The sequence below is a fragment of the Pleurodeles waltl genome, chromosome 4_1 (genome assembly GCF_031143425.1).
Source record: "Pleurodeles waltl isolate 20211129_DDA chromosome 4_1, aPleWal1.hap1.20221129, whole genome shotgun sequence".
NCBI classification, from domain to species: Eukaryota; Metazoa; Chordata; class Amphibia; order Caudata; family Salamandridae; genus Pleurodeles; species Pleurodeles waltl.
The window spans coordinates 756529960-756602048 of NC_090442.1; positions in this window are offsets into that span (position 1 = coordinate 756529960).

A 72089-nucleotide genomic window follows, 5' to 3' on the forward strand; every position below is an offset into this window, starting at 1 on the left:
GTATATTCAATATTTCTACTCAAATCATGACGTTGTGTTTTCCTTTGTTCCTATTATTAGATATTTGAGTAAAATAGCTAAGGAGCATGATATAGTATTAGTTAGAGGATTCTTTGAGCCAACACTAACCTTTGAAACTGCTTATGCTCACCGTAACAATTTAACTTGCTTATTAACTACACTAGAAAAAAGAAGAAGGAAGGCATTGAAGGAGAAATTAGAGGACGGGCTGGAGAGAAGGGCTTATAAAATTGATTATGCTTACACTGCTATTAAAACACAGGGGAGATTAGCCTTAGATGCATTACACATAGGCAAGCTTTGTATATATAGGCCAAAATAACGCACTGACACTCTGTTTGTGGGAACGAGTGAATGTAGGGATGTGTTTTTGTTTCAGAGTAAACGGGCTTTTGTGCTGAATGGTGCGGACCCTGTGATTCCTGGAATTTATAATATCTGTGGACTTAATGCTTATTACTGTCGTCCTAGAGGATGGTATGGAACATGCTATGTAGGGATAGTTTTCCCTAAGATATATCAGATAAATGACCTAAAAAAGATACAGAAAGTGATTGAATTACATAATAAACCACAGAGGAGGGATTCCTTCCGTGGGAGTTATTTTGAATGCAAACAAGATAAGAAAATTGTCTACTATTGTGGATAATATGCTGACAAACTTTACAGGGGCAATACTCCTGTTAAATACTGAATTGGCTGCGGATAGAGCTATGACGCTTCAAAATAGGCTTGCTTTAGACATCATTTTGGCAAAAGATGGCAGAGTCTGTAAAATGATTAATGCTAGGCATTGTTGCTTGTACATACCTGAGAATGATAAAGAGATAAGAGACTTCGTTACTAATTTAACTAATTCAAGCAAGGGGAGTGCAAAGCCACAGTCTCTCAAGTGGATAACAGTCTCCACTGGTTCTGGAGGGGGCTTTGTGCCCAGAGTGCTTCATCCTGCAAAGGACAGAGGTAGTGGATGCCTTTCTCCACTGGTTCTGGAGGGGGCTTTGTGCCCAGAGTGCTTCATCCTGCCAAGGACTGAGGTAGTGGATGTGACAGTCCACTGACGGTGGGGCAACATGGAAGCTGTCCAGGCCCCTGTAACTGACCACCAGCCTCGTATGAATGACCACTGGGGATGGCAGCCTTGTCTGCGGTGGTGCCACTGGCTCAGGATGTGGCGTGGCCGCTGGTGGTGCTGGCGGCGGGATCAGTAGCGGTGGTGCTTGCGGCGGTCATTGGGTAGCGGTGCTGGTGGCGGGCTCACTGACTTCAGTTCTGGCGGCGGTATCATGAGCGGTGGTGCTGGTGGGGGGCTCACTGACCTCGGTGCTGGCGGCGGTGTCATGAGAGGCGGTGCTGGTGGGGGGCTCATTGACCTCGATGCTGGTGGCGGTGTCATGAGCGGCAGTGCTGGTGGCGGGCTCACTGACCTCGGTGCTAGCAGCGGTGTCATGAGCGGCGATGCTGGTGGCGGGCTCACTGACCTCGGTGCTGGCGGCGGTGTCATGAGCGGCTGTGCTGGTGGCGGGCTCACTGACCTCGGTGCTGGCAGTGGTGTCATGAGCGGCTGTGCTGGTGGCGGGCTCACTGACCGCGGTGCTGCTGATGGGCACAGTGTCTGCTGTGCTGGTGAAGGGCTCAGTATCTTGGTTGCTGGCAGCGGTGCCCGTGGCGGCGGTGCTTGTGGCAGTGCCGTGGCGGTCTTGTCCGCCGTGCAGGTTGGCGGCGACGTTGACTTGCCTTTCTTTTTCAGGCCCTCCCCCACCTTGGATGCTGGTGCAGCTGTCTTGCCACTCCCAACTGTTGTCTTGGCTGAGCCCTTGGTGGCAGGTGTTTTGGCCTTGTCCCTCCGGGATGTGGGCAACTTCTTCTGTTTTGGAGGTGGGGGAATGTCCTTGGACTCGCTCCTTGGGACACTGGCAGCCCTGTTGCTTGGCGAACTCCATAATCCGGATATTTCTTGCAGCACTGTGCCCGGTGATGTGGTGGCTGAGGTGCTGGGTTGGGACAGTTGAGAGGAAAAGCTTTTTTGACACAGTGGGATGGGTAGATGGAGGGGGTTTGGGAGTGGAGGAAGAGGTAGTGGTTGTAGGAGGTGTTCGTATGCTGACTTTGGGTGAAGGTGCATGGGCTGGAGGCTGTTGTGAGGTGGATGGCTATTGGGTGGGTGTGTGGCTGCATTTGTGTAGTTTGGTAGGAGGGCTCACAGACACAATGGGAGAGGACACAGGGGATGTGTGAATGGTAGTGGGGGTGGTGAGTGCACATGAGCGGTGTGTGGTGATGGGTGGGCTGGTGATGGAGGTAGTGGCTGAAGATGTAGTGCATGCAGGTGTGAGTGGAGACATGACAGGGAGGGAGGAGGGAGACGTGGAGGAGGGGGACACAGTGGAGGCAGTGGATGTTGGCATGTCTGCATGGGTATGATGCTTGTGTGAGTGCCTGTGGGATGTATGGTGCTTATGTTTGCCAGAGCCACCCTTGTGTGTTGAGGTGTGTGCATGCTAGTCTGATGGTGCGCTTGGGAAAGGCTGAGGTACTGGGGATTGGGTCTGGGTGGAGGAAGTTGGAGAGGGGAGGCTGGACACGGGGACAATGGCTGCCATCAGTGCAGAGGCCAGAGCCTGAGATGCTCTCTGTTGGTCTGCCTGGCCAGAATGAATGCCCTCCAAGAATGCATTGGTCTGTTGCAACTGCCTCTCCACACCCTGGATGGCATTCAGAATGGTAGACGGCCCAACAGTGAGGGATCTCAGGAGGTCAATAGCCTCCTCACTGAGAGCAGCAGGGCTGACTGGGGCAGGGCCTGAGGTGCCTGGGGCGAAGGAGACGACCGCCCTTCTGGGTGAGAGGCCACGGGACACACGCTGAGGGGCTGCTGAGAGGGCGGCTGTACCTGTTGATGCGGGGGGCACAGAGGGGCCCGCCACCATCAAAGGAGGAGTCGGTGTCGCTGGTCTCTGCTCCTGTCCCTGCTGTGGAGCTCCCCTCGCCCTCCGTCCCACTGGTGACTTCTGACTCCGTTGTCTCGGCCTCCAGGGCCATGTGGGATGCAGCTCCCTCCTGCTCCGGTGGCACAGCTCCTCTGCCTGATGATGCTAATACACACAAGAACAGGGAGACCACAAAAGGGGGGGGGGGAGAAAGAAGAAAGACACGTTCAGTGCATGCAATACACAGCCCTCTGCACTACGCCATGCACTTAGAGTTCCCTAATTAATCACAGGGACATGGGGTACATGGCCTATGCCCGATTGCTGCACACCTTGAAGTCACAGGAGCCTGACTAGGTGTTGATGGCTCTTACCACTGGTGGGGTTGGGGTGCCACTTAGCCTGCCTCACAAAGGGTCCTTGCCTACAAAGCTCACCCTAGTCTAGGGAAACCCACTGCCCAGCTCCCCTACCCAGACACCTCCAATGCGCGCAGAGTCAGATGGATGTGACGGTACTCACCCCCTTGTGACTGCTGTGATGCCCTCAAGCGCCCATCCACCTCACGAGAGCCTTCATCCTGAGATAGGTCAGACGATTAAGAGTCATTTGATTTGTTGGCAAGCAAAGCCAATTGATGAGGTGTTGCAGTATGCGAAATACTGTAGTGATGAGATTGAGTTGAAGCAGAAAAAGTTGAAAGAGAAAGCGATGGTGATGCAGATTAAGGCAGCTGAAAAAGGAGTGCAGGGAACATATGTGCAACAGATACCGCAGAAGCAGGGAAATGTCATGCTTCAGCCTCAGATGAGAGGCAGGGGTCGTGGAGGCAATATGAATCGTGGTCCAGATTTGAATATTGTTGTGGTTCAGAATGATGTGCAGGGGATGAAGAAGCTATTGCCATGTCACATTTGTGGAGCCATGGGACAGGTCGCGTTGCAGGCGAGCGTCGATTTTCAGCCGCAAAGCCGCCGGCGCATCAATTTTTCAGCCGCAGATCGGAGTTGCATCGATCCTTTCCCCACACGGCATCCTGTGCATGGAATTCCTCCTCTTAGGCAGCCAGCTTCACCTTTCAGGGTCCCAGAAACTGGATGGGCACCACTTGGCAGAGTAGGAGTCTCTCCAGAGACTCCAGGTGATGGATGCGAGAAGTCTTTGCTGTCTCTGAGACTTCAAACAACAGGAGGCAAGCACTAAATCAAGCCCATGGAGATCTTCACAAGATGAAAGGCACAACAAATCCAGTCTTTGCCCTCTTACTCTGGCAGAAGCAAAAACTGCAGGATAGCTCTACAAAGCACAGTCACAGGCAGGGCAGTTCTTCATCCTCAGCTCTTCAGCTCTTCTTCAGGCAGAGGTTCCTCTTGGTTTCCAGAAGTGTTCTAACGTCTGTGGTTTTGGCTGCCCTTCTTATACCCAATTGCCCCTTTGAAGTAGGCCTACTTCAAAGCAAAGTCTCTCTTGAGTGTGAAATCCTGCCTTGCCCAGGCCAGGCCCCAGACACTCACCAGGGGGTTGGAGACTGCATTGTGTGAGGGCAGGCACAGACCTTTCAGGTGTGAGTGACCACTCCCCCCCTCCCTCCTAGCACAGATGGCTCATCAGGAAATTCGAACTACACCCAGCTCCCTTTGTGTCACTGTCTAGTGTGAGGTGCAACCACCCCAACTGTCAAACTGACCCAGACAGGGAATCCACAAACAGGCAGAGTCACAGAAATGGTATAAGCAAGAAAATGCTCACTTTCTAAAAGAAACCATGTGGGAAAGTTCGAATTGTTCAGGATTTGAGGAAAATAAATTACATTGTGGTTAAGTGTTGTCCTGTAGTACCCAATCCAGCTGTAATAATGTTCCAGATTCCATGTAATGCAGAATGGTTCATACTAGTTGATTTGTCACAAGCGTTCTTTTCTGTGCCTCTTCATGAGGATAGTAAATTTCTCTTCAGTTTCAAATTCCTAGATCGAGTCTACTGCTGGTGCAGACTTCCTCAAGGGTACACAGAGTCACCTTCCTTGTTTAACCAGATCTCGAAAAATAATTTGGAGTCATACCTTTTCAATTGACTCAGGTGCAATACATTGATGATTTATTGATTGCGTCCAAGACAAGGGACGAGTGTAAATATGAATCGATTGCCTTGTTGAATCATTTGGGAACGTATGGTCATAAAGTGTCACCACTAAAATTGCAGTACTGTCAGAAGGTAGTAAAGTATTTGGGTCACCAGATTGAGAAAGGGTAGAGGAAAATATCAAGAGAAAGGATCACAATGATACTGCAGATAAGTTCTTCGACTTCACAGAGATGTCAGGATGTTCTCAGGGATGGTGGGCTATTGTCGCCAGTGGATGCCGAATTTTTCTGAGATTTCAAAACCTTTGCAAAAGCTGACTCATAAGGATGTCACCGATCCCATAGCGCTAGATTAGGAACAAATGAAAGCGTTCACTGAGTTGAGAGAGAGTTTGTGCAGGGCTCCAGCATTGGGTATGCATGACTACACAAAACCATTCACATTGTTTTGTCATGAGAGCAAATCATGTTCATTGTCTGTCTTGACACAGGTCCATGGAGGTGCTCATCGCCCAGTAGCATATTTTTCAGCTACTTTGGACCCAGTTGCAGCAACCTTACCATGTTGTTTGCGTGCAGTTGCCGCAGCTGGTCAGAGCCTTTCACAGTGTGAAGAGTAGTGATGGGATGTCCCCTGACTGTAATGGTCCCTCACTCGATGGAGATTTTGCTGAAAAGGACGAAAACCCAATACTTGACTGGTGGGAGGTTGACTAGGAATGAGGCAAGCATTTTGGGAGCACCAAATGTGACACTGAAAAGATGTACAGTGCTGAACCCGGTAACTTTACTTCCAAGTGATACTACTGAAATTGAAAAAGAGGAAGATGTTGAACATGATTGTCTTGAAGTAACTGAGTTGTGCACAAAACTGAGACCTGACATTAGAGATACTCGATTGGAAGAAAATTACCAAAATGTTTTTGTTGATGGCTCTTGTCTGAGAGACAACACAGGGACACTGAGAGCAGGATATGCTGTGTGCACAATTACAGGTACCTTAGAAGCTCCCTGGCTTCGAAGGGTGTATTCTGCTCAAGTAGCGGAATTGGTAGCTCTTACTAGGACGTGCCATGTTTCTGCTCGATTGAGAATCACTATCTGTACAGATAGCCAATACAGATGTGGAATAGTTCATGATTTTGGTCAATAGTGGTCGCGGAGAGGTTTCCTGACCTCTACTGGTTCACCAGTGAGAAATGGTGAGAGAACAAAGGAATTGTTGTATGCAATCCAATTTCCTGAAGAAATTGCCATGGTGCAGTGCAGTGCACATCTAAAGTCACAGGCTACGTGCCACTGGGAAATGAATATGTGGATCAAGTCTCAAGGTTTTGCGCATTGAACTGCATATCATTCAAGGACAAGTGGGAATTGTTACCTGAAGAAGATACAACATGTTCAAGTTTTGCATTAAAAGTTATTGATACACTAGAAGAATTAAAAACTCTGCAGAGCAATGTTGACAAGGAAGAGAAACGGTCAACAAAACGAAACGGAGCAAAATGAAATGTGTTCAAAGACAGGATGAGTTGTGGGTATCTGAGGAGGGTCAGATGGTTTAGCCAAATAGTCTGTTATCTCAGATGGCGAGGTACTCTCATGGTCAGGCACACATAGGGAGGAATGCCCTGGTTCGTTTGTTCAAAATTGATTGGTTTAACCCCAAGTTTAGTCAAGCAGCTGAAGCAGTTTGCCATCATTGTGTCGTTTGTCAGCAATTAAATGTGGGGAAAGGGACTGTGCTTAATTTGAGCCACATTGGAACAGCAGGAGGTCCATTCAGCAGAATGCAATATATATGTTGGAGATTGTGTGCATCTTTAGTCACTGGATTGAAGCGTACCCTACACGGAGAAATGATAGCTTCACAGTAGCATAATTGTTTCCTAGGGAACGGATTTCCGATCTCTTTAGAATCAGATAGGGGAACACACTTTAATAATGAGGTGATCAAACAATTGTGTGCAGCTTTGAACATTGATCAGAAGTTGCATTGTAGCATTGAAGCATCAGGACTAGTGGAGCGGGTGACTGGTACTCTAAAGTCAAGGACTGCAAAGATGTGCGCAGCAACAAATCTGAAATGGCCTGATGCATTGCCTTTGGTGTTGATGTCAATGAGAAATACACCTGACAGGAAGACAGGATTGAGGCCCCATGAGATCCTCATAGGCCGAGCAATGAGGTAGCCAGCAGTTCCAGCCAATGCACTTGTCAACATTACAGATGGGATGGTGTTGGATTACTGCAAGGGTCTGGCTGATGTAGTCCGCTCTTTCTCTCAGCAGGTGGAGGCCACCATACTGCCACCAATTCATGATCCAGGGCCCAACCTGAGAGCCGGTGACTGGGTTGTTGTCCAGAAGCATGTGCGCAAGACGTGTTTTGAGCCTTGTTGGAGGGGAACTTACCAAGTGAACGTAACGACTACGACAGCTGTGAAATGTGCAGGGATCCCGAACTGGATTCATGTGAGTCATACGAAGAAAGTGGCATGTCCACTGGATCATGAAGATTCGTTGTTGAAAGTACCAACAACCGTGAGACAAACTACAGCATTAGAACAGGAAAAGGAACAAGGAGGAACTGAATCTGAACCTGAGCTCGTTGAGGATGGCACCATCACTCCTGTGAGAGACGAGGGTGGAGACCTCCAGGAGGCTGCTGGGGAACCTATCTCAACCGACACAGCAGGAGAGCCTAGTACAGAGGGGGTTCTCCCAGAAACAGACGATACCGAGAGACAAACAGAGCAAGTGCCAAACCCAGAAGGGGAAAGAGTTGAGCTGGATCAAACTCAAGGTGATCCGACTCCTACTGAGCCTGTGCAGGTCTGTCAAGAGAAAACACCACAGAGAAAGAAAAGGATTCAAGTTCAATCCTGAAGAGAATATTGACAGAAGGTTCAAGAAAAGGAGACAAGTGGCCTGAATCACAAGTAGAGAAAAGGAAAGAGGCGATTGTTGATCAAACAATAGAGGAAGAAGTAGATACTACGAGAAAAGAAGAACTCAGTGAAGGAGAGTTGAATGGTGATCGGAAGTTGAAAAGAAAGAGAACAGCAAGTCGAAGATGTGCAGGTCCTGAATGGGCCTATGTAACTACAAATGAATGGCAACAAGAGTTTATGCCTTTTTGTTTTGATAGGGAAGTTCCAAGCCAATATATTTCGAGGTGACCTGAAGATCAATGAGCTAAACTGTTAAAACAATCTAAGAAATATTTTTGAGAAAGAAACTGTTGAAAGTAACTGGAAAGAACATTGATAACCTGATTTGACTTTTTGAAACCTGATGTGACAAGCTGCTAACTGATCTTGACAAGGAGAAGGGTTCTTGGAAGTAAAACTGAACTGCTGAAGGAAGAATTGTCTATTTTTTATTTTTCCTGTACGTTTTCTAAGTTACTTCTGCTTTCTGATTCTTTACAGATCATGGCTGATTTTGATAAGGAGGTTAGAGATGCTAGGTGCTGTAAATATATGAGCATTAGTTTGGCAATTATGTGTGGGATATTGTTTATAGTGTTGATTGTGAGACTGTCTGTTCTTGATGCGAGAGGAGCCAACCATACTTCTGCTTTTGAGACTGCCACCTTAACAGATTTAGAGAGGTTTAAGTTAGATGAGAAGTATTTGCATGATTATACTAATGCACAAGGGGAACTTTTTTCTAACGTTTTCTATCGCTTGTTGAGTTAGTATGTTGAGACAATGGATGCAACGGATTGTCTTGTGTGTACGCAGATTCCGTATCAGTCGAGGAAGGAGCCACTTATCATAGTCTTCCATTAACATATGGGATAAGTTGTAGCTTACTACTAACAAGGTTTTATAATCAGGAGTACATTCAGTATTTTTACTCCAATCATAACCTCGTGTTTTAGTTTGTTACTATTATGAGGTAATTGAGAAGAATAGCTAAGGATCATGACATAGTATTGGTTAGAGGATTCTTTGAACCTACACTAACATTTGGGATAGTTTATGCTCGCAAAACTAATCTCACATGCTTGTTTATACCTTTAGAGAAAAGTTTCTTAGATCATCCTGATGACAGGAGAATGGTGCTGAAGGAGAAATTAGAAAAAGGCTTAGAGAAAAAGACTTACAAGAATAATTATGGTTATAGTGCAAGGGAAATTAGCTTTAGATGCATTACACTTAGGGAAGCTTTGTATGTATAGACTAAGGTCACGCACAGGCACTTTATTTGTGGGTATGAGTGAATGCAGGTATGTGTTTTTGTTTTTCAGAGTAAATGGACTTTTAAGTTGAATGGGCAGGACCATGCCATTCCGGGATCTAATTACATTTGTGGACTTAATGCTTATTACTGTCTTCCAGGAGGATAGTATGGGATTTGTTATTTGGGGATAGTATTCCCAAAGATTTATCAAATAGAGGATATGAAAAAGTTTCCAAAAGTGACTGAATTACATCATAAGAGACAGAGGAGGGAGTCCTCTTCTGCTGTAGTGGGAGATATATTTGGTGCAGTGATTCCTTCAATGGGAGTCATCTTAAACTCAATCAAGATTCGAAAGTTGTCTGTTATAGTGAATAACATGCTGATGAATTTTACAGGGGTAATACTCCTGTTGGATACTGAATTAGCTGCTGATAGAGCTATGGCTCTTCAAAATCATCTTGCTTTAGACATTCTTTTAGCGAAGGATGGTGGAGTCTGTAAAATGATTAACTCTAGTCATTGCTGCTCTTACATTCCTAACAATAGTAAAGAGATAAGAGACTTACTTACTAATCTAACTAATGCAAGTAGTGGATTGAAGGAGTTAAAAGAACCCGGGGCCAGATGTAGCAAAAATCTGGATTGTGACTCGCAAATTGCGAGTCAGACCGACTCGCAATTTGTGAGTCACAATCCAGAATGTAGGGTGGTGTCCCTGACACCATCTACGACTTGCAAGGGGGTCGCAAAGGCCCACCTCATTAATATTCATGAGGTGTGTCGCAATTTGCGAGTGGCGGCACTCACAGTGATGGTGGCCTGCTGGAGACAGCAGACCACCATGTCTGTGACTGCTTTTAAATAAAGCAGTTTTTTTTTTGTAATGCAGCCCGTTTTCCTTAAGGGAAAACGAGATGCATTACAAAACTAAAAAATGAAACGTTTTTGTTTCATTTTTTCAGTGCAGGCAGTGGTCCATGGGACCACTGCCTGCTCTGAAAAAATGTTTTTCATGCCATTCACAAAGGGGAAGGGGTCCCATGGGGACCCCTTCCCTTTTGCGACTGGGTTACCACCAGTGTGACACTGGTGGTAACTGCGATTGCTTTGCGACCGTGTTCGCGGTCACAAAACAATACACCACCGTGGTCGACTCGCAATTAGGAAGGGGAACATCCCTTCCTAATTGCGACTCGCAGTCACGTTTTGCGAGTCGGTAACCAAGTTACCAACTCGCAAAAAGGGGATTGGGCATCGCGATGTGCTTTTTGCATGTCACAAACAGCGAAATTCACTGTTTGCGACATGCAAAAAGGTTTGTACATCTGGCCTCAGGTGTTTGGGAAAAGGTTGGTAAAGGGTTTGCTTCAGTGGGAAATTGGCTTAGTAGTATTTGGAATGGGGCACTGTTGGAAATTATGCAGGGAATACTAATTGTCATGGGTTGTCTATTAGGTATATGGGAATTATGTAAATTGTGCAAAATAATTAAATTGAAAACATCTAAAAAGAATCCTAGGAGGGAAGAAAAGAAAATGGAAAGAATTTATAGAGAAAATTCCAGCAGAAGACAAAATATTGAAGAAATTGAGTTGTAAAAATAGCGGGTGGTAAATTTGGTGTGATGACACATTTAGTAATCAGAGGAGGGATTGCTGATGCAGATGTCTTAATTAGAAATGTTTAATGTTTATGTATTTTGAATAATGAATTTTGTCGAAAATGAGTAACGTAGAAAAATAATGCGCTCATTTGAAATTGTGACCTCGGAGAATGGCCACCAGTGTTCACAGAATGTACTAATTAAATGATTAATATGTATGAAATATTAAAAATGTATTAGATGAATATAGCAATATATCATATTAAAGGTTGTAAAGTATGTTCCAGCTTATTAGTTGTAGGCCTTAACTTAGCGAGGGTCTTAGCCTAGTTTTGCCAGGCCTCCGACAGAAGCTGTATTTCTTAGCATCCAATAGAAAATGCTGACAGAGTGAATTAGCTGTGAAATGCTCATTTTAAAAAAAAAAATGCTTAGCAGAAGCTTTCCATGAGAACCAACTAACAGGAGACAGTATTCTTAAATTGCATCATACTATATGTAATGTTAGACCTTATTCTGAATTTGTGATGCGATATTGAGAAGAAGAATCTGAGATTCTGTCATTGGGCTCATATTCTCTGACTGAGAGCCTGATGTGTTGCTGATCGACTGATTACCTGAGGACCAAGACTGAGGGGGTCATTACATCATTGGCGGTAAAAGCCGCTTACCGCCGTGCAGAAGACTGCCAACACACCACCGCGGCCGCGGAATTCCGCCACGGTCATTGTGACCCAAAGCCGGGAATCCGCCAAAATCTAGACACCCACACAAGTTCGCCACACCAAAGGTCAGTGATAAACTGGCGATAACAAAACCTCCACCGTCATGCCAACAGGAATACGCCCACACTATCACGACCCACGAATCCACGCGGCGGTCTTTCAACCGCGGAATTCCATTGGCGGTACACACCGCCGTGCTCAAAATACACACACATTTACAAAACACAGCCACATTGGACAATTCGAAATACACATACCTGATACACATACACACACCACTCCCACACACTCACACCACTATAAAACACACACCCACATCACCCACAAACCCCTAAAACAAAAATTGAGAAAGAAGCACAGAGAGAGACACCGCCATCTACAAACGAGCATCCACAGGCACTCAACACCATCACTCACATAAAATCCATGCACCTCACACAACACACCTCTAAATATCACCCCACACATCACAACACACACCACCCCACACATCACTCACATCACCCCATGGCACCGCAAAGACACCCCAGGTTCTCTGAGGAGGAGCTCAGGGTCATGGTAGAGGAAATCATCCGGGTAGAGCCACAGCTATTCGGATCACAGGTGCAGCACACCTCCATAGCTAGGAAGATGGAGCTATGGCGAAGAATCGTGAACAGGGTCAACGCAGTGGGGCAGCACCCAAGAACTAGGGATGACATCAGGAAGAGGTGGAACGACCTATGGGGGAAGGTGTGTTCCGTGGTCTCAAGACACCACATCGCGGTACAGAGCACTGGCGGCGGACCCCCACCTCCTCCCCCACAACTAACAACATGGGAGGAGCAGGTCTTGGCGATTCTGCATCCTGAGGGCCTCGCCTGAGTAGGTCGAGGAATGGACTCTGGTAAGACAAATCTTAACTATTACATCCCCCACCCTACCTGCATGCCAGCATATACCCCCACCCTCACCCCCAGCACTCCATCACCTCACAAATGTCCCAACATCACAAACCACACATCCCAAACCCAAGCCCTGCATTCAACACCAAAGCATGGACACCCATCACCAAAGCATGGCCACTGCACATACCCATGCACCCCACTAAACCATTATCACACAAGGTCCTACACAGGAATGCAAGCGCTGGGGTACACGGTCACCCACTCATTGCACACCATGACACACACAGATGTAATAAACATTCTTTTATACCCCTGCAGGACCCCTACCCAATGTCACCGGACAGGAGGGTCCACACATGTCCACACCACCAACAGAAGAGGCCCACAGTGATGACAGCACCTCTGTCCAACTGGATCTAGATGACCAGCCCGGCCCATCGGGGACCTCTGGACAGTCGGTTCCCCTCACACAGTCACAGGCCACTACAGAGCTTCCCCCCTCTGGAAACACCAGCACAGCACCCACCCAGCGGGCCCATCCCTCCGTCCCCAGGACACGTCAATCAGCTGTGTGTCCACCACTACAGGGAACCCAGGCTAACCCACCACCCCAACAACAACAGGGACCTGGGAGTAGTGGCAGTGGGCACACGGTCCAGGGGACGGAGGCCCAGGAACACAGGGGAACTGGGAGGGCTGCTGTGCGACAGGGGGCGGACAGGCCAAGGGAACCCACTCTCCACGAGGCCCTCTCCTCCATCATGGGAGCCTACCACCACTCCCAGGAGACGATGGCAACGGTACTGGCCAAGTTTCAGGAGACCCAGCGCCTGCAGGAGGAACAGTATATGGGCATCAGGGAGGAACTCAGAACCATAATCTCCACCCCGGGCACATCGTAGGGGTGCTGAAGGAAGTACTCAACACCAGGAGGGACACTGTGGCACTACAAGGGGCCTCTGACACTAGCATGGACGATGAACTGCCCACCACCTTCGCCGGCGCTAGTGGACAGGACGCCCCGCCACAGGACCACCACACCAGCACCCCACCCCCTGCAGAGGGAGAACCACCTCGCAAACGGTCCCTGAGATCCAGGAACAAGACAGAGCACGATACCAAGACCTCCGCCAAGAAATAAGACCACCCTGATTGTCATCCTACTGTCCCACTTTGTCACCCTGTCCATACTTAAACTGCCCAGCTCCACTTCCTATGTCCCTTTGGACAATGCACCTGTGAGACTAATAGACTGGACTCTGCCATGGACATTCCTCCACCATCACCCCTCACCATTTTACTACCCCCTCCAATATTGAGCACTGAAATAAACACACTTAAAGCACAAAACAATCTGGAGTCTGTCTGTGATTTTGAAATAGTGTATTAGCAATTACAGTGGCAAAATGTTCATTCAAATGTAATGTCAACATACCTATGTCACACAGCTCTAGTCCATGAGGAATCAAAGCAGATGTCACACAGTGGGAACCTCATCTGTGAAATCGTAAGGGAAAGTGACAACTCAGTGACCATACACTGGGTGAAAACGACAGACAGTAGAGAGGCAGTAGTGTTTAAGTAAATGTAGTACGCAGGTCTGTACTCTTACCTATGTCTCACTGGAAATATTGCTGGATCACTGAGTCCCTGTTGTTCATGTCTTCTTCCTCTGCTTCCTCGTCTTCACTGTCCACAGGCGCCACAGCTGCCACAACACCGCCATTTGGACCAACCTCCTGCAGAAAAGGCACCTGTCGTTGCAAAGCCAAGTTGTGAAGCATACAGCAGGCCACGATGATCTGGCACACCTTCTTTGGTGAGTAGAATAGGGATCCACCTGTCATATGGAGGCACCAGAACCTGGCCTTCAGGAGGCCGAAGGCCTGCTCGATCACCCTCCTAGTTCGCCCATGGACCTCATTGTAGCGTTCCTCTGCCCTTGTCCTGGGATTCCTCACTGGGGTCAGTAGCCATGACAGGTTGGGGTAACCAGAGTCACCTGCAAATGGCGAGGGACAACTGTTAGACACACACTAACCTGTAGGGATATCCCCAGACCCAGACAACCATTCCCACTGACTAGCTTCCAGGTGCTCACCTAATAGCCACACAAGGTGCCTCTGGAGTTGACCCATCACATAAGGGATGCTGCTATTCCGCAGGATGTAGGCGTCATGCACTGAGCCAGCTAACATGGCATTCACATGGGAGATGTACTGGTCTGCCAAACATACCATCTGTACATTCATCGAATGATAGCTCTTCCGGTTTCTGTACACCTGTACATTCCTGTGGGGGGTGACCAAAGCCACATGGGTCCCATCAATGGCACCTATGATGTTGGGGATATGTCCCAGGGCATAGAAATCACCTTTCACTGTAGGCAACTCTGGACAACACGTTCGAAAACATAGGCTGGGACATCCCTGATGCTATGGCCACTGTTGTTTGAAATGACCCACTTGCAAGGAAATGGAGCACTGACAGCACCTGCACTTGAGGGGGGATTCCTGTGGGATGGCGGATAGCTGACATCAGGTCTGGCTCCAACTGGGTACACAGTTCCTGGATTGTGGCACGGTCAAGCCTGTATGTGATTATCACATGTCTTTCCTCCATTGTCGACAGGTCCACCAATGGTCGGTACACCGGAGGATGCCGCCATCTCCTCACATGTCCCAGCGGACGGTGCCTATGAAGGACAACAGCCAGCACAGAGTCAAACAACTCAGGGGTACGTACACACAGTTTCCACAGAACACCATTCATACACAAAAAGTGGCCTGTATGTGTGTTGAGTCTAGGCCTAGGTATGTGTGACGCAGTTGAAAATGAAGCCATGTGTGCCCCTGAAATAGCGGCTGCCTGACCTCTAAAGTGGGACAATGGGATGTGAGGTAACTGCGCTGGCGTTGTACACCGTCGCGGTAGCCGGTCAAAGACCGCAGCGCAATGCTGCATTGGTTAACGTTGGACCCTATGGGTCCCAGGAGCCAATGACGATGTACGCCGGCAGTGACGGTACGCACCGCCGCGGGACGTGACTGCCATTTTCAATCTGTTCAATCACTCGATACTTGATCTTCGACAGGAGAGGACCTACACTGCAAGTGCTGCTGTGACCTCGGTCTGGAAGAGACAATGGCTCGAGTGTCTAGGGAAAGGGCCCCTTCCTTCACATCGGAGGAGTTGGAGAAACTCGTGGATGGGGTCCTCCCCCAGTACACGCTACTCTACGGTCCTCCAGACAAACAGGTAAGTACACTGGGAGCATGATGTATGGGTTATGCCTGTGTGGAGAGGGCTGGATGTAAGAAGGAAGGGGGGAGAGTGCGGCATGCATGAAACAACGGTGAATGCATGTGCCACATGGCAAGGGTAGGGATTGGGATTGGACAGAGAGGACCGCCAGCACAAGACCCGCTGGGACAGAGAGGACCGCCAGCACAAGCCCCGCTGGGACAGAGAGGACCACCAGCACAAACCCCACTGGGACAGAAAGGACCGCCAGCACAAGCCCCGCTGGGACAGAGAGGACCGCCAGCAGCTGAGTCACTGCAAAGGAGCCCGCCACCTCAAGCACCGCTGAACAGGGCACCGCCACCTCAAGTACTGCTGAACAGGGCACCGCTGCTCCAAGCACCGCTGAACAGGGCACCGCCGTTCCAAGCACCACTGGCCCATGAGCGCCAAGGGCACTGACGCTACTGAGTCCGTCACGAGCTGGATGAAGCACTCTGGGCACAGAGCCCCCTCCAGAACCAGTGGAGACTGTCATCCACTACCTCTGTCCTTAGCAGGATGAAGCACTCTGGGCACCATGCCCCCTCCAGAACCAGTGGAGACTGTCATCCACTACCTCTGTCCTTAGCAGGATGAAGCACTCTGGGCACCATGCCCCCTCCAGAACCAGTGGAGACTGTCATCCCTACCTCTGTCCTTAGCAGGATGAAGCACTCTGGGCACAAGGCCCCCTCCAGAACTAGTGGAGAGATACATCCACTTGATAGACTGTGGGTTTGCACTCCCCAGGATGGAACAGTGGGCAACCCACCCACTGTAGAGACTTGAGAGACTGTGGCTTTGCACTCCCCAGGATATGGCAGTGGGCAACCCACCCACTGTAGAGACTTGAGAGACTGTGGCTTTGCACTCCCCAGGATATGGCAGTGGGCAACCCACCCACTGTAGAGACTTGAGAGACTGTGGCTTTGAACTCCCCAGGATTGAACGGTGGGAAACCAACCCACTGTAGAGACTTGAGAGACTGTGGCTTTGCACTTCCCAGGATTGAACAGTGGGCATGTGGCCCTCTCGTGGATTTGGCGTCATGCACTCAACCGGCTGAGGTGCCCCCCCTTTCCCTCCCCCTGAGGTGCCCGTTTTCTTGCCCTCCGATGCCCCTACAGTGTTCTCTCCGTCATGGTCGGGGATCTTGTGTGGGCCTCGCCCATACCGTGTGGGCCCAGTGTTCCACGGACTTCATTGGAGCACAACCTGGACTACTAAGCTTGGTGTATAATTTGTTTATGGTGTATACACATATTTTTGCGTACTGCATTTTAATATATTACAATGGTTACCCTCATGTGTGTGTCCCTGTTTTTTCCCTCCCCCTCCCCTGTGTCGTAGGTGCAGTACTCACTGTGGTCTTCGCCGCCGGCATTCATGCTCGTGGTAGAGGAGCAAGGAGCAAGAAGATGAGGGCTGGCAGGATGTGCAGCTCTGGTTCCATGGAATCCGGATTCCTCATGGGGTGCGTAGAGGTGAGTGTTTTCCCTTCGAAGTCCTGTTTCCGCCGTGTGTTTGTCCGCGGTGAATCCGCCCCGGAAAAGGTGGCGGATTGGTAGGTTGTGATACTGTTGGCGGTACTTTGAGTCCGCCTGTCTGTTGGCGGTGACCGCCAACCTGTTTGTCTGTACCGCCGTGGTGGTTGGAGTGTTAAAGTGGCTGTCTTTGTTGGAGGTTTCCGCCGCGGTCATCATTCAAATTTTTTTACCGCCGGCCTGTTGGCGGTCTTACCGCCGCTCAGGGTTGTAATGACCACCATAGTTCTTTTGTGAACCTATGGATTTTATGCATACCACTCAAGGGTGGTCTTCTGCAGGTGCATCAATGCTTTTCATCACATGGCACCATTTTCATCATTGGTTCAGACTAGGTGATCTTGTTTACCGTTACCTCTTGACTGTCTACTGTCCAGTTTCTATAAGGCCTGCTGTGAAGATTCCTAGAGCACCATAGTCGAACACATCTGCTTTCACAGTTCTCATAAGTCATTTCTGCTTTTTCCAACTCTCCTGTGAAAGAAAGGAATGCAGCTGCCATTGACACAATTAAAATGGATGACCTACAATAGCCCAATAATCAAGGTCTATACAAGATTATATGAGCATAATACACATTATGCACCAGCAGCTTTGCAGCTACACAATTACTGGACAGGATTACAGGCCTTATTTTTTTCTATAAATATTGAATGGAGCCTTCTGCAGATCTCAGTACTTACATTTTATCCTTGTTATTCCAAGTATCTACCACAGGTATTAAAAGTATAAATACTTGATTTCTTTTACCTCCTTGTGTGGCAGCTATGGATAGGTAAAAGGGATGAGCTTTTATCCCTGCTCCTAAGATCATGAAACTCTGAAACAATTATCCGGAAGCTCTCAAGTCCTTATGAAGGGACTCTTCAGTAGGAATGGACGGTAATCTCCACTCCACCAGCAGAGTTCACAGATTTTTGCCCACTCCCTGCTCCACTTGGAGCACGGAGTTCCAGAAAAACTCCACCAACCCCCATGTGGTGGAGTTTTTCTAACTTGGAAGAGCTCAAGCCAGAAAATCGAGTGCTAGGCTACCTCCCAGTGAGATTTCTCAACACAGCAGTAGGTCACTACTGCTCATGTTGAAAAAGCTGCCACTCAAGTAGAAAATCTACTTGAGCAGCAGAAAGTAGCGCCCTCTGGCCTGCCGGATGGTGCTGGTCATGCTGATTGTACAGTGTGGGACAAGCTCCCGGTGCTAAGAATTAGCACAAACAGCATGACAACCTGAATTCTGCCACTTACAGAACTCAGCAGAATCTGAAAGAATGTTTATGTAATCCTGCAGAATTCCACGTAGTGAAACTTTGCGAGTTCCACAACCACTAACCTTAAAAAGATGTTCCTTCTAGGCAGTCTAGCTCTTTTCTGTGAGTTATTTGTGTAATCCTGCCCATTACTCCTCCTTTCCTGTGTAGTACCTGAATTTCTTATGCAAAAATAGCAGGAACATAAACCCATTGTAAAAGTGTGATAGGCACAAGCCTATCAAGAAACTTTCTTGTACAATCAAATCCATGCACCTCTCATTATCGTTCCAATTCATAAAGCTAATTTCAGCCTTAAATATATGTTTACAGTAAAACATTGCTTCATTTACGCCTTTAAGCAATCCACAGAATTACTGGCAGGTGTAAATAATGGTACTACATGGGAATTGTGTGCCACAAGTGTGCAGATATACAACGTCTTAAATTCCAGGCAAAGGGTGGTGAGCTGGTAGACCAAGGAATGTATTGCCTTTAAAGTTTGAGAATGAGAAACTTGTGAGTTTGTGGCCTTTCACATACCCACATTCAACTCTTTTCACCTTGTAAATGGTTAAAGGTTGTAAACCCATTTTATCCAGTAAAGGTTCAGAGTAACTCCCCTTTCAGAGTGGAAAGGAGAATGGATTACCGCAAGACTTGGTTGGGGTGTAGAAATAATGGTTTATTCCATGGTGAAAACTCTTTTCACCATAAATAAAAGGCCAAAAAAGGAAACAATGGAATTTGCACATCAGCCTGCTTTTTCCCAGGGCAAAGTTTTAACACTTTGTAAACTTGCACAGTGGAAAAGTGGGAGCATGGGGAATATGTCAATGACATTTGCAGAAGTGCATCTGGAAAGTAGGGGTGGGCGGTGAGCTTTGCTCTGCTGGCGGAGTTAACTGAGTTTTTGGCACTCTGCGCTCCAGTTGGAGTGTAGAGTTTGGCCCAAAACTCCGCTAGCCCAGCAGCAAAGCAGAGCTCACTGGCATGCGTGCGCACTGCAGCCCAGTTATGGGCCACACAGCACAAGTGCAGTCTGTGCTTGCGCTGTATGGCCCTTAACTGGGCTGCTCTTTACACTCGGCCCAAAATGGAGACAACATTTGCCATACGCCTGGCAAGGAGACCCCTAGCTAAGGCTTTCCTTTTGCTGGTCGGCTGAATGGTGCTGCTGCAAGCTGCTGCTGAGGGGCTGCACCGACACCGGATCTGGATTCAGGCCTCCCTCCTTTCACTGTCCTCAGTATCCGGGGAGTAGGTGGCAGAGAGTCAGGCTGGTGGCAAAGGGGACCCTGGACCCAGCATTCAGGTAAGACCCTCATTTCATTTTCTCTTCTATGTGGACATGGGGTCCGGCACTGGGCATGGAAAGTATTTACTTATAAGAGGTGCATGTGCTTGGAACAAAGGAAACTTGCAGTCAGAGCTCCACTTGAAAAGAACCTGTCTCCCCAGAGTCCCTGAGAAAGAGAGTGGTGTTATGTAAAACGGTACTGAGGCCAGCAGGGAGAGCTGGAGACCGGGGGAGCATCAGCTTCTGAGTGGTTGTCTGTAAGTCCCCGCTAGACAGCAATATGTGTGGACTGAGAGAGTGCCTTAGATCCCAGTCGCAAGCAAGGCTAGGTACTTTGTAAAAATACCAGGCTGCTGGTGGTGAGCTGGTTTGCTTCTGCTAATGCTGGGCCCTAAAGAAAGGGATAGCTGAGGCTGTGTGTAAGTGCAGAGGAAGCGATTGCATGGCTAGTGAAAGACAGGGGGTGTGCTTGGCCCTCTGTAGCAAGTTTGTGAAGGAAGGCAGTTGGTGAAGGGAAGTGTGCAGGTGTGGTTGAGAGCAGCAGGCTCCAGGCCAGTGCGATGTGTCAGCACAAGAGGCCTGAAATGGCAGCTTTTGCTGCCTAAGGCATACCACCCTGGCCTGAATGTGCCCAATCTCTGAAGCGCTAAGCAGGGTGAGGTCACCCGACCCTGCTTAGCACTTCAGCGATCGGGTGCATTCATGATAGGAAGGTAGGGAAGGTAGCATTCTGCTAAAGGTGGAACTCCATGGAATTTCACTGAGTTCTTAGCTAGCTCTGAGGAATTCCGCAGAGTAGAACTCCATGAGCTCTGCCCACCCCTACTAGAAAGCAATGCCTGGCCTAGCTTTCTAAGATTACTGCTAGGAATGCCTGTGATTTTTCAAAGGTAGTAAATCTACAACTGTTCACAGTAGTGCTACTACTTACGGAGAATTTCTACTTTTCTTTGCAAATAGAGTCCCAGGGTTTAAGAATTTAGCAAACCCCCTAAAGCTGGATATTGTTGCTGCTGCATTTCTGCTCTCATGGATCTTTGTTATACCTCAAACTCCCAGGAGATTATTGCTCAACCTACTTTAATAATGCCTCCATTTATTGATTTTTCAGACCTTTTAAATACTTGTGTTCTTAACTTGTTTCCGATTTCATGTAACATATGAGTTTTCCAAATAATGTTTGAAGTGTAATGTTTTACTTCAGGCTGTACAGATGAGGGATTCTCATTTAAGAGTCTATAATCACTTTGAACAGTGTTCTAGATTTTTATTTCATTCTTAGTTGAATAAACGTGTTGCATATAAAGCAACTTTGTTTTATATCTAAGGCTCCCAATTTTCAGTTTTTACTGAATTTGACAAATAAATACAGACAGAAAACAATGTGTTTCCTGTCAGTATCTATTTTTAAAAGTAGAAAAATACTGAAAATTGTGCTTCTAATGAGTAACCTTCATGCTGCCTGTTGTGAATTCCAAGACAACAGCTGAGCAGACAGATAGCATGGGGAGTTAAAAAAAATCAGGTTAAGATATCTTTAAATACAGGCATATGTTAAAATAATTTAGTAGTAAATTGCTACTATTTACCTGTAGGTGTCCTGTTTTGCTATATTTGGCTGCTGAATTTGCTAAAACATGATCAAAGTATGAGTGTGTGTTTATCAGTTAAATGAATGTGGAAATGCAACATTTTTGTTTCCACGTTTTTACAAACCACAAAATAAATAGGGACAAATACTGATAAGATGGCCAAAAATTAAATATGTATAAATACAGACAGAAATGTTTAAAAAATACCATAAAACCAGGAGTCCTATTTATATTCAACGGCAACATCTTTAACAAAAATAACTATTGTAATTCCAGTACTGTTGCTTGCCATGGCCGTTTTATAGTTCTGTAAATACAAGTTTTCTTATTGAATGGCAGTCAATGTTTGACCACAGAAGAATGAGCCCTTGTCAGAATTTTAACTTGTGAGCCGCTTATCACTGTCAGTTGTTAGCAGTGTGCACTGAAACTGACTGAATCATCTAGTTGGCCAAAATACATTGGCCGCCTTGTTACTTGCTGGGTTTTGTTCTTGTTGTCAATACAGTGCCCACAAAGTAGACTTTATTTTGTGGCACAAGGAAAAACTGGCCACGTAGACTTTAAATAGAAGTGTGAAGATTTTATCCACATTATCATTAATTTCTTCTGTTGTGTTTATGCACTAGGAAAAATATTAATCTATTCATCTCTAATACAGAGTGACTTTCAAAATACAAAACATTGAATTGCACAGTTTTGCAAAATTTATATAGCACTTACTAGCTCTATCTAAGGAGTTTCACACATACTCCTGAGACCTTACTCTGTGTCTCTTCTATACCTGATACCTCTAGATGAGACGGAGGGCTTACATGTCCTTTTTCTCTACATACACGCCAGCTTAATTATCGAGGAGCAAGACACAGCGCCCAACACAAGAATTTACCCAAAAGAACTGTTTTGTTTATAGATCGCACCGTAAAAGATTTTAGATCCATACGTGCTGATTAATGAGTACTCCCTCACGAAAACTCGGTGGTAATAGTGTTTTGCCCCCGTCACGTGATTCCCACTACTCTATCTCTATTGATCGTACATTGTCTTGAAGAGTTTTACTTGATTAGGATAAGCCATCTATTAATGTAAACACCTTACTTATATTTTCCCCTGAGGAAGTCAATGAGATTAAATTCTCGGAGACGAAACACGTGTTGGCTGTTGGATGTTGTTGTGATGACCACATATGGAATCTTTCTGATGTGATGAACATGTATGAAAACCTTGCACAAGAATAAAGACACTGAACTTTAACTCTGTTTGGATTATATATTGATTTTCCGAAGACCAAGAGCCTAACTGTACAGACTCTTATCTTATTTCATACGAGTGCCCTGGCCTTTTGAATCAGTTTGGTTTTTCCTATTGGAGAAACAGTGGAGGTGCTGGGAGGACCCTCCGTTCGGGAGCACCGTATTTACTTTCGATTGCTAAAGAAATGTTTTGGTGATATTCTGTTAGCGCCTATCCCTATAATTTTCCCCCCTTTTCTTCACAACTCCCTTAATCGTATGATCACAGTCCACTTAGTTGGTTACTACACTGGGTTGTTCATTCTAAGATATTTTGATTAAAGTTTATGGTCCTCAGCAGGTAAAGGTTGGAGGCAGAAATAGTGGACTTTGTTAATATCATCCCATATCTCAGTGTCACTGTAAGATGTCAAGAAGCGTAGTATGTAGTCTGTTAGGACCTGCAGTGGTGGACCACAATAAAGCCATCCACTGACCAGAAGCATCTGGCAGCTCTCTTCAGTTACGATGTAAACCTAAGAATGTGAGTGGGCACCACAGAGGCAGGCGGTCTCAAGTGCCTCAAATAAAGGTGGAGAGATTTGTGGGACTCCACCATTACCAGGATTGAGGATGTGTTCTCTGTATGTCAGCAACTGCTGGCAATAGAATTAGGAAAGTGTGGTGCCCTTAATTGAATTGTGCCATTTGGTTTAGAGACATCAACATAGACTGCTGACACAGTGTTGCAAATCCCCTCTCTTATTCGTGGCCAATTGTTCCCTAACCAATCCCTTCTAAGCCTTGCTCTGCTTCCCATCTCAGAAGGAGCAGTGTAACATTTTGCACAAATAGATGGGTTAGGAAAAAGGAAGACTCTGTGAACTTTCCTCATTAGCATCCTTCTCACTCCCCCAGTGCCATTTTGCACTTCAGTCATCCCTGCCTCCTACCATTCACTTTTTTCTAATGCTTTCTTTATCACCCTTCGTTCAATCTACAAAGATATGCTCAAAGTAAAAAGTAAGTATATCTAACAGGATGTGCTGTTTTGTACTGTGCATCTTTCCTTACATTTATATATTGCAATTGCATTTGTATAGTGCCTCAAATCCCTGAAGAGGCTTTAAATTGCATTTAGCTCAACAAGGAGCGTGCAGACTCATTGCTTGTGCTTGGTTAGAAGATAGTGGATTTGTAATGTGAACTATGGGTCAGATTTATCAAAATGTGGTGCAACACAGCAAGACAACATGTTGCTCTGTATCAAATGGATAGAGCAGGAATGTACCATAATTGCAAACATATGGCACATTCCAGCTGTCTCTCTGCGTGGAGCACTTGTGACTGTCAAGCGCCATTAAAGGCACCTAGTGCCATGGTACAAGGGGCCTGCTTTACGACCAGGATTGTTTTTGGGAAGGAAGGGATACCCTCCTACACAAAACAATCCCCAGAGGCATTTTCTTTAAGAATGCAGCACACATTGAAAAAGGAAATAATGAACAAAAATAAACATATTTCTCCTCATCATGCCTCGCCTAGGAAGACGTAGCATTTTGACACATTCTCAGTTAACTAGTCTTAATAAATCTGGGAATGCACCAAAAGCCATGGGTGGATGTGTATGAACACCTACGTTCTAACCATGGACCACCCCCTATGCTGACTAATGCAAAGCAGCAATTTACGCTGCCATGCGTTACTCCAGATTGAGTATTACACGCAAAGCAACCCAAGGTGGCTCTACCGGGCATAGTATGTCTTACTGAAGGGTTTGCATTATCTTGTGTGACACAAGATCAATGCAAGCCTGTGAAAAATCTGGGCCGTAGTGGGTAGTATTTGTTTCTGTGCACAACCAGGGAAGTGATCTTATTCTGTTATATGTAACTACAATTAGGTTTGGTGAGGAGTGATAATATATATTGTACTGTAATTGTAATTTTATTTATATACTGCTTACTACCCCCGATAAAGCAATAAAATGCTTTTTGTCAAGTAGCACACTACTTCAGAAACCCAAAAGGATTAGTGGTGGATTAGTATATAGAAATATGACTTAATTTGAATTGTGGACGTGTGAGTCTGTGTTAGAAATTGGGTCTTTTGGTTGGCAGAGGTTTGCACCCTGTCCAAGGAAGGACACTCACTCTAGACCGGGTAAGGGAGTCACACAGCTAAGATAACCCTGCTTACTCCCCTGGTAGCTTGGTACGAGCAGTCTGGCTTATCTCAGAGGTAGTGTGTAAAGTAATTGTATACACACACACACACACACAATAACACAGTGAAAACACTACAAAATGACTCCACACCAGTTTAGAAAAATAGGCAATATTAATCTGAATAAAACAAGATCAAAACAACAAAAATCCAACATGCATGTCATGATAAAACTTTAAGCAGTCTTAATCCATTGGAATCAATGGATGTATCTCTAGCCCAAAGTACCTGGTATGCATCAAAAATGAAGATAATGCAAGCCACAGGGGAGTTGCGGTGCTGGAAAAGCAAAGAGCTGTGTTGGTTCCTTACTGCACAGGGGAGGTGATGCATCAATTCTTTCCTCGCAGTAAAGGTAATGAGTTGATTTTCAGACACTCCCCTTTGGTACCTTTCTGTGGTGAGGGCTCAATGAAAAAAAGGCACTTGTGATGGTGAATGGAAAATCCAGATGCGACTTATGGGACTTCAGTGAAACAGGTGCTGTGTCGTTTCTGCAGCCATAAGACAGGTGCTGCATCGATCCTCCAGCTGTGGTGCAGGCGCTACGTCGATTCTACAGCCACAAGCCTGGAGTTGCTTCTATTTTCCAGCCACGAAGCAGATGTTGAGTCAATTTTTCAGCCAGGAGCTATGGCCATTTTTCTAGCACTGTACATTGATGCATGGATTTTCTCCTTCAGATCACCAGTTTGCGCTTCCAAAGGCCCAGGGACTGGAGTTGACATCACTTGAGAAGCAGCAGAAGAACCCAGGTACTGGCATATGAAGTCTTTGATATCCCTGATACTTCCTAACAGGGGGCAAGCTCAGTCCAAGCTGCTGTAGAACCTTTGGAAGCAGAATGTAGAAAAGCAAGTCATTCTGTCCTTTCACTCCCAGGACAGAAGCAGCAAGCAGCAGGCCAGCACATCAAAGCAACAGGCAGAGTGGTAGTCCCTCCTGCAGCACCCAGCTCTTCTTCCTGGCAGAATTTCTTCAGTCCAGAAGGAATACAACTAGGTGATGTCAGAGGTCCAGTATTTATACACATTTCCATCTTTGAAGTAGGCAAACTTCAAAGAGAAGTCTTTGTAGTACCCAAGACCCTGTCTTTCCCTCCCCTTGCCCCATACACACTGCAGGGGGTTGGAGTCTGCTTTGTGTGAAGACAGACACAGCCCTATTCAGGTGCAAGTGTCAGTTTCTTCCACCACTCTAGCTCAGAAAGACCCTTCAGCCTGGTGATGGGCCATCAGGATATGCAGAGCACACCTCAGCTACCTTTGTGTGACTGTCTAGAGTGAATGCACAAACAGCCCAACTTTCATCATGACCCAGATGTGTATTCAGCAGACAGGCAGAGGCACAGAATGGTTAAGCAAGAAAATGCCCACTTTCTAAAAGTGGCACTTTCAAACTGACAATTCAAAAAACAATTTCACCAAAATATGTGTTTTTAAATTGTGAGTTCAAAGACCCCAAACTCCAAATCTCTATCTGCCACAAATGGGAAATTAAACTTAAAAGATATTTCAAATTAATAGCCATGTTAAACTATGGGAGAGATAGTTCTTCCAGTACTGAAAAAAGAACTTAGCAGATTTTCACTATCAGGACATGTAAAACACACCAGTGCATGTCCTACCTTTTAAACACAATGCACCCTGGCCATGGGGTGCCTTGGGCCCACTTTACGGGTGACTTATATATAGTGAAAGGGAAGTTTGGTCCTGGCAAGAGGGTCCATTTTCCAGGTCGAAATGGCAGTTTAAAACTGCATACACAATGGCAGGCCTGAGACTTGTATGCATGGCTTTTCCTGGGTGGTACAAACAGTGCTCCAGGCCCACGATGTCTGCCATCAACTTGTGGTTGAAGTGCTAACAGCAAATCAGATCTCACCATGAGGTCTTTGCTTTCACCATGAAATCTGTGTTTAGGCTCCGCCCGGATATACAAATTTATTTTTCATTAAAATCTCAAAAACTACTAAATGTATTTACACCAAATAAGAAAAAGAGTGATCTGGGGACCTAAAAGCTACCTTCCTGCCAAACTTGGTGTAATTCCATCCCAGAATTCAGGCAGTAGTCGAGGTTCAAAACCCCTATGGGAATTAAAAGGGGAATTAAAAGGGGAAACACACGTGTTTTGACCTACTCCTTTATATCGTCCTCCACATAATGAATCACCCTGAAACTTTCCATGCACAACAATCCTTTGGCGCACTTTGTTTTGGCAAATTTTATGAAGATTTGTCAAATGATGCCAAAGATATAACCAAGTCAAAAATGCTTTTTCAATGGAAACTAGGTGCAAACATGCTAACAAGTATTTAAATGCAGGAGGGCCGTCCAACCCCCTGCAGCCCTGGGGATCGCCACACCCCCCAGGCTATAGAATAATGAAACCCCACAAATTATGGCACTCATGATATCTCTGATAATATCATTGATAATATCAATGTAATGTTTGCAGTAACATTTTTGATGAAAAACTGCACGGAAGAGGCTCGAGTCATAGTAACCTTAGGGAACGAGTTATAGTTACTTGAAATAACGATAACTCATGAATTTCTAAGGTTTTGTAAGAGTGAATTCAGAACCTAGCGATAATGTCCCAGTAACTTTTGGCTTTTTAGGTGTGCGATGGGGTTCTTGGCCTCGCCAGCCCCCATTTCCCAGGGACCACATCTTCCCTGGGGCAAAATGATTTTTATGTGTGGTGGGGGCTGCTGGCCTCCCCCACAGCCCGAGGACCACCACTTCCTCTAGGCTTTTAAGTAATATGTGCAGGGTCTCATAGCCTCCCCGCAGCCCTGGGTACCACCACCTCCCCCAGGACTTTTAAATAATATAATGCAGGGGCTTCATGGCCCCCACAGACCTGGGGGCCGCCACCTACCCGGGGCCTTTAACTAATAAGATGTGGTGGGCCATATGTCCCCCTCAACCCCTAGGGACCAACACCTAACATAACCACCCAACCCTGCACCATGCACAGCCGAACAGTCTGTCTTTCTTCCTGTGAGAATAGGTGTACGAGGGTGTCTCTGGGTGTGAGAGTGTCTCTCTGGGTGTGAAAGTGGGTGTGTGAGGGTCTGAGTGGTTTGTGAGTGGGTGCATAAGGGTTTGAGTGGGTTTGTGAGTCAGTGCATCAGAGTCTGAGTGGGTCTGTGAGTGGGTGCATCTGTGTCTAAGTGGGTCTGTGATTGGGTGAATGAGGGTCTGAGTGAGTCTGTGAGTGGGTGCATCAGTGTCTGAATGGGTCTGTGACTGTGTGCGTGAGGGTTTGAGTGGGATTGTGAATTGGTGTGTCAGTGTCTGAGGCGGTCTGTGAGTGGGTGTGTGTGTTTGAGTGGGTCTGTAAGTGGGTGCATGAGGGTCTGAGTGGGTTTGTGAGTGGGTGCATGAGTTTCTGAGTGGGTCTGTGAGTGGGTGTGTGGGGATCTGAGTGGGTCTGTGAGTGGGTGTGTCAGTGTCTGGGTGGGTCTGGGTACGGATGCGTCAGTGTGTGAGTGGGCTTGTGAGTGGGTGCATGAGGGTCTGATTGGGTTTGTGAGTGGGTGCACGAGTGTCTAAGTGGGTCTGAAATCAGGTGTGGGAGCCTGTGAGTGGGTCTGAGTGGGTGCATTTAAGATGACCTCGAAATACATGATTCATGGTGTGCGCCGCACAAAACCTGCTTCTAGGTTTGATTTAATAAACTATATTGTTGTTAATGTATGATAGGAACCCAGGCCACCCATAAAGTGCACATCCCAAGTGACTGGCCTCTTCAATTTACTATTGGTTGTGTTCTCAGGATAAGGGAAATAATTAATGTTTCAAAATAAATTGTACTAAGGCAAAAAGGTTCTGCATGTTAACTAAATACACTTTTTAATTTTGAAGAGACTGTCTTAGTTCTACACTTGTGCTGCAAGATGTCTTTAAAAATGAAGACGTTTCTAAAGTTAAGTGAAGGAGTCCCTAGTTACTTCCTTTCTTTAACACCAATTAAGTTTGAAATAAATGATTGTGTGTGTATTTAATATTTTTGTTGTTCGTGCAGAATCGAGCAAACAGCTGCCAGTGCTCCTGTTGCCAAATGGGCCGCATGTAAAGGTCAGAGGGGCCGCATGAGGCCCGCGGGCCGTACTTTGAGTATCCATGGTGTAGATCAATAATTTTAAACTCATAATTTGACCTCAAATACCCTCATATCACACTCTTGGGGTAAGGGTACTTCCACCCCCCTGACCCCTTATGCTACTTTTCCTTTTTGTTTTTCAGCCCTTGGGATCATGTCCCAAGACCTTAAAGTGGCGGGCACAACTTTCTGCTCAGGTTGGCGCCAGACAATTACAGTGTTTATATTCACGAGCGCATTCACAAAAATGTGTGAATATTCGCAAATTGTTTGTGACCTCAGATATACAAATTTATATTCCCTTTAGTAGCTTAAAAACTACTAAATGGATTTACAACAATCCCCCAAAAGCACAGCTAACTTTCTGCCACATTTTGTGCAATTCCTTCAAGTGGTTCGGGCTGCAGGCTTGTTCAAAGGTCCTGTGAGAATTAACATGGGAAACACAACATTCTTACCCACCCTTTTTCTCGGGTCCCGCTTGACAGATCACTCTGAAACTTTCCTTGTGCAACAAAAATCACCAGGGCACTTTTCTGGATATATTTTGTGAAGATTCGTCAAACGGTGTCAAAGATATAGGCAAGTCAAAAACACTTTTCTTTCAAATGATTCAGTAATAGGAAATGAGATAACATGAAGGCCACTGATTACCTTTAGAAGAGAGTCATCTATGAGAGATAAACTAGCTAAAAGTGACATAAGATCAGGTAGGAGAGAGATGGGGTTCAGTCAAGGGAATGGCTTTGAGAAGTGCAACCAATGTTAGGCTTGTAGAAATGGAGAGAATGCAAAACAAATATTGTTTGATGGGAAAGTTGCTCACGGAATAAAGGGCACTTTCGAAAGCGAAAGTGATCATGTAGTATATATATTGAAATGTACTTGTCTGAAAATATATATTTGGAGTACAACTTCAGAAGTACATAAGAGAGTGTAACAACATCTCCGAGCCATTAAAAATAAGGACACTACATACCTGGTTGCGATAAACATTAATGAAAAACATGAAGGAAGAGTGGAAGATCTAAAATACTTTATCAGTGATGGAGTAAAGAAAGTTATGAGGGGGTAATAGAGAGATGATCCTCAGGTCTATGGAATCTAGGTATATTATATTGTTTGACAGCAAGGAACCTGTGGGTCTGAATGCAGGAGAGGAGATGCATATACATATTTTAATTTATAGTTGCATTGCAAAAGGTTTCAGTGAGTAATTGTTTAGGGAGTGATGAAGAATAATGTTTAGTGTGACCTATAAGGTTTTTTTTTACTGTTTTTAATGGTTTATTGATATCTTTGTTGTTTCCAGATAATAAAGAACAGAAAAGTGTTTTGAAGGAATGAAAAAGGTATGATATCTCGCCCACTTGGGCTTTCAAATAATCTGAGGAAAGTGATTGCCCACTTAGGTACTATTTTCTCTTTTTTCCCCTATACAATCTCATTTAAAAATAGTTATGGCCGATGTGCATATTTATGAATTTCTTATAAAGGTGAAAAGCATTATTGTATGGAAAACAGCAGATTTGGAGAAATTTTCTCAAAATCAACCTGAAATTGTTTAGCACACATTTTTGTTAGATATAAAAAGAGATATATTGTGAACTTGTGTTCTCCTTAGTTAATGCATACTTTCTCGTGAGCCTTTTCATGTAGTGTTTTGAAAATTTGCACTGTAATAGTCTTGTGTATGTTTGTAACCAAGGATTCAATAAGGTGATTGGTGGAAAGGAAATCACGTGGGGTTGTAAATAGCAGGAAGCAAAATGGCGCCTCTTAGGTTGACAAAGGCACGAGGTGCTGAAACACGTTCGGGTTGTTCGCACATTAAAGGAGTATGAGCTGCCATTTGGAGTGTTGTCCTCTTTTATATAATAAAGAGGAAGTGGGGAAAAAAAAGAAAAAAAAAAATATATATATATATATATATATATATATATTTATTTTTTTCAACTGGCAAAACATTTTGCAAATCCAAACACCGGTTATCTTTGAGTGCGTGACTGATTTCACTTTATGAGTAGGATATGGTCAGTCACTGCCTTTGGGGGAGTGCTTTTATCTGTTCAGTAACTGCCAGATGTTTACTGCTTTCCTGAATTTCAGATGATCTTACATGATACTTATCTTATGGAGTGGAAAGTCTAATTGTTCTCCTGCCTTAACTGAAAAGGAGGTTCTATTGAAGCTGCATGGTCAGTAGGAATTCCTATCAATATCTTGGGGTTCTCTATTACAAATACATCTCTGTGTCTTCTATTGCCCTCTTACTCTGCTGCCCCCTGGCCTTCGTCTTTCAACCTACTCTCCTTTGCTTCCTTCTGCATGGGCAGTGTGCTGATGAGAGGTGGATGGCTGTTGGGAGTCTGAATGCATACATTTGTGTCTCTTGGGAGGGGGGCAGGCAGGGTGGGAGAGGGCACAGGGGACGCATGGATGGATGTTGTGGAGGTGTCTGCAAGTGAGGTGTGTGCTGTTTGGTGTGGTGATGGTGGTGGTGGCTGTTGATGCAGTGCATGCAGGTGTGAGTGCGGATGTGACAATGAGGGAGTAGGAGGAGGAGGGGGGACAGTGGAGGCAGTGGATGTTGTTGTGTGTGCAACTGTCTGTTGTTTGTTTCAGTGCCTGTGGCCTAATGTGTGTTGCCTGTGTTTCTCTGTGCCACTCTTGTGTGATGTTTTGTGTGCATGCTTGTCTGTATGTGTGAATGGGAAGAGTTTGGGTTGCGGAGACTGGGCTTGGGAAGGGGTAGTTGGAGGGGGTACAGTAGGAACAGGGACAATGGCTGCCATCAGAGTGGAGGCCAGAGCCTGGAACTATCTCTGTTGGGCTGCCAATCCACCGTGAATGCCCTCCAGGAATGCATTGCATTGCTGCATCTGGGATGCCCGCTCCTGGATGGCATTAACAGTGGTTGACTGCCATAGAGAGATGGGTCTCAGGAGGTCAATAGCCTCCTCACTGAGGGCAGCAGGGCTCACTGGGGCAGGGCATGAGGTGCCTAGGGTGAAGGAGATGCCCACTTTCCTGGGTGAGCGGGCACAGGCAACTTAGTGAGGGGCTACTGGGAGGACGGTGCTGGTACAGGGGGTGGCGGATGTACCTGTAGCTGGATTGGTCCCAGAGGTGTCCGCCACCACCAGGGAACTTCCAGTGGAGGAGGAATCAGAATCAGTGTTGTCACCTCCTGTCTCCACTGTGGTGCTCCCCTCGCTCTCCGTCCCACTGGTTCCCTTGACATTGGTGGACTCTGCCTCCTGGGTGATGTGTGGGATGCAGCTCCCTCCGTTGCCGGTGTCCCTGCTCCTCCGCCAGATGATGCTAATGCACACATGGACAGGATGACAGAAGAAAAAAGGGGAGAGAGAGAAAGGGAGCACTGGGTCAGTTACAGCACCAACACCATGGATGGCATACATATTACCGCCACACAACGGGATCAGGATTGAGCACCATGCATCGTACTGGCAATCCATTGGCTAAGTACCATAGCAAGCTGAGAGACAACCACCGCCAACTGCACCGCTCCGAAAACCCACTAAGCCCTGTCTGACCTGAAATGCAACCTAGCTAGGTTACCAGATTTTGCAATACACCCATTAGACTTGAGCTGGATCATGCTGCAATGTCTGAGATGGCTTTAAGGGGCACCCACTAACTGACACCCACCACCAGGATCCCATGCCACCTACCAATTATAGTTGTAATGCCCACTGTACTCTCTCCCTTGTGGCTGCTGTGATGCCCTCAAACGTCCATCCAGCTCTGGGTAGGCCACCGCCAGTTTGTGGGCCACCGGGGTCAGGTTCCGATAGCCACCCTGCCTTCATTGGGAGGCCATCCCCAGCAGGGCCTCCGCGGTCTTCCGGGCCCAGCATCTCAGGTCCTCACACATTTTCCTACAGTGGTGCTCCACCTGCTGTAGACCCCAGGGTCCGCACGTCCTTGGCGATGGGACGCCACAATCTCTTCTTATGATGCGCACTGACCTTCAGAGGAAACTCAGATAGGAGGACAACATTACACATACAATCCAGCCTGTCACACTTATTGCCCACAAATCCCATTTCGATCTCCATTGGCACACACATCACCCAGCGCCCACCATGTACACTACCACAAGACATACCCCCCCAAATGATACGATGCTTGCATACACATCTCCATGCAAACTTGTCACATGCATTGTGCCCAAAGGTGTAGTCACCTGTTGATCTGGAGGCCCATACAGCTGTCCATACTGGGGTAGGACCCCTTCAACCAAACACTCCAACTCCTCCAAAGAGAAGGCAGGGGCTCTTTCCCCAGTCACATGGGCCATGGCAGGATCCGAACACAGGTCACAGCAGCACACACAGTTTAGGTATTGTCCTGTGGAAAGTCAGGAATCAAGTGAGGATTTAGATAGAAAATGGCAGTCACATCCGTGGCTGTCTACACCATCACCGCTGATCCCCATTGGCCACTGTACTCCATAGAGCCCCATATTAGCCAATGAGGAATTGCATGGTGGTGCAAGACTGCCTTCCACTATGACGCCCAATTTCGGCGGAGTTACCTCACTTCCACCTGTCCCTAGATACAGGACAGTTACCATTTAATGGTGGCGGACTACATTCAGATAATCCATAACTGTGTCATTGCTACAATTTGCACATACATTGACATTCCCATTGTCCCATCACATCAATGCTCAATGTAAGCTGAGGTTGTGGTTCCATTGTTCAAATTGTGACAGCCTACTCACTCTTGTGTCCCTTAGATACCTACCACTGCAGATAAATAGGAAGAGGAGACAAGTCCTTGTGTACAGACCCTTTGTGGACTTGGCTACACTGGAGGACAGGCACATAATACTGACCTATAGACTAGAGAGGGCCACAATCACAGAGCTGTGTAGCCAATTGGAGCCTGATCTAATATCAGCTACCTGCCATCCCACTGGGATCCCCCCCTCATGTGTAGGTTCTATCACTACTCCATTTCCTGGCAACTGGTTCTTTTCAAGTGAGAGTGGTCTTGGCAGCAGGAATGTCACAGCCAATGTTCTCAATCGTGCTGGCAAAGGTTTTGTCTGCCTTGGTCAATCACATATGCAGATACATTGCTTCCCCCAGGTGGAAGATTTGGCCACAGTGAAGGCAGGATTCTATACAATGGGACATATATCCAATATTATTGGGGCGATTGATGGTACACATATTGCGTTTGTCACCCCTGCCAGAATGAACAGGTGTTCAGGAATTGGAAGAGTTTCCACTCACTCACTGTGCAAATGGTGTGCCTGCCAGACCAGTACATCTCCCACGTCATTGCCAAGCATACTGGGTTGGTGCATGATGCCTTCTTCCTGAGGAATAGCAGCATCCCAAATGTAATGGCACAACTACAGAGGCACAGGGTGTGAGTAATAGGTGAGCGTGACTCCCCGCCCAATGTATGTCAGTGTATGCCTTCTGGTGTTAACCCCATACCATTGTGTAAGGCTAATGTTTGTTCCTCAATACTTGCAGGTGACTCTGGCTACCCAAACCTATTGTGGCTCCTGACCCCTGTGAGGAAAGACAGGACAGAGGCTGAGAATCATTATAATGATACACATGGGCAAACCAGGAGAATTCTTGAAAGGACCTTCGGCCTCCTGAAGGCCAGGTTCAGATGCCTCCATCTAACAGATGGATCCCTGTGCTGCTCACCCGAGGAGGTCTGCCAGATAGTAGTGGCATGCTACATGTTGCACAACCTGGCCCTCTGACGACATGTGCCTTATCTGCAGGAGTAGTAGACTGGAAATGCCCCTGTGGCAGCAGTTGACCCTGAGGACAGTGAGGATGAGGAGGCAGAGGATGAGGATGTGGACAACAGAACATCGGTTACACATCAATACTTCCAGTGACACACAGGTGAGACAGTGGAACTGACCATTTATATTTTCTGTGTGGCTGTAGCAGGATGGCATTCTCTTCCTTTGCATCTCAACTTACTGTCACGTATGGCTTCTCATTTTGCAGATGTTGGTGATATAACAACTGTGTACTGATGTGATGACTACAGATAGCTACGGGTCATTAATTGTATGCTATCACAGTGTTCAGATCATTTTCACAAGATGTGACTGTTTCCATAAATGCACATTTTCATCACATAAAACACTATCACTCAAGTTGTGTTCAAGGGTGTTTATTGTAGTGCAACTAATTGATGGAAAAGTGCAATGGACTGGGGTGATGGTAGAGGAAAGTTCAAAGTATTGTTCCAGTCTGTTTGTAGCACAGGTCCAGTGTCCAAGGGGCCATAGGAAGGGGAGCAAAGGCAGCTCAAAGTGGACAAGGTGACAGGATGGGACACAAGGGGGACATTCAGGAGGGTCTCATTTCCTGGCAGTGGTCTTGGTCTTGGCAAGTGTCTCTGGCTTCTGTCGGGGTCACAGGGAACATTTGCAGGGTGGTTGGGTGCCGGTGGCCTCTGGGTCCCTGTGGGAGGGCCTCCTGCCCACTAGCTGCAGTGGAGGTGGTGGGCTGGTCAGTAGACTGGCTAGTGGTAGGGGCCCACTGGTGTGCTGTCCATTCCCTCATGATGTTGGCCATATCTGCCAGCACCCCTGCTATGGAGACCATGGTGGTGATGAGGGCCTGCAAATCCTCCCTGATCTCCTGATGGTGTTCCTCCTGCAGCCGCTTGTTCTCTTGCATGTTGGTAAGGATCTGTCCCATCTTGTCCTGGGATTATTGATAAGCCCCCAGGACATTAGTGAGTGCATCCTAAAGAGTTGGTTCCCAGGGAATGTCTTTTCCCCTGCCACACAGTGGTCCTCCCAGTGTCCCTGTGCCCCCTGAACGGTATGCCCACTGCCACTGACCCCAAGTGCCAGATTGTGTTGGGGGTGAGGTGTGGACTGGGGTCCATGTACAGGTGGGACACTGCTGATTGACATGCCCTGGGGACAGAGGTGTGGGGACATTGGGTCAGTGCTGTGGTTTTGGATACTGATGGGGGAGGCTCTGTGGTGGACTGTGAGTGGACTGGGGTGGCCGACTGACCAGTAGTCCCTGATGGGCCAGATAGTTCATCCAGATCCTGAAGTCCAGAGTTACTGTCATCACTGGTGGCACCTTCTGTTGGGGGACTGGATAGTCGTGGCACCTCCTTGCCGCTGACATTGGCTGGGGCACCTGCGGGGATGTTGGTGATATATTATGCTTCATGTCTGAAACATTTTGTATGTCCCTAGCTTCCCCTCTATTGTTGCTGTTGCCCTGCCACATTTGTCTGTGTATGGTGATGTATTGTGTGGTTGTTAGTTCTCTATGCTGTGCATGCTTTGGTGATGGGTGTACATGCAGGGTTGGAAGGGCTGTCCATGCATTGATATAGCATGCAGGGCTTGGCATTGGGGTTAGTCTGATGTGTAGGTGCAGTGTGTGGGATGGAGTGGAGTGATGTGAGTGAGGGTGATGGGGTGTGAGGGCATGCAGGTATGTGGGGTGATAAGTAGTAAACATTGACTCACAGGTGTCCAGTCCTCTGGCTACTCCAGTGAGTCCCTCAGGATACAGGATTGCCAAGACTTGATCCTCCCATGTTGTGAGCTGTGGGGGAGGAGGTGGGGGTCCACTGCCAGTCCTCTGGATGGCAAGCTGGTGCCTTGCTGCTACGGAGCATACCATCCCCCGTAGGTCATTCCATCTCTTCCTGATGTCGTCCTTTGTTCTTGGATGCTGTCCCACGGCGTTCACACTGTCCACAATTCTCTGACATAGCTCCATCTTCCTGGCAATGGATATTTGCTGTACCTGTGCTCCAAACAGCTGTGGCTCTACCCTGAGTATTTCCTCCACCATGACCCACAAATCCTCATCAGTGAAAAGGGGGTGCCTTAGTGGGGACATGGATGTTGTGTGGTGTGTGTGTGTTGTGCAGAGGGTATTGAGTGATGTGGTGGGGTGTGGGATGTGGGGTGTGTGATGGATGGATGCGTGTTTGTGGTGTGTGTGGAGTTGTCTCAGTGGTCTTTGTGTTAGTCTAGTGGAGATTATTGGATTTTAATAAAGGGTTTTGGTTAACGTGGGTTTGTGTTTTATAAAGCTGTTGGTGGGTGTGTATGGTGTGTGTATCAGTGTCATGTGTGTGTTTTTGGTATTGGCCAATGTTGTGGTATTTTGCATTTGGATGGCCATTCTGAGCGTGTGTACCGCCAATGGTTTACCGCCATTGATTGTCAGCCATGGTGATTTGTGGGTCATAATGTGGTGGGCGTTGTTTTGTTGGCGTAATGGTATGGATGTTCGTACCAACACTTTACCACTGACCTTTGGGCTGGCGGATTTGTGTATGTGGCAGTATTCTGTCGGTTTGGTGTGTATCATAAGATCGCGAACGGATATTCGCCACAACAGCGGTATGTTGGTGACTTTCACCGCAGCGGTAAGCAGCATTTACCACCAATGTCATCAAAGTCAAAGGATCATGATTTATTGCTTTAGCAATATCAGTAGGTTGGGGTGGTTAATATATGAAATTATAGATGGGTAAGGAGGAACAAAGGGGATATTTTAATCAATGGGGTTCTGAGTAACATCAAACAGATAATCAGAGTGAAGTTCAAGTTGTCTACGATGTCACTCTGAACCCCTATCATTCTATGTGCCATCTCTTCACTTCTCTCCAGAAGCCCTGTTCTTTGCTTTCCAGAGCAGATCTGAGCGGGCCCTGCAAGAGCAGGCTGGAATTACTTTTATGATGCAGCAACAATGGTTAGCAAGTTCTGTTATCCACTGTTGCTACATCAGAGCAATGAAATACTGAGTTAACACTCCAGTGATTCAAGGTAATAGTTTCTTATTAGAGCAAAGCATGACAAATGTATTACTACTGACATTCCTTAACATTTCTAATGATCATTTGTCATATTGCTTAAGAAGAACAGAAACATGGGTGTTGCAGATGAATAGTTAGACGCAGATACACGGGTATCTGATTTCAAAAAATGCCATGAAATTAAATGACGCTAACAAGATCCGGCACAGATGACCCAGGCTTTACCTTTGCATCAAAAATTGATCACTTGAATCTCAGAATGGTGCTCTTGGGGCTGTCCATGGCTGAGTTAGGCATGCTAACATTCACTGCCTTCATGATGATCTGTCATTTGCTATCCAACTAGCTTCAATTATTTGCAAGTTACCATTTTTTCATGTTTCCAGGTCAGAATTCCTTTTTAGGCAAAGTCACAACACAGGGTGTGTAAAAAATACTGAGCTATTGATATAAAATGGGGTCCTATTGATGAGAAATTCTAAGGTTCGATTCTTATACCCAAGGAAATTAACATATTTATGTAAAGATCTTTTAGCAACTTTTATAAAGTATCCACCTGAGTGTTAGTGCTTCGGGAAGTCCAGACACAATTTGTATATAGATTTGGGATTTCCTATTGATTGAAGTCCTCCTGATATGATGTCAGTATTTTTGACCAGGTAAGTCTGGTCTGCCCAATGTAACCTTTTGTCGCGGTTTGTTTAGAATAATGGACAAGTACGGCATGTCAGAAATCGTATGCTTAAATAAATGTGGTGCAGGGAACCTCTTGGTGGTCCCAATGTGCAGCTAGACCACACACCAATAGCAAAAATAAAGTGATTTGCTCATAATTATGCAGCAGGTCACTGAGTGGGGACGCAGGACCCAATATATAGCGGAAACACGGAATACCAGAGTAAATAGACCGCACAATTCTTTCGATCAATAATCCGATACACGTCTAACACTGACACAGGGGATCATTAAGACCTATGTATAACTGGCCAAATGTGACTCATTCCAAATCCTATTAACATTTGGTCAATAAATCTGTCTTTACAATGAGCGCTAAAAATGTCAACCTTTCTTAGAAGTGGACGTGATATTCTTCCAGGAAGAGAGTACAGGTAAAGTAACAGATGTGTGCGTGCATTACAGGAAGCGCTGAAGGCATTTCCTGGGGGGAGGGATGCTCATTAATTACTGTTTGACTCGGAGATACAACATTTAATCAGCAGCGTAGGAGAGAAAACTTCAGAAATGAAATATGCTCGTCTGCGAAGGCCAGAGCGTCGACAGAAATTGACGCCACATGAAATTAATGCGCTATATTCTAAACAGGCAATGCGAACACTGTACAGCATCTGCGCGGTTTACGGGTAAAGGGATGGCAAACGGCAAGTGCTATTAACACAATTGCAGATATTATGAGCGCCCCTAATACGTGCCTACTTATAGCAAATAAATACATTAGTGGCTATCAGAGAACGCTACACCTCGCGGTACACAGCAGATAAGCCCCCAAGAGATGCCCAATCAGAAGATGTTGTTCCCCTACACGCATGCAATTCACCTCATTCATCAAAAGGTGACAAACAATTCCTAGAGGACAAAAATAAGCAGGGCGGGGCGTTCGTCAAGGGGCAATCAAGTCCCTCACAAAATGGCGCCCCACCAAGTAATGAGGTATTATCAAAGGCGCGTGACATGCATTGCCCAAAAAATAAAATATGTAAAAAGCACCCTGGCAGAATGCATCGGAGAGTCAATTCCAATAAGCTGTTCCCCTATGTTCGAGCCGTCTTGATAGCCATCATGTTGGTCCTGGCCGCACTCCAAGACAATGTCTCAGCCACCGACGTGTCTTTGATTAACTCCGATACCCATGCACTTGTAAAAAAGATAAATAAATGATTAGGAAGTAAGATCTCCTTGATAATTTACCCAAATCGAGGCTTATTAATTAAGAACGGCCTTGGAGACTGGAAAGAGGAGACAGTTAAAGCCTAATGCACGTCAGACAAATTACTGAGAGGATGATACAATGCCAACATTAGCGAGTAAAGTAGGGATGCTTTTGATGAAGTAGGCTGGAAACATACCTGGAAATGATTTTCTCATCTGGAGTTGGTCTGCTGCTTTTGGAAAACATTTCTTTCATTTTTCAATAATGCACAATTAAGCAACTTAGAAATCCAAGTCCATTGCAAACACCTGGTACACTGCTCCAAAGATATTGCAACATGTCTGCATCCTAAGTAATCCTATCACAAATCAAGTAAGTCAAAAACTCAAGTGAGTAAAGTTCAAAAGAAACGCAATCTGTAATTCCACGCCAATCTTATATAAAGTCCAATCCAGTCCAGAAGTTTATTGGATCATATCTTCACATTTACAGCATTCTTCATGGAAATACACTCCGAGCCAACACGTGTTTCGTCATGGGAAAGTTCTCAAGTCCCAACGACTTCTTCAGGGCTCAAGTCAAAAGTCCACTGCAATGTCAGGAAATTTTTTTTTTAGTAGACATTTTAAATTAATTCCAACGGTATGTCCTATTTTCCATATGGCTTGTCAATGCACCAACCAAGAAACAACGTTTCCAAGCTACGGAAACGCTTCGTTGCGAGTACGTTGTTTCTTGGTTCGTTTATGAGATATGCAGATTTGAAATACACAGCTTGTTAATACAGAGCACATGGAAACCAAGGAGTTTGATATATGTTGGTGCATTGACAAGCCATATGGAAAATAGGATATACCGTTGGAATTAATTTAAAATGTCTACTAAAAAATTTTTTTACTGACATTGCAGTGGACTTTTGACTTGAGCCCTGAAGAAGTCGTTGGGACTTGAGAACTTTCCCATGACTAAACACGTGTTGGCTCGGAGTGTATTTCCATGAAGAATGCTGTAAATGTGAAGATATGATCCAATAAACTTCTGGACTGGATTGGACTTTATATAAGATTGGCGTGGAATTACAGATTGCGTTTCTTTTGAACTTTACTCACTTGAGTTTTTGACTTACTTGATTTGTGATAGGATTACTTTGGGTAAGGGGGGCCGCATGTTATGTTAATTAATGTTGGGTTCATTTTGAACCCTGAAGGGATGGGTGTTTTCCCTTGTGCAGGCAACCCCTAATATGTATTGTGGCCAATTAGTTTCCTGAGCGCCATTAGTCCCCTGTTATTACACCCCAGTTCACTCATTAACATGTCTGAATCCTTCTACTGCACAAAGCTCACTGCACTTGACCCGCTTTACAAAGAAACTTCTTCATAAATCATTGCCCTTCAGCCCTACTCCATTGGGCACATGGTTGCCGGTTGGACTGACTGGACAGATTAACCCATGCCCCATCCCCTGTAGTGGGCTGGATGACAAAGGGCTGCATTGAAAGCTGGAATGTTGATGGGATCCCTGGCCAATGGGGCTTCACAGTGTAGTGTCAAGAGAGGGGCACACCATGGGGCATATTCACGAGAAATGATGCATCGCTGCATTGGTGCAGGGATGCGTCAAAATTATTTATAATGCGCAGGAATCCATTACGATGCCATGGATGTGCCATATTTACAATACGGGGCCATAGCAGAAGGAGCCAAGGTGCATCAGACATTCTGAAGCATCTGTGGGAACTAAAAGTGGCGCATCGTTGAAGATGGCCTGTCTCTATCAGTTTTTTCCATTAGGTCACTTTACTTACGCTAGTGCTTGGATCCTCGGTCTTTAGTTCATTGGCAGTGCAAGGTCAACATGCTCAGTACCAGTTCATCAGACAGGCAACAAAAAGCAAGTCTTCGATTCAGCCAAGGCGGCAAGAGGCAGCCTCTTCTTGGATGATCTATACCAGTTTGTCAAAGAGGTCGCAGGCAAGGGGTACAAATGCCTGCAGTCATCATCCCAGTATTGGTGGCAGCGACTGGCGATGTTGTCAGGAGAATATTAAGTGAAATTTTGAGGAGAAAGCCACAATGGGCTAAAAGGTGTCTGGGCTTGAACTTTGTGGGGACTCATGTTATCCTGAAGAATAGTCTGGAGATGCGACTGATCTCCTGAAGAGCCTGAATGAATTGAATTAGTCAGGCATCTTGTCCAAGCTACAGCTGCTAAAACACAGGTTGTAAAAGACGGTTCTGTGGGGTGCCTTCAGGTAAGTTTTTCTTCACATAGATAGGGTGACATGTGGTCCGTGAAGAAATCGGTGGCAATTTTTATGTTTGTCATTGTTCACAATATACCGCAATATACAGGAATTTGGGGGAGGCCTGGCTGGTTGGGAAACCACCCAGGCCGGTGGTGGAGGAGGAATCATGTTTGGCCTCAAAAACAGGTAGACATCCTTGGCATCAAGGATATACATGCAGGCAAATTCAGGATGGAATCAGTTTTTAAGCCTTTGACTGAAGCCAGGGTCAAGGGTACTGTGGTCTTTATTGAAAGGCTGAGGATGTCCGCTACCGCGATTGTCCATAGCTAGCCAGGGTACTCCATTACATGGCCCTGTGGCTACTCAGGACGGTGGGCTGCACCAGGGGACCAAGGTATGGCCTGCTTGACAAGGCCCACCTCCCAGTGGGTGCCAGGGCGAATCCCATGTATTGGATTGCCCCGGCATGGTTGTTTGGGGGACCAGCTGTCATGCTGGCCCAAGTTCCATCTTTCTTGAGGGGACAAGTAAGTTTGTCTTGTAAAGGACAGCTTATTAAGGGACCAGCAGGGTTTCATCATGGGTCCAAATCAATGCAATCAGTCGATGCCACAAGGGGCCTAGGGAGTGGTCAACCATGACTCCTCTAATGTATCTGGTATTTGCTAGAAATTGTTCATGTATTAGTATTGAATATTTGCTAGGGATTTCATGTATTAGTTATGTACATGTGATAATCACAATGCTATTCTGTGCATATTGTAACTTAACATATGCACAGAAAGAAAACATTTGTTGTGCTTATGAGATGTAATAAATACATCAGTAGGATGTGTTATATCTAATGCAATAATGGCATCTTGTATTGTGTCCTCGCAGAATCAATCATGGATGTGTGGGTGTATAATGTCTGAGTGGACCGAGATATGACCGGTCTCACTGTGGTCCCCACTTGTGGACAAGGGGACAAGGAGGGAGTTTGCGGGCCCCGGTGGCAGGTGCAGGCCGGATCGGACTTGTTAGGGGCAGTGTCCAATGGTGGCCCTGGTTTTGAATTTGGGCGGTCACCCGCAGTTGGCAGCCATTGGTTGCTAGGTGATTGACGGGGGTGTCTAGGCAGGTTTAGGACAGCCACACCAGTTAAATAATGAGCAAGGCTACCTGTTTGCCGCTTTTCACTGCTGGCTGCCCCTGGTGACTGTGGAGGCACCCCACTCTTTCAGACTGGATTTTTTCTTTTCACACCCTCCCATCCCTGTGTTAAATTCACTGTGGGAAGTGCCTTTGTTAATTATCAGTTGTAGCAGAGGAGGGAGAAGGAGTCGGCGAAGGAGGAGTCATGTTTGGCCACAAAAACAGGTCTTGACATCAAGGATATAAGTGCAGGTGAATTCAGGATGGAATTATGTTTTAAGCCTTTAACTAAAGCTGGGGTAGGGGTACTGGGGTCTTCATTGAAAGGCTGAGGACATCCGCTACCGCGATTGTCCATAGCTGGCTAGAGTACTCCATTACAGAGCCCTGGGAATAGTGGGGCAGGTGGGCGGCGCCCGGGGACCAAGGTATGGCCTGGTTGACAAAGCCCATCTCCCAATGGGTGCAGGGGGAATCCCATGTTTGGGGGACCAGCTGTCATGCTGGCCCAAGCTCCCTCTGTCTTGAGGGGACAAGTGAGTTCACCTTGTAAAGTACAACTTATTGAGGGACCTGCAGGTTTCTATCCAGAATCCAAGTCAGCACAATCAGTCGATGCCAGAAGGGGCCTGGGGAGTGGTCAACCATGACTTCTCTCATGTATTTGGTATTTGCTAGAAATTGTCCATGTATTAGTATTGAATATTTGCTAGGAATTTCATGTATTAGTTATGTACATGTGATAATCACGGTGCTATTCTGTACAGATTGTAAATTGACATGAGAAAGAAGACATTTGTTGTGTTTATGAGATGTAATAAATACTGACGGAGAATGTTTTATTCTCTAACACAATATTGGCATCCTTTATTGTGTCCTTGTAGAATCAGTTATGGATGTGCGGGTGTATAATGGTATAATGTCTGAGTGGTTTGAGATATGACCTGTCTCACTGTGGTCCCCCACCTGAATGTCTCAGCCACCGGCCTGTCCTTGACTAACGCTGATGCCCATGCACTTGTAAAAAGCTAAATAAATGATTAGGAAGTAAGATCTCCTTGATACCCACATTGAGGCTTATTAATTAAGAACAGGTTTGGAGACTGGAAAGAGGAGACCGTTAAAGACTAATGCACGTCAGACAAGTTACTGAGAGGATGATACTATGCCAACTTTAGCGAGTAAAGTAGGGATGCTTTTGATGAAGTAGGCTGGAAACATACCTGGAAATGATTTTCTCATCTTGAGTTGTCTGCTGCTTTTGGAAAATTTATTTTATTTTTCAATAATGCACAATTAAGCAACTTAGTGATCCAAGCCCCGTGCAAGTACCTGGTACACTGCTCCCAAGAAATTGCAACATGTCTGCAACCTTCTACTGCTGAAAGCTCACTGCACTTGACCCACTTTACAAAGAACCTTCTTCAAAGCTCATTGCCCTTCAGCCCTACTACATTGGGCACTTAATTGCGGATAGGGCTGACTGGACGGATTAAACCCTGCCCAATCCCCTGCAGTGGACTGGAAGACAAAGGGCTGCATTTAAAGCTGGAAGGTTGATGGGATCCCCGGCTCATTGGGCTTCAGTGTAGTGCCAAGAGAGGAGCACACCAAGGGGCATATTCACAAGAAATTATGCATTGCTGCATTGGTGCAGGGATGCATCAAACTTATTTACGGTGCACAGGAACCATTACGATGCCATGGATGTGCCATATTTACAATACAGGGCCATGGCAGAAGGACCCAAGGTGCATCGGAAATTCTGAATCATCTTTGGGAACTTTGACTTAATTAATCAACCCTAAAAGTGGCGCATTGTTGAAGATGTCCTGTCTCTATACATTTTTTCCATTAGGTCACATGGCTTACGCCAGTGCTTGGATCCTCGGTCTTTAGTTCATTGGAACTGCAAGGTCTGCATGCTCAGTTCCAGTTCATCAGACTGGCAACAAAAAGCAAGTCTTTGTTTCAGCCAAGGCGGCAAGGGGCAGCCGCTTCTTGGATGATCTATACCAGTTTGTTAAAGAGGTCACAGGCAAGGGGTACAAATGCCTGCAGTCATCATTCCTGCATTGGTGGCAGCGACTGGCAATGTTGTCAGGAGAATCTTAGTTGAAATTTTGTGGAGAATGCCACAATGGGCTAAAAGGTGTCTGGGCTTGACCTTTGTGGGGGCTCATGTCACCCTGAAGGATAGTCTGGAGGTGGGACTGATCTTCTGAAGAGCCTGAATGAATTGAATTGGTGAGGCACCTTGACCAAGCAACAGTTGCTAAAACACGGGTTGTTAAAGACGCTTCTGTGGGGTGCCTCCAGGTGAGTTGTTCTTCACATAGATAAGGTGACAAGTGGTCCGTGAAGAAATGAGTAACAATTTTTAGGTTTGACATTGTTCATAATATACAGAAATATACAGGAATTTCGGGGAGGCCCGGCTGGTTGGGAAACCACCCAGGGCGGAGGCGGAATCATGTTTGGCCTCAAAAACAGGTAGACATCCTTGGCATCAAGGATATACGTGCAGGATAATTTAGGATGGAATCAGTTTTTAAGCCTTTAACTGAAGCCAGGGCAGGGGTACTGTGGTCTTTATTGAAAGGCTGAGGATGTCCACTACCGCGATTGTCCATAGCTAGCCAGGGTACTCCATTACATGGCCCTGTGGCTACTCAGGACGGTGGGCTGCGCCAGGGGACCAAGGTATGGCCTGCTTGACAATGCCCACCTCCCAGTGGGTGCCAGGGCGAATTCCATGTATTGGATTGCCCCGGCATGGTTGTTTGGGGGACCAGCTGTCATGCTGGCCCAAGTTCCTTCTTTCTTGAGGGGACAAGTAAGTTTGTCTTGTAAAGGCCAGCTTATTAAGGGACCAGCAGGGTTTCATCATGAGTCCAAGTCAAAGTAATCATTCGATGCCACAAGGGGCCTGGGGAGTGGTCAACCATGACTCCTCTCATGTATCTGGTATTTGCTATAAATTGTTCATGTATTAGTATTGAATATTTGCTAGGGATTTTATGTATTAGTTATGTACATGTGATGATCACAATGCTATTCTGTGTATATTGTAACTTAACATGAGAAAGAAAAGATTTGTCGTGTTTGTAGGATGTAATAAATATGTCAGTAGAATGTTTAATCTCTAAAGCAATAATGGCATCTTCTATTGTGTCCTTGCTGAATCAGTCATGGATGTGTGGGTGTATAATGTCTGAGTGGTCTGAGATATGACCGGTCTCACTGTGGTCCCCACCTGTGGACAAGGGGACATGGAGGGAGTTTGAGGGCCCCGGAGGCAGGTGCGGGTCAGATTGGACTGGGTAGGAGCAGCGGCCAATGGTGGCCCTGGCTTTCAGTTTGGGCGGTCATCTACAGTTGGCAGCCATTGGTTGCTAGGTGATTGGCGGTGGCATCTGGGCAGGTTCAGGACAGCCACACCAGTAAAATAATGGGTAAGGCTACCTGTTTGCCCCTTTTCACTGCTGGCTGCCCCTGGTGACTGCAGACTCATCCCCTGCCCTTTCAGGCTGCATTTCTTCTTTTCACAACCTCCCATCCCTGTGTTAGATTTACTGGGGGAAGTGCCTTTGTTAATTATCAGTTCTAGCAGAGGAGGGAGAAGGAGTCGACGAAGGAGGAGTCATGTTTGGCCACAAAAATAGGTAAACAACCTTGGCATCAAGGATATAAGTGCAGGCGAATTCAGGATGGAATCAGGTTTGAAGCCTTTAACTAATGCCAGGGCAGAGGCACTGGGGTCCTTATTTAAAGGCAGAGGACGTCTGCTACCGCAATTGTCCATAGCTGACCAGTGTACTCCATTACACAGCCCTGGGCATACTGGGGGATGGTGGGCTGCACCAGGGGACCAAGGTATGGCCCGGTTGACAAGGCCCATCTCCCAATGGGTGCCGGGGGAATCCCATGTATTGGGTTGCTCTGACGTGGTTGTTTGGGGGACCAGCTGTCATGCTGGCCCAAGCACCCTCTGTCTTGAGGGGACAAGTGAGTTCACCTTGCAAACGACAGCTTATTGGGGGACGTGCAGGGTTTTATCCCGGGTCCAAGTCAATGCAATCAGTCGTTGCCACAAGGGGTCAGGGGAGTGGTCAACTATGACTTCTCTCATGAACTTGATATTTGTTAGAAATTGTTCATGTATTAGTTTTGAATATTTGTAGGAATGTCATGTATTGGTTTTGTGCATGTGATAATCACAGTGCTATTCTATACATATTGTAACTTAATATGAGAAAGAAAAAACGTGATGTGTTTATGAGATGTAATAAATACAGATGTAGAACGTTTTATTCTCTAACGCAATAATGGCATCTTTTATTTTGTCCTTGCAGAATCAGTCATGGATGTGTGGGTGTATAATGGTATAATGTCTGAGTGGTTTGAGATATGACCAGTCTAGCCTCAGTCTCCCACCTGAATGTCTCAGCCTGGCCTCTCATTGATAACGCTGATGCCCATGCACTTGTAAAAAAGCTAAATAAATGATTAGGAAGTAAGATCTCCTTGATAATTTATCCAAATCGAGGCTTATTAATTGAGAACGGGTTTGGAGACTGGAAAGTGGAGACAGTTAAAGCCTAATGCACGTCAGACAAATTACTAAGAGGACGAAACTATGCCAACATTAGAGAGTAAAGCAGGGATGCTTTTGATGAAGTAGTCTGGAAACATACCTGCCAATGATTTTCTCATCTGGAGTTCGTCTGCTGCTTTTGGAAAACATTTCTTTTATTTTTCAATAAAGCAGAATTAAGCAACTTAGAAATCCAAGCCTCATGCAAGTACCTGGTACACTGCTCCCAAGAAATTGCGACATGTCTGCAACTTTCTACTGCTGAAAACTCACTTCACTTGGCCAGCTTTACAAAGAACCTTCTTCACAGCTCATTACTCTTCAGCCCTACTCCGTTGGGCACTTGGTTGCAGGTATGGCTGACTGGACCAATTAACCCCTGCCCCATCCCATGTATTGGGCTGGATGACAAGGGGCTGCATTTAAAGCTGGAAGGTTAATGGGATCCCTGGCTAATGGGGCTTCAGTGTGGTGCTAAGAGAGGGCACACCCTGGGGCATATTTAGAAGAAATGTTGCATTGCTGCATTGGTGCAGGGATGCATCAAAATTATTTACGATCCACAGGAATCCATTACGATGCCATGGATGCACCATATTTACAAAACGGGGCCATGGTAGAAGGACCCAGGGTGCATTGGAAATTCTGAAGCATCTGTGGGGACTTTGACTTAACTAATCAACCCTAAAAGTGGCTCATCGTTGAAGATGGCCTGTCTCTCTCAGTTTTTCTTAATTGGTCATGTGGCTTATGCCAGTGCTTGAATCCTCAGTCTTCAGTTCATTGGGAGTGCAAGGTCTACATGATCAGTACCAGTTCATCACATAGGCAACTAAAAGCAAGTCTTCGATTCAGCCAAGGCGGAAAGGGGCAGTAGCTTCTTGGATGATCTATACCAGTTCGTGAAAGAGGTCGCAGGCAAGGGGTGCAACTGCCTGCAGTCATCATCCCAGTATTGGTGGCAGCGACTGGCGATGCTGTCAGGAGAATCTTGGTTGAGATTTTGAGGAGAATGCCATGATGCGCTAAAAGGTGTCTGGACTTGACCTTTGTGGGGACTCATGTCACCCTCAAGGATAGCCTGGAGGTAGGACTGATGTTCTGAAGATCCTGAATGAATTTAATTGGTCAGGCATCTTGACCAAGCAACAGTTGCTAAAACACGGGTTGTTAAAGACAGTTCCGTAGGGTGCCTACAGCTGCTAAAACACGGGTTGTAAAAGACGGTTCTGTGGGGTGCCTTCAGGTAAGTTTTTCTTCACGTAGATAGGGTGACAAGTGGTCTGTGAAGAAATCAGTGGCAATTTATATGTTTGGCATTGTTCAAAATATACAGCAATATACAGGAATTTGTGGGAGGCCCGGCTGGTTGGGAAACCACCCAGGCCGGTGGAGGAGGAGGAATCATGTTTGGCCTCAAAAACAGGTAGACATCCTTGGCATCAAGGATATACGTTCAGGCGAATTTAGGATGGAATCCGTTTTTAAGCCTTTAACTGAAACCAGGGCAGGGGTACTGGGGTCTTTATTGAAAGGCTGAGGACTTCTGCTACCGGGATTGTCCATAGCTGCCCAGCGTACTCCATTATGCAGCCCTGGGGAGACTGGGGGATGGTAGGCTGCACCGATGGACTAAGGTATGGCCCGGTTGACGTAAACCTCACACTTGTATAGCGCACTACTTACCCATTTGGGTCTCAAGACGCTGTATGCATACCGCTGTGGAACCCCTTCTGGCTTTTCCCCGTGAGGCGCCCACTCCTGGGCAACCCCCAGGGTGAATCCAGGCTTCCAAGTGCTGTCAGGGCCGTTGTGGAGATTAAGCAAGCTATTGCCCAGAGTTACAGAGTGGGACTGTCATGGTGGCCCAAGCTCCCTCTGTCTTGAGGGGACAAGTGAGTTTTCCTTGTAAAGGACTGCTTATTGAGGGACCTGCAGTGTTTTATCATGGGTTCAAGTCAATGCAATCAGTCAATGCCACAAGGGCCCTAGGTAGTGGTCAAGCATGACTTCTCTCATACATTTGGGCCCGTATTTATACTTTTTTTAGCGCCGCATTTGCGCCGCTTTTTGACGCAAAACGGCGCAAACCTACAAAATACAATGGTATTTTGCAAGTTTGCGCCGTTTTTGCGTCAAATAACGACGCAAATGCGGCGCAAAAAAAGTATAAATACGGGCCTTGGTATTTGCTAGAAATTGTTCATGTATTAGTACTGAATATTTTCTACGAATTTCATGTATTAGCTATGTACATGTGATAATCACAATGCTATTCTGTACATACTGTAACTTAACATGAGAAAGAAAACATTTGCTGTGTTTATGAGATGTAATGAATATGGACGGAGAACGTTTTATTCTCTAGTGCAATAATGGCATTTTTTATTGTGTCCTTGCAGAATCAGTCATGGATGTGTGGGTGTAGAATGGTATAGTGTCTGACTGGTTTGAGATATGACCGGTCTCGCTTCTGCCCCCCACCTGATTGTCTCAGCCACCGGCCTGTCATTGATTAACGCTGATGCCCATGCACTTGTAAAAAAGCAAAATAAATGATTAGGAAGTAAGATCTCCTTGATAATTTACCCACATCAAGGCTTATTAATTAAGAACGGGTTTGGAGATTGGAAAGAGGAGATATTTAAAGTCTAATGCACGTCAGACAAATTACTGAGAGGATGATACAATGAGAACATTAATGAGTAAAGGAGGGATGATTTTGATGAAGTAGGCTGGAAACATACCTGGAAATGATTTTCTAATATGGAGTTGTCTGCTGCTTTTCGAATTTTATATTTTTCTATAATGCAGAATTAAGCAACTTAGAAATCCAAGCCCTGTGTAAGTATCTGGTATACTTCTCCCAAGAAATTGCAACATGTCTGCAACCTTCTACTGCTGAAAGCTCACTGCACTTGACCCACTTTACAAAGAACCTTCTTCACAGCTCATTGCCCTTCAGCCCTTCTCCGTTGGGCACTTGGTTGCTGGTAGAGCTGACTGGACGGATTAACCCCTGCACAATGCCCTGCAGTGGACTGGAAGACAAAGGGCTGCATTTAAAGCTGGAAGGTTGATGGGATCCCCGGCTAATGGGGCTTCAATGTAGTGGCAAGAGAGGGGCACACCATGGGACATATTCACAAGAAATGATGTATTGCTTAATTGGTGCCGGGATGCATCACAATTATTTACGGTTTGCAGGAATCCATTATGATGCCATAGATGTGCCATATTTACAATACGAGGCCATGGCAGAAGGACCCAAGATGCATCAGAAATTCTGACTTTTACTTAAATAATCAACCCTAAAAGTGGCACATCGTTGAAGATGACCGCACAACTGAAGCAACTCCAGTGATGTGTCAAAATTTAGAGGTGCTGCATCAGTTTGAATTGACGCAAGTAGCCTAGTGTTTTAGGAACAATGTAAAAAACGGCAAAATGGTGGAATATCACCTTCTATGCTTTTACATTGGCCCTGGATGTAAAAGGTTATGTATGGAGCATGTTTATGTGTCACATTACAGTGGGAATAGTCTTTTTATGTGTATGTACATACTGAGTATGTGTGACACATTGGGTGACAGCGTATTGTACGAGAATACAAGTATATGTTGGAATGTGAAGTGGCAATACATGTTTAACTTAACTTATGTGTGTATTTCCCTATTGTCCTTTGTGGTACGCAGGCCTAGACTTGGAAACCCCTTCTTCCATAGAGAAGCGACAATGCTGGCCTATCCCTTACAAAAAGTACACCACATTACATTGCCTTGCTGCAGTGGATGATGAAATCATGGGTGCCATGGTGCCAGCTTGGTCAGGGGTCCTACAACATGATTCCCTTACTATTAGAGGGGAAGTAAAATACAAATATATTCCAGTGTGTAAAGTGACCTCAGCTGGTCAGATTCCTATTGAAAAGCCATTGCATCATTTCTACACCTGGGTTAAGAAGGTGTAATAATTTTGATGCATTTTGGACTCTGTGCATTGCTAGAGCGTAAACCTTAGTGCTGTCACTTGTGTCACTAAAGTCATCAGGATGTGCTAAGTTTTGTTCGTGAAAGTAAAAGAGTGGAAAAACCAATGTAGAAAGCAGCAATGACACACATTTTAAATGTGAAATTTATTGTATTTCACAGTTTGCTCTAGTTGCCTTTTGAATTAAATCATATGTTTAAAGGTTAAATCTGATGTTAAAATGTAGCTTATACTCTAAACTAACAGCATATATAGAAACAATATTGAACTTCTTGTCATTAATAAATGACTAATAAGTTTGAAAATGCGTGCACAATAAGAGAAGTGGAATTCTCTGTTATACTTAATGAAATGCAGTAACAGTTTTTTCCATTTATATAAAATGTTTTACTTATACTGATGAAATATTATTAATGATGAATTTACAAGCTTGCATATTATATGTGCTTTAATAAAACAAATTAATTGAATTCATCTGATATATTTTCTGATATTTTTTTTGTGTTAGCCTAAGTTAGGCCTAGAGAGCTTGCATTTTGTAGTCACGTACAAGTGTTGAATTATTTTTTTATAATGTGAAGTCTTCTTTCAGATTTTGTTCCCATGAGAAGCAAAGTTATTTTGTAACAAGTTATTTAAACACGGACAGATGTACCCATTTGTCCTTGGAAACATTACATTGCAGGAACATAGACTGAGATCATGTACATTTGTTTCAAACCTGTTTGGAGCCACACGTAAAGGAGATGTTCCCATGACATACTTGAGAAACTGTCGAACTGTTGCAATCTAGAGTCTGGTGATGAATTAGAATTGGATGATGCTTATTCAACGTGTATGAACGGGGACCTTTGGCAAATCAGAACATTTTTTGTAAATTGAAATGTCAATGTACATTTTAACTTTAATCAGTCTGTAGCATTTTCGTAAGCCGTCCTGAGCAGACCCTTGCGTCCTGCAGAGGTTATCCTTATGCTTGCTGATCCTGATGTCTTGCTGATGAAGATCCCTTGAATGCTGTATCTCTTGGGTAGGTATCTTCCTCTCTGCTATTTGCCCTTACCCCTGACATGCCTTTTTTAGATTTAGTGACCCTTTATTTTACCCTGCTAGAAGACTCGTGACTGAACTTCATATGCTAATCCTTTCTCTATTCACTTATCTTTTGCCAAACTTAGTGACCTGCCATCCAAGATTATCTTTTTCAAAATTATTTTTGTCCTCTTTGTATTTTGACCGCATTTGTTCCTCCCTCACACATGTATTTCCCTAATTTGGTTAGCTGTAGGATTGACCTGTCGCCGGCCAAAGATTACTGACTGCTGAATTTGAATTGACTAATGATTGTAAATTCTGAGCATTGTGTGATATCTGTGTCTCAGATATTCCTATTGATTTTATGTATTATTCTTCTGGAATGCTTAGTTTTATTAATCCTAGTTCATCTAAATTCATTTTGACGCTTGGGCAACCCTTGGTAATAATGTATCTTTATAACTTGGTTTTGTGCATTGTCTACATGAATGTGAGCTTGTGTTTATAATAAATCTTTTAACTTTATTCCTGATTGGAGTTTTCTTTCTGTCGCCACATTGGTCACGGTGTCTAAATTGTTGAGGTTGTGTTGAACCATTGTTGATGTTCACCACACATCTTTCTGGGTCCAAAGGTCAGTCGACCTCATTGCTCATTTGATTCCTGTGAAGGGCGAAAAATGCATACACAGCGTCATTTGCCAATGATGCGTCACTTTCCAAAAAAACTTGTAAATGTGGATTTGTCAGTTCTGCATGGGATTTTAAGAGGTAAGGACTATCGTGCATATGATTAACATAGCTAGTTGTAGCATAGGTAAAAAATAATGCAGGGCAGAGAAAAGTGAAACATTACGCCTGATGCATCACTTTGTAAAAATGGAGCACTGAATGTGCCGCCGCTGCATTAAAAAAAATGATGCAACAGTGGTGCAAGATCCTTGCTTTACTGCTGCTGGGGATTATAGTGCTTATAGGCACTGTCCAGGACCCGGAAGTATTGGAATATTTCAAGGGATCCATTTCTGCGTCTATCACCTGGATTTTAAGCCAGTATATTTATTACATTGTGTTGAGCAAATTAATTGTAATACACAATAAAAAAAAAAATCTTGGTGACAGGACCCCCAAAACCGCTAGCACAAGTTCACATTTTCTCACTAGATACACAATGGGGCTTGTATTAAAACTTTTTCCAGGGCATATTTTAGCTGAGAGTCCAACTACAGATGCTGTGTGTGCTACTCAGTTCTCTCAGGTTCCTCCCAACCATGAGCTCGGAACCAAGACTGATTATTAGGGATTTCTTCTCTATCGCATTGACTTTTGCTGCATCCTGTGGGTGTTAAGTCTGCGTCAGTCTTCTTACCCTTTCAATTATGCTGTGTACCAGAGGAGCACCTCTTGTCCGTCATGAAATTAATATGGTTATCTAGATTCATTGATGGGCCAAAGTGTTCACTTAAATATGCATTGATTCAGCTGATGCACCAGATCTTTTCACAGAATCTTATCTTCTCATGATTGTAAATGTGTGCATGTTTGTTAACATGGAAATGAAGTGAAACTACCAAAGTATCCCTGGACTCGAGTACCCTGCCTCAGAGCAATGATTCCTGGCCTGTTTCTGTGGATAGTGGGGTTAGTGTCTATTCTTTGTACCTAGGAACCTCTGCCTTGAAAATTATACATGTTTCTGTTTTATTGGTGGAAGGAAAATACAATATTTTGTAGTCTTAAAATAACCAGTGGAAGCTTTGTGGTAACCATGCAGTGCACTAGCAGGCCTGTGCCATGTGCATTCTCATTGTAACTAGTTCACACTGGACACACAGGCACCATGTGGTGACTCACCCACAAACAATGCACAAGGTAAGCCAGTTAAGGCAGAAGTGAGAGGTGGCAAGGCTCTGAACAGGAAGGGCAGTGTTCATAGAACATTGTCAGTCTATAAGGCCTCCTTTGGCTAGTTCCCTACAGTGGACAGTGTTAGAAAGGGCTTCTTTTGACAATGATAGCCCCCCATTTTGCCTGGTATTAGATGTGGCTTCAAATTATTAGTGCCCCTGCAAATCAGGTTCCCTGGGCCAGATCTCTTTCCGAAAACGTTTGTGATGCATTGGCACTATTTGAAACACCTTTAGGTGCCACTGTAAGTCCCTAGTAAATGTACTAAGATATCCAATGCATAAGGTACTAAGGGTAGTCCCCTGAGGGCAGCAGCACAGATTGTGCCACCCTCAGGGACCACGCATCCAAGTTCACCCAGCACTGCAATTGTAGGCTGAGTGCCCTGGTGCAAACCTAAAATAAAAATTTACATGGCACAAGTATGTGTGCCCTGTCCACTGCACACTTTATGCACTATAGGTAAATTACCCGTGTTGCAGGACTTCCAGCCCTAGGCAGTATGCCCCTACTGTGCACCCCCAAACCTAGGACATGGTAAGTAAAAAGAGCAGCCATTTTACATGCATGTGCTGGACACTGGTAAGTATGAGTTTCAAATCTACATGATGGCCACTCTGCACCCTGGGTTGTTTGGTATCAAAGAACTCAGAATGCTAAATCCAAACTGGAACCAGTATTGTATTTATTACAAAATGTGCCCAGGGTCCCCTTAGAGGTGCCCCCTTTAAAAGCTAACTACTCTGGCATGGTTGCTGGCTGGTCACAACCAGCCTGCCACCACCAGACAGGATTCTGGAACCATGGAGCGAAAGCCTGTGCTCTCTGGGTCCAGAGAACATAGCCCTTCCTGGGCAGAGGTGTTTCACCTCCTCCCATAGGAATGTGCACAGACCTGCCTATGAGCTTCTAAGGGCTTACTACACTTGAAACTCCACCTCCAGCCCTGCTGCTAGTATCAGATGGCCACCCTCATTGCGAACTCCAACTTTTGGCGGAAGCAACAGTGGAAAAACACATAAAGGACAGGAGGAGTGTCCACCCCCAGCTTTCATCACCCCTAATGTGTTGCATGTGAGGTGACCTCTACATTTTTATTTTCTACCATCTTACATGGTAGGAAAAGTACCTATCAGGGATAGGATAGTGACCTCTGCCCACAGAAAGTGGTCACACAGTGGGTGTAGTCACCATAAAGTATATTGCCCATTAAACACTACTAGGTACTCCTCTCAATGCCCACTAAATGCAATATTTAGTGGTGTTGTGTAGCCATTTTAATTATAGCTCCTTGCACATTATTTTAGCACACTAGGCCTGCCGCTGTGCACTTTAACCTAGATTTTTATTCAGCTTCGTTTATTATTTTAACAATAGCCACTTTTGCAGTCTTGTTTATTTCTCTCTATCTAGCTGTTCTTTGCCTAGGCCAGCACGGTGTTCTTAAACAGGACATTTCTTTCACTCTGTGCTTCTCTCAAGGCTGCAGTAAGATAGGTTGCCGGTAAACGTGGTAACATTTTATCTCAGGTATTCATAGAAACGTACACATCCTTATGAAGGGACATTTTCTCAGAACATCAGCTGTTTTATTATAAAAACACTTCCCTGTCCCATACACGTTAAAGGGAGACTCCAGCCAGATGACCACGACTCTATTCAGATTGCTGAATGCTTTGCTACAGCTGCTTATGCAGACTTCAGGCCTTTGCTCAGGTATGGGGGAATGATGTCTTCCCAGGGGAACCTGAAGGGCAGAACTAGAGTTTAACATGCTGTGCTCTAATATAGCCTAGGTAGGAATTGGTCTATTGACTCTAGTGACAATATGGTAGCGTTATTTCTATGCTTCACTCTCCTTGTCACAATTTTAATCCTGTCATGCCTTATCGTCCTGGTTATTGCAGTACATGTTTTATTGTCCAAGATGCAGTTGCTTCATTAAAACCTTATTGAAACATATAGGCCCTCATTACAAGCCTGGCCGTCAGTGATAAGCGGCGGTAATACTGCCAATAGGCCGGCGGTAAGAAAAATTGAATTATGACCACAGCGGAAACTGCCAACACTGACAGCCACTTTAACACTCCTACTGCCACGGCGGTAGCAACAAACACCACGGCGTTAACCGCCAACAGCCAGGCGGAAGACAATGTTCCACCCACTCTGTTATGACACACCAATCTGCCAGCTTTTACGGGGTGGTACCAACACCATCAAAAGGACGGTGGAAACAGTACACAGAAGGGAATCAACTCACCTCTTTCGACACACAAGGAAGAACCTCACCACCATGGAGCCCAAACTGCACATATTTCCATTGCTGGTCTACCTCCTCCTACACCAGGAACACGAACGACAGCGAAGACAACCACAGTGAGTACTGCACCCAGCAAGGGAGGGGGAGGAAAAAGAGAGTGACACACACATGCAACACTCAACACCCCCACCCCCAACAAGATGCACACAAGCAGATGCAATAACATCACATATTCAGCCCCCCCACCCCTCAGGAATAACGCAAGGACAAAAGGAACTTATTAAAGTGAGTGTAATATAAAACATTTAGATAAATACATCCTTAAAACAATAAACAGTATCTACAATATTTACAGATGGAGGGACAATGCCCACTCCAAAATGTCCGTGGCCCATAGGGCCATAACACATAGACCAAGGCCACACTTGACTCCTGCTTCAATACAGAGAGAACACTGCAGGGGCATCAGGTGGAAAACACACAGGCACCTCAGGGTGACAGGGAATGGGGGGCACCTCACCCGGAAGATGGTACAATGCCATTTCTCCTGAAGAGGGCTAGATGCCCTCTGCGATGTCCTGAGGAATGCAAGGCCACAGTCTCTCAAGTGGGTGGTTTGCCCACTGCTTGGTCCTGGGGAGTGCAAAGCCACAGTCTCTCGAATGGGTGGTTTGCCCACTGCTTGTTCTTGGGGGGTGCAAAGCCACAGTCTCTCAAGTGGGTGGTTTGCCAACTGCTTGGTCCTGGAGAGTTCATAGCCACAGTCTCTCAAGTGGGTGGTTTGCCCACTGCTTGGTCCTGGGGAGTGAAAGGCCACAGTCTCTCTAGTGGATGGCTTCTCCACTGGTGCTGGAGGGGGCCTTTTGTCCAGTGTGCCTTATCCTGCCAAGGAGGGGGTGAGTGGATGCCTTTTTCCATTGGTCTTGGAGGGGGTTCTGTGCCCAGTGTGCTTCATCCTGCCAAGGAGGGGGTGAGTTCATGCCTTCTTCCACTAGTTCTGGAGGAAGCTCGGTGCCCAGTGTGCTTCATCCTGCCAAGGAGGGGGTGAGTGGATGCCTTCTTCCACTGGTTCTGGAGGGGGCTCTGTGCCCAGTGTGCTTCATCCTGCCAAGGAGGGGGTGAGTGGATGCCTACTTCCACTGGTTCTGGAGGGGGTATTGTGCCCAGTGATGTAGATCCTGGATGGTGCAAGGTCACAGTCTCTCACCTGGGTGTCACACCTACAGGTGTTGCAGGGGCTAGGACACACTACAGCCCATGTAGGCACAACTACACACTGCTCGCCAGTGGTGACGGCTGCTCAGTGTATGGCAGTTGCACTGCAGGTGGCAGTGGTGTCAGTGGGGGGGGGAGGCTCCAGCCCTTCCCTTGCAGTCTCGGACGGCTGCCCACTGGGGCTGCTGCTGCTGGCAGTGGTGCTGCTGGAGGTGCAGGTGGTGGTGCTGCCGGCTGTGCAGCTGACGGTGCTGTCAGTGGCGGTGGCTGAAGTGCCATGGCTGGTGTCTGCCCAGATGCTGCTCCAGCCCAGGCACCAGATCCATCCTGCCTGCAGTGTCAGTTCCCTTTACATTGGCCTTGGCAGCTGTTGGCCCCTTCCTGCCCTTGGCAGATGGTGGTGCCTCCTTGCTTCTGCCAGCTGGTTTTGCCTTCCTGCCCTTGCTGGCTGGTGTTCCCTCCTTCCCCTTGCTGGCTGGTGTTCCCTCCTTCCCCTTGCTGGCTGGTGTTCCCTCCTTCCCCTTGCTCGCTGGAGTAGCCTCCTTCATTTTGCTGGCTGGTGTCCCCTTCTTAACCTTGCTAGCTGGCAGACCTTTCTTGCCCTTGGCAGGTGGTGCAGGCACACTGGCTGTGCTGACGGGTGCCTCCTTGGAGCCTCTCACACATGCAGTAGCTGCAAGAACTACAGTGGCCGTGGACTGGGTGGCTGAGGTGCTGGTCTGAGTTCTGCCCACCTTGGCCTGAGGTGAAGGACGGGGGGGGTGGGGGAGGGGAAGGGAATAGGTCAAGGTTGGAGAGGAAAAGCCTTTTACGGACACTGGGGCTGGGAGTGGTGGAAGTGGAGGAAGAGGGAGTGGTTTTAGGTGGTGTCAGTCTGGTGTGTTTGGGTGCAGGTGCATGGGCTGGATGCTGTTGTGAGGTGGATGGTGTTGTGTGTCTGAATGCTTGCGTTTGTGTACTTTGGGAGGAGGGGTCACAGACACAGTGGGAGAGGACACAGGGTACGTGTGCAAGGATGTGGGGGTGGTGACTGCCAGTGAGGGGCGTGTTGTGATAGGTGTGCTGGTGATGGAGGTAGTGGATGAGGATGTAGTGCATGCAGATGTGAGTGTAGATGCAACTGGGAGGGAGATGGAAGATGAGGAGGAGAGCGACACAGTGGAGGCAGTGGATATTGGTGTGTCTGCATCTGGATGGTGCTTGTGTGAGGGCCTGTGGGATAAAGTGTGGTGCTTGTGTTTGCCTGAGCCACTTCTGTGTGTTGATTTTGGTGTATCCTGGTCTGAAGGTGTGCTTGGGATAGGCTGGGTTGAGGGGAATGGGACTGGGTAGAGGAAGATGGAGGGAAGAGCCTAGAGACAGGGACAATGGCTGCCATCAGTGAGTTTGCCAGAGCCTGGAATGCTCTCTGTTGGGCCTGCACGCCAGAGTGAATGCCCTCCAGGTTTGCCGTTGTTTTTTGCAAATGCCCTGCAAGACCCTGGATGGCATTCAGTATGGTTGACTGCCCAACAGAGAGGGATCTCAGGAGGTCAATATCCTCCTCACTGAGGGCAGCAGGTCTGACTGGGGCAGAGCCAGAGGTGCCTAGGGCGAAGGAGACGCCCACCCTCCTGGGTAAGCGGGCACGGGAAACACGCTGAGGGGCTGCTGGGAGGGTGGTGCTGGTACGGTGGGTGGTGGCTGTACCTGTAGTTGGGGTGGGCACAGAGGTGTCTGCCACCGCCAGGGAGCTTCCATCGGAGGAGGTGTTGCTGACAGAACTGTCCCCTCCTGTCTCCGTCGTGGTGCTCCCCTCGACCTCCATCCCACTGGTGCCTTCACTGTCAGTGGATTCAGCCTCCAGGCCCATGTGCACCTCTGCTCCTCTGCCAGATGATGCTAATGCACACAAGGACAGGGTGACAAAACAAAAAGGGGGAAAGAGACATAGGATACACTTGGTCAATGCCAGCAACAACACTACTGTTGGCGTACACAACTCACAGGGAACAGCCCTATGCACTAGTCCATGCACTACCAGTTACAATGCTAGTCACCAGGCCATGAAGAACAATGCCTAACACCATTACCTGCACACCTGAAACCCACAGTAGTAGATGCCCTTTAGCATTATTGGGGTTGGAGTGCATCTGAGCTTGCTCATAATGGAACCTACTCTGCCATGTTCGCCCTGGCCTAGGGGCCCACACTGACCCACATCCCCCACCCAGGTAACCCCTAAATGGGCGCAAAGTCATGATTCTGAATCTGTACTCACCCCCTTGTGGCTGCTGTGATGCCTTCATGTGCCCATCCAACTCCAGATAGGCCACCGCCAGGATGCGGAACATCAGGGGGGTCAGGGTACGACAGACACCCCTTCCTCGTTGGGAGGCCAGCCCCAGCTGGGCTCCGCCGTCTTCCTTGCCCAGCGGCGCAGGTCCTCCCACCGTTTGCGACAGTGGGTGCTCCACCTTTCAAAGACCCCCAGGGTCCACACCTCTTTGACAATGGCACGCCAAATACCCTTTTTCTGATGGGCATTGACCTGCAGAAAAAGATACAGCAGAAAAGGTATTATTCATACCATCCGGACTGTTAAAATCAGGGCCAACCAAATCCCTCCCATCCCCTTACCCACCGAACATGCAGCACTCTGCTCAGGACCCCTCAGCCCCCCCGTACACGAGGCTTACACACACAGCACTCCATACATTCATGCCCCACGCATCGTGCTTACAGTGTATTCACCTGTTTGTCTGGAAGACCATAAAGTAGGTAGGACCCCATCCACTAGTCTCTCCAACTTCTCTGAAGTAAGGGCAGGGGCCCTTTCCCCAGACACTCGAGTCATGGTCGCTTCCAGACACAGGTCACAGCAGCACTTGCAGTGTAGGTCCTCTCCTGTTGAAGGTCAGGTAGCAAGTGAGTGAACAGATAGAAAATAGCGGTCACGTCCGCGGCGGTGCGTACCATCACCGCCGGCGTACATCACCATTGGCTCCTGGAACCTGTAGGCCCCAATGATAACCAATGATGTGTTGCACGGCTGTCATCGACCGCCTATCGCAACAGCGCACAACGCCAGAGTAATTACCTCATTTCGACTTGTCCTCCTCACAGCTCAGGAGGCTGCCATTTCAGGGGGGCACTGGCCATGACACCTAACTGCGTCACAGCAGACATAGGCACATCAACGGACCTACACGTTCACATGCTGTTTCTGTAAAAAAAGAAAGGCATATTAATCTGAGTATATCTTTGAATATGACCATCTGCTTACAGTATTTCACCCTAGAGTTCAACCGCTGAGGATGAATAGGAGATGGAGACATACCCCCATGTACAGACCCCTAATGGACCTGGTGACAATGGAGGGCAGGCACATTATCCTAACCTACAGACTTGATAGGCCCACAATCCAAGAGCTGTGTGCCCAATTGGAGCCAGACCTGATTTCAGATATCCGCCACCCCACAGGTATCCCCCCTCGAGTGCAGGTCCTGTCAGTGCTCCATTTCTTGGCAAGAGGTTCCTTTCAAGTGACAGTGGCCATGGCATCAGGGATGTCACAGTCTATGTTCTCAAATGTGCTGACCAGAGTGTTGGCTGCCCTGACAAGCGCAGCTACATCGTATTCCCCCAGGTGGATGATTTGGCCACAGTGAAGGCTGACTTCTATGCAATGGGACATATCCCCAACATCATTGGTGCCATTGATGGTACACACATTGCCTTCGTCCCACCCCGGAGAAATGAACAGGTGTTCAGAAATCGAAAGAGCTTTCACTCTCTGAATGTGCAGATGGTGTGTTTGGTAGACCAGTATATCTCCCATGTCAACGCAAAGTATCCTGGCTCTGTGCATGATGCTTTTATCTTGAGGAATAGCAGTATCCCATATGTGATGTCTCAACTCCAGAGGCACTGGGTGTGGCTAATAGGTGAGCCCATGGTCCCCACCCAGTTGATGTAGGTATATGGGTGTGGGGTTGGCCCTAAGGGTGAGTGTCTGGCTAACAGGTATCCCTCGATATTTAAAGGTGACTCTGGTTACCCCAACCTCTCATGGCTACTGACCCCAGTGAGGAATGCCAGGACAAGAGCAGGGGAACGTTACAATGAGGCACATGGGCGAACAAGGAGGATCATTGAATGCACATTTAGCCTACTGAAGGCCAGATTCTGGTGCCTCCATCTGTCAGGTGGATCCCTGTAGTACTCACCCAAGAAGGTCTGCCAGATCATCGTTGCATGTTGCATGTTGCACAAGCTGGCCTTGAGACGCCAGGTGCCTTTTCTGCAGGAGGATGAGCCTGGAGATGGTCGTGTGGCAGCGTTGGAGCCTGTGGACAGTGACGAAGAGGAAGCAGAGGAAGAGGATATGGACAACAGAACTACTATAATTCAATAGTACTTCCAGTGACACACAGGTAAGACACTGTAACTTCACCTTCCATTGCAGTTTTGTGTTGGACATTGTAAATTGCAGCCTGATATTCCTTTTTCTATGGCCACTTACTGTACCGTTTGGCATCTCTATCTTCAGATATCGGTGCCCCACTCTGGCTTCTGTTGTGTTTACTGCTGCCCACTACAGGTCATAGCTATGTAAATATAACTGTACATTTAAATTGCAATGTTTACATCTTGTCAACATAATACATATTTCAATCAATTGATAGACTCTATACTTGTATTAGTTCCAAGGGTGTTTATTTCTGTGATAATAAGTGTAGGGGGTATTGCAATGGGCTGGGTTGATGGTGGAGGATTGTTCAGGATAGAGTCCAGTCTATTGGTATCACAGATGCATTGTCCACGGGGGCATAGGGAGTGGGACAATGGCAGTTCAAGGTGGACAGGTGGACAGGGTGACACAGTGGGACACAAGGGTGACATTCAGGGGAGTCTTATTTCCTGGCGGGGGTCTTGGCAATGTTCTCTGGCTTCTGCCTGCATTGCTGGGACCTTTTGTGTGGTGTTCTCCTTCTGTAGGGGAGGGATGCTGGTGGCCTGTGGTGGGGCCTCCTGCCCACTAGCGTCGGTGGAGGTGGAGGGCTGTTCTTCAGTGTGGCTAGTGTCAAGGGCCCGTTGGTGTGCCACTGCCTCCCTCATGGTGTTGGCCATGTCTTCCAGCACCCCTGCAATGGTGACCAGGGTGGTGTGGATGTCTCTCAGGTCCTCCCTGATCCCCAGGTACTGTCCCACCTACGGCCGCTGGGTCTCCTGTAGCTCGGCCAGTATCTGGCCCATGATCTCCTGGGAATAGTGGTAAGCTCCCAGGATGTTGGTGAGTGCCTCGTGGAGAGTCGGTTCCCTTGGCCTGTCCTCCCCCTGTCACACAGAAGTCCTCCCAGCTTCCCTGTTGTCCTGTGCCTCTGTCCCCTGAACAGTGTGCCCACTGCCACTGACCCCAGGTCCCTGATCGTCCTGTGTTTGTGGGGTTGCCTGGGGTCCCTTTAGTGGTGGACAAACTGCTGATTGACGTGTCCTGGGGACAGAGGGATGGGCCCGCTGAGTGGGTGCTGTGCTGGTGTTTCCTGAGGGGGGAGGCTCTGTGGTGGTTTGGGTCTGTCGCTGGGTCACTGACTGTCCAGAGGTCCCTGATGGGCTAGGTTGGTCATCCTGATCCAAGCGTGCAGAGCTGCTGTCATCACTGTGGGCCTCTTCTGGGGGAAAATGGATGTTGCCGGCACCTCCTCTCTGGTGACATTGTGTGGGTGTCCTGTGTGGATGTAAATGCAGTGTTATTGTTTCTGCATGTGACATCTTGTGCATGGGTATGTTTCCCTCTATGGTTGTTATTACCAAGGCAGCTTTGGCTTGTGTGACTTGTGATTTGTTTGGCTAAGTGATTGTCACTAGTGTGCATGCTGTGGTGATGGGTGTCCATGCAGGTCTGTGATGGGGGTACATGCATTGTTGTTGCATGCAGGGCTTGGTATTGGGATGGGTGGGTTGTGATGGTGGGGTATATGTGAGATGGTGGAGTGATGGGGGTGAGGGTAGGGGTAGGTATTTGTGATGGAATGCAGGTAGGAGGTGAAAGTAGTAAAGTTTTGACTTACCAGAGTCCAGTCCTCCTGCTACTCCTGTCAGTCCCTCAGGATGCATGATCACCAAGACTTGCTCCTCCCATGTTGTTAGTTGTGGGGGAGGAGGTGGAGGTCGACCGCCAGTTCTCTGTGCGGCTATCTGGTGTCTTGCAACCACGGAACGCACCTTCCCCCTAGGTCGTTCCACCTCTTCCTGATGTCATCCCTGGTTCTGGGGTGCTGTTCCACGGTGTTAACCCTGTCCCCACTCTCCGCCATAACTTCATCTTCCTAGCAATGGACATCTGCTGCACCTGTGATCCGAATAGCTGTGGCTCTACCCGGATGATTTCCTCCACCATGACCCTTACCTCCTCCTCAGAAAATCTGGGGTGTCTTTGTGGTGCCATGGGTGTAGTGTGTGTGGTGTGTGTGAGTGTGTGTGGGTATTGTGTTGTGGTGTGTGCTGTGAGGTGCGTCAATGGTGTATGGGTGATGGTGTTCTGTGGCTCTGATTGAGTGGGTGCTCCTGGCGTGTCTCTATCTCAGTTGTCAATTTTTTTTTCCGTAAAGGGTTTTGAGTAGTGTGTGTGTGTTTTATATTGGTGTGGGTGTGTGAGTGTGGTGTGTGTATGTGTGTCAGGTGTGTGTAGTTTGAATTGTCCAATGTGGTGTTGTTTTGTAAGTGTATGTGTATTTTGAGCTTGGCGGTCTGTACCGCCAATGGTTTACCGCGGTTGAAAGTTCGCCGCAGTGATTCGTGGTTCATGATGCTGTGGGCGTATTTCTGTTGGCATAACGGTGTGGGTTTTGGTACCGCCATTTTATCACTGACCTTTGGTGTGGGGGACTTGTGTGTGTGTCTGCATAGTGGCGGATTTCTATGTGTGGGTCATAATACGCTTAGCGGTATACCGCCGCGGTCGCTGTATGTTGGCGGCAGTCAGCATGGCGGTAAGCGGCACTGACCGCCAATGTCATAATGAGGGTCATACTGCCTCTGCTTATCGTTGTATATGTGAGACTAATGTAACTGAAAGAAATATATGAGATCCGAGTGACCACGATTTCCCTGAGGAGTCAATTGTGTCATGCTCTCGACTGCCCAATCATCCCTGCTCTTGGGTGGAGATGAGGCACGGCTAGTTAGCAGGAGCAAAACCCGGATTAGGCTGACAGGTGTCACTCACTCCCCCACACCACAGGCGATTCTGCCACTCAAATCCAGTATTCTCATTAAAATAATGAGAGTGTACCCGACATGGCACCGTCAACGTTTGGTCAGGCTCTAATTTTCGGGTCCTCCTGAGTATCTCTGTCTCACTACATACAAAGACACCTCAGTACTATATACGGAGACGTCCGTGGTATTGAGTATTTCCTCTTCAGCTAAGTAGGGAGTACCAAACTAACACTGTAGGTTGTTCAAGCTTGAACCATTAAAAGGATAATCCCCAATTGGTGTGCTTATCTCTGAACAAATTCACCATTCATTATGGCGAATCCACAACAGGTAGCAATTGCAGTCAATATGCAACCACCTCTTACAGCACATTTACTGGCACATGGCCTAACAGCCAAGGGGGGTTCAGTCACGTTTGTTGTTGATGCACATCCAGCATGTAGAACAGAACTTTGTTATTCTTGGGTCACATTTCCAGCAGTTGATTGGAACACTAGTACATTTCATCACTATACACCTGCAAATGTACATGCACAATACGGAACATATGCACATCTAGAAATACCTCTATCTAATCAAGAACATAATGATTGGTATGATGGCACCCTACCCCACACAATTTTACACGTTAGGTCCTCTAACTATTGATGGTCCTACCTGGCCTTTATTGGCCACCTATACACCACATTCTGCTGCAGTGAACTTAACGGTAGCTGGAGTCTGACTCTTATATGCTGATCTGACGGCAATATCCTTTTGATTAGTACAGTTTGTAATGTAAACATTAAACACAAACCCAGCACGTGCTGCACCAGCCCAACCAAATGCATTAATGCCAGGCATTAATCCTGCGACTGTACATTCGATCATGGTAAGGTACCCGCCAAACAATAAGAAATTCCGTTTTGGTTAGCTCAAAAAATAAACGCATTGGAAGCAGTATTTCCCTATAGGGGACCTGAGGATAAAAATAGAATATTAAGTATGTGCTTGCCATTTGAGATGGTTCCCACTATAGATAACTGTAATACATGGGGCACAGTATTTTCCACGCTCTAAACTACCACACACAGTATGCCGACACTTGCCAATTTACTGGAAGTGTTGAAACAAATTCAAGAGGAAAATGGGGCTGCCCAAAGCCCTGGACTTGGGAATGCAATTAATGGGCCACAGTATCCTCAATTATATTAAGTAACTTTAAAGGGGAAGTGGTCGCACTAGCGGTGCGCATGCAGCTCTGGGATGTTCCTCCACAGGATCAAGAACATGAGCTTGCAAAGATTATCGCAGAGACCTACTCAAGCATTGGTCGAGAAAGTCTGGGGGGCAGACCAACAAAACCACAATTCCAAGGTAATTCTAATAAAGATTCTACCAAAAAAGCTCCTTAGGGTATTAAGAAATGCTGGGATAAAAAGCAACAAGCACCCAAAAAAGAAAGGGGAGAATCTCCCCATCCGGAGACCCCACAGAATAGATATAATCTCAGAAATAGAGATAATATAAAAATACCTGACAGATATCAATATACTGATACAGGCCAATCTCCTTCCTTTCAGGACTCACCGGAAAAATGCAGTGAAAGAGGTGGGTGGTAAGAGTGAAGAACTGAGTATGCGAGACCAAGACAGGAATCACAACGCTCAACAGAAGTTTCTGTTAAAAAAGGAGAGAAACGTCCCCAACAAAAAACACAATTCAAAAAGAAAAAGGTGGCAGCAGTTGCAGTTCGACATGCCACTCAAGAAGAGGGATCTCTTGAAGAACAAGAAGTGGGCACTAGTGCTATCAGACAGCGCAGCAGGGGTCACAATAGTTCTCTGGAATCTTCTAGAGCATCTGGAGGTGAAAGCAACTGATGAGTTCCTCCAAATAGAAACTGCGGACCTGCGTGTCTCCACGCCTGATAGGGTATACAAAGTAACACTACAGTTAGATGGAGACATACAGCACACAATAGACGCAATCTTTTGGGACCGCATCATAAATATGTATGATATTCTACTGGCCGAAAAGGATTGGCCACCTGAATTTGTCCATACATGCCCATATGGGGAAAATGTTATTAAACCTTCTTACTCGTCCCTTGTTCCCCAGGAGCTTACAGAATCCTACTCTATCGATTGGGCATTGGCACAGGGACCCACGTTATATTGCAACCACGTAGGATGAGATAAATATTCCCCCTATCATGTAATCCCTATTAAAAATCAACCCCAACCTCAACCCCAATATCAAATAAAACATGATGCTAAAGTACCCTTGAGGGAAATTCTCACACAACTAGAGCACCAGGGTGTAATCAACCCCTGCGTCTCACTAATGAATAATCGATTATTCCCAGTAGCCAAACTAGACCATTCATACAGAATAGTCTTAGACTAAAGACATTTAAACAGTCATACACGCACATATGCTATACAAAACTCACATACCACAGCACTCATGAACAACAAAATATTCATGCCCTGCGCAAAAAATACAAAAAAACACTGGACATTTGCCATGGTTTCTTCTGCTAAAATATAGCGCCTGGGAGTAGAGACTTAACCAGTTTCAGTGCACTAGGCTCCCAGAATTTTTTTTTTGTTGTTGTTTACCCCAGGGGCACAATAGACGCAATCTTTTGGGACCGTGTAATAAATACACATGAGATTCTTCTGGCCGAAAAGGAAAGGCTACCTGAATTTGTCCGTACATGCCCATATGGGGGTTATGTTGTTGAACCTTCTTTCTCGCCCCTTGTTCCCGAGGAGCTCACAGAATCCTACGCCATCAATTGGGCATTGTTGGAGGCACCCGCGTTATTTCGCAACCATGTAGGATGGGATAAAGATTCCCCCTATCATGTAATCCCTATTAAAAATCAACCCCAACCTCAACCCCAAAATCCAATAAAACATGATGCTAAAGCACCCATGAGGGAAATCCTCACACAACTAGAGTACCAGGGTGTAATTGAACACTCCGTCTCACCAATGAATAATCCATTATTCCCAGTAGCCAAACCAGACCATTCATACATATTAGTCTTAGACTACAGACAATTAAACAGTCATACATGCACACATGCTATATAAAAAACCCACATAGCACAGCACTCATGAACAAGATAGTGCGCAAAAAAAAAAAACAACACTGGACATTTCCAATGGTTTCTTCTTGCAAAATATAGCACCCGGGAGTAGAGACTTAACCAGTTTCAGTGCACTAGGCTTCCAGAAAAAAGTTCTGTTGTTTATCCCAGGTGTACAAGAACAGTCCAGGATTGTTCGCAGCTCGTGTGACTTCAATATTGCACAACATTGATCCTGAAGCATTGTCCTACGTAGATGATATCTCTCTCACGGATGATGAATTGCTGCAACATTTAAGACGGGTAGCCCGCATTGTTGTGAGATTTACTGAATTCGACTACAAATTCAATTTAAAAAAACCTAAAATAGCCATCCTTAGAGTCCTGTTTCTGGGATATGAGCTATCAAGTGAAGGAAAGAGCCTAGCACCACAATTCTTGGAAAAATGCGCACAATTACAATCTCCAAATACAATTAAAAAAACTTCAATCCCTATTGGGTTCTTGATGGCCCTGGTTTAGAGAACTTCAATCCCTATGGGGTTTCCTACATTTTGGCAGAACTTACATTCCTGATTATGTGTCACGCATAAAATGTTTATATGACTTAATACGCCCTGACTTTTCAAGTAAATTTTGGACAGTCAAACACACACATTCTCAGAGCTTTGTAAACAGACATGCTTGCAGCACAACACCTACAAACAAGGGACAACAAAACACATTTAGTCATGAGAGTAATTGCTGGTGCCATTGGTTTCACCTATGTAACTTTCAGTGAGGGTGAGACAGTCCGGAGTGCATACAAATCACATTTATGTTCAGCAGCAGAGCAAGGTTTTGCTCCCACTGAGAAAGTTCTCACTGCTGTTCAGATGGCTGTCATTAAAGAAAGACCACTAGACCAGAGGGAAAAACATTATTGTCATCTCTCTAATCCCAGCACTTGAGGCTGTTACCAAAGCCAGTGTTCCAAATGCTAAAGCATTATATCCATGTTGGATTCAATGGGCAACATCTTTAACAGCCACTGATGTACTATATTTTTTACCCAAAATTACAAACTCAAGAATTTTTGCAATATGAACTAGAATACCCAGTTCTAGCAAATACACTGCCTATTGATCAGTATCAACGAGTCATGTGTACCAATGGCTCAGCGCAACCTACAAAACATCAATACTCCGCTGCTTGCGTAGTCATAACCGGCTATATGGAAGATAATAAATTAGGTCCCCAACACACATTCACGCAAACCCTAGGAGATTGCACAGCACAATTAGCAGAGCTAAAGGCTCTGGTGATGGCACTGGGATGCACAGATCAGGCACAGCTAACACTGATTGTTTGTGAGTCATACAACTGTGTCCAGTCCTTCAATGAATACCTGCATTGCTGGCACTAGAATGGGTTCAGAGATTCTAAAGGCAACACCATTAAACACAGACTTCTGTGGGGGAAAGTAGCGGATCTGAAGGAAATGGTACCAAACGTCCATGTTGTACATACACTTCGATACCAGCATGTTGGAATACACATTGCTGGTAATACACTGGCTGATAAAGCCGCAAAATCAGCTGTAGCTATGGCTACTGTTGCTGCAGTAACCCGTTCTGGAACTAAACCGGACGATGACATATGGGCTGCTGTGAAAGTTATGTCTGAAGGCACGCCTTATCCAAAATCATTTCCTGCTAAATATTCCTACCGAATGGGAGTGTTCATAGACGCCGAAGTAAAGATACCAGGCGTGGGGTTTCGAATAATTCTCAACAAAGATATAAGTTCAAGTTGATTAAAGCAGCGCATGAGGTGGTAGCATCTGCCCATGCTGGTGTGGTGGCTACAATATAATTGTTGCAAGGACGTTATTGGTAACCAGGTCTATACAAACAGCCCAAGCAGTATGTCCTTCGTTGTGACATCTGCCAACAAATTAAGGATTTCACAGTCAAATGCCCACCGCAGGCACCCCTCCTAATTTCCAACAAACCATTGCAATGTGTGTACTTGGACCATTGTGGTCCCCTAACACAGGATAGTGCATACAAATATATTTTAGTCTCTGTCGACTCCTGCTCCAGATTTCTATGGGTGTGGCCACAATGCTCAGCTGTCACTCGGACTGTTATTAAAGATTTGCAAGTCTTTATCGGTACATATGCAGTTGCGGCTTTCCACTCAGACCATGGCCCTGCTTTCGCCTCAAGGCCATTCAGGGATGCCATGGCTTCGTTAGGGGTCCAACTCCATTACTCGTCTCCATTTCATCCAGAGGGAAATAGTGTCTTGGAGCACCACAACTGTGATTTAAATCAGTCCTTAACAGCCAGAGTCTCAGGTACGGGTCATAGTTGGCTTAATCACCTGTATGGAGTCCAGAGAGCACTTACCAATCTGCCTAGATGGTCCCTGGGGGGGGTCGTACTTCATATGAGTGCCTGTTCGGAACTCGAAGGTTTGTTCCAGATCTTGATGGCCCTGGTTTAGAGGTGGCAGAAACACCTTTTGACATAAATGAACGTGTCACTGTCTTGCAGGAATTACAACAGTTCCGTGACGACAACGCTTCTGCCAGTGATGCCTCCACAGGAATTAAGGATGTACCAATAACACCTGCCGGCTGGATTCCTAAAGTTGGGAATCTAGTATGTGAAAAGGTTGCTGTGAAAAAGGAGTTCTGTTCTTCTTATTGTGCAGAGGTCCCAGTCTTGGGAATACACAGTACCACAACTCTCATTCTACCACTGTTGGCTGGTGCTAAAGAAAAACGATTTGTCTCCATCGACAATGTCAAATTCCACCATGTGGCCGATCCTGCATAGCAGACCAAGAGGAACAGCCAGTCATTCCTGAATCCCTCTCACTACTGGTTAAGAAGTCCATCTACAAGTTGTGAGCAGCAACGCAGACACCTCTCCGAGCTTGGGTGGATGGAAAATGATCTTGCATTACTTCCACTAACATCTGTTTCAACAAACAATACAGAAATAACTGATCGATTTGACAAAACCTCAACACAGATGACGTTATTTATTTTGAACCACCGTGGGAGACCCCCACGGGTTCTCCACCCACAAATACAGCTCCAGCTTTTGTACAAACAGCTTCTAGATACTTCACCGACATCAATGACACCTTCTCGGACTCATTCGCCTCTTCTACATCTGAAATGTCAAAAACACGTAATCTGATAAACTGTCTTAAAACGAATTACCTTATTTTCCCATGGAACTACCTATGGCTTTCTTTGACTGTACTAGCTTTCCTCCTTTGAATCGGTTTTGTCATAACATTCTTTTTATTAATACATGGTCATTTTCTTTCTGAAAGATCACCAGTTGAACTGGTGGATGAGGTCCTAAAACCCCATTTTTCTTCTCACAAGGTCTGCAGAGACTTGTCTTTTGTGAAATTTCTGCTATACCAATTCCAGATGGGATTGTTTGGGATAAAGTCACATCTGATATATACGGCCCGACAGAGGTTATTCAAATACCCTAAGTGTTTAAACTTTCAATGAACAATGTAATAATACCCGGAGTTGCTTCTGATGACTGGATTGTGAAAACAGTTGATTCTGTGATGACTTAATGCAGCATTATACTGTATTTGAAAGTGAAGATGTTTTTCAATCTAAAGAAAATGATGGTGATATGTTTTGCTATAATTATTATGGGCACCATTTCATTCATAGAATAAGCACCCCAAACACTATTTTTAATTTC